Consider the following 71,189-nt stretch of genomic DNA (forward strand, 5'->3'; position numbering starts at 1 on the left):
CTACTCTTGAGTCTTATAAATACGCCATGTCACTGCATGGCCCATAGGAAGTACTCACCCATGTTGACTACTATTATTAATCTTGATGGCCTCTCCCCAGTCCTTGGCCCACTAATGCCCATAGCCACTGGTGACCTTGAGGATTAAAAAAGAGGAGACCAGCCCTTGGCCATCTCCCAGGCAGTCTCCATGAAGTCATCTGCAGACACTGTTAGCCGATGACCTAACTCTCCAAACGAGGCCCACCCCAATGAAATGCCTGCCTGCTCAGCCAGGTTTTAAGAATATAAATACCACCATCGGCAAGATTCAAAGGCCAGGGCCGGGTAATGACTACCCCTTATGGGCCCTTAGTCTAAGGCATGTTCCAGCTTGCTAGGCAGGGCCTGGAGCTTCTCTTAGGTGAGGCTGTAGCAGAGAGCCTCGCCTTGCACGGAGCATTTCACCTCCGCTTAAGGAATAAGAAGCACGCGGGAACTCTGCTGCCGGTTCTCTCAGCCCCCAGGCTCTGCAGAAATGGAACAGTCAATGAATGGACATTGGCCAGAAATGCAAAGTAACCCATAACTGAATATAGCTTATGAGAGAATTGGAACAGTACACCCACCCTAAACCATCACTGGGGCTGCTCCTTGGCTGTGAGCATCCTGGGCTGTGATATGTATTACTGGAGCTTTTTCCACTCACACAGCACTCTTCAAACATCCTGCTGCTTGTATGAGATGCTCACCACCACATGACACTGAGGTCACACCCAAGTGTCCTTGCATAACTGGGATTCTCTCGAAATGACACGGATCAGTCCAAGGCATACTAGAAGTCATGGAATACAGTTTCGTGAGCTGGGTGTAGGCTTTGGAGCCAGTCCCTCTGTAAGAATTGGGAAGCGAGTAGTGGAAATGAAGTACATTGTCTGCATTTGACCCTCCACTACACTGCAAATCCCTGAGGGGCAGGGTGGGTCTTATCTGACTCTCTGCTCAGGAGCCTGCTTCGTTTCCCCATCTGCTACATTGGGATTCTGGGGGTCCCAGCTTCATACAACAGCGGCCTCTGCTGAGCCTCTATCCTGTGCAGGACATCTTTCTAAGTGTGTTACATGCGTGGCCTCATCTAATCTGGGCCACATCCCAATGGGACAGGTACTAATGTTATCCCCAGGTGAAGGGGATTTACAGATGAGGAAACTGATGCAGAGGGGGCCTGAAAAACCTGCCTGAGGTCACAGACCTAGCAAGTTCTGGGGCCAGAACTGAAAACCAGGCCTTTGGACAGTGGAGCCCGGCTTTCTGACCACTGCCCCCACCGATCCCGAGTTCAGTATGATGATGGATGTGAAACACATACCGCAGAGCATCTGCACCAGGCTGTCCATAAACCGTAGTGTAGGATAGTTATTCCTATCCTCCACAGGGCTCCACACACATTGTGGAGCATCCACTGGTCAATATTTAGTGGATGGATTAATGCAACCAGTCATGAAATACTGGTTGAGCCCATGGGATGCCCAGGGTACTATTCTACACCCCGAGAATGGAACAACCAAAAGACTTGCAAGGTCCCTGACTTCCTGATGCTCCCATTCCAGTGGGAGGAGACAGACAGTGGCCTGAGAGTCACCTACGTTACAGTATAATGTCGGATGTGATGCCAAGAAAAATAAAACTGTCCAGTGGGCTTTCCTGGTGGCTCAGACAGTAAAGAATCCACCTGCCAATGCAGGAGACCTGGGTTTGATCCCTGGATCAGGAAGATGCCCTGGAGAAAGGCATGGCAATCCACTCCAGTGTTCTTGCCTAGAGAATCCCATGGACAGAGGAACCTGGCGAGCTGCAGTCCATGGGGTGGCAGAGAGTCGGACATGACTGAGTGACTAACACTTTCACTTTCACAATGGGAAAGAGACAGACAGGAGCTGAAAGGGAAATAATTTATAGTCTGCTTGAAAATGTGGGATTTTTAGAATGAGAGGGACACTGAGAAAAATTCCAAAGGGGATGTATTTGTGACTTTGTCATGCTTTGGTCAAATTAAATGCCAACATGTAGCAGTGAGAGTTGTAACAGGGGTATTGAAATGGCAACAGAGAGGGATGGTCAATGAGGTCAACCTAGGGGTGGCTCCTTAGATCCTACCCCTGCCCGCCTGGACTTTCAAAGCCAACGACACAGGGTGAAAACAGGAACAGCTCCCAGCAGACAGCGTCCATGTGAGCCTCCCTGGCCCACTTAGCCAACTTGGGAAGGGGCCTCTGAATCCTATATTGCCTCCTTTTAGATGAGTGGTCAAAAGCTCAGCATAATCTTGATTAGGATGTCCTTCACCTGTGACCAGCACACAAGAGCCAAGAACTCCAGGATGGAATTTCAACAGGATAAATAATATGTAGATGCTAAACCCTGAGTTGCAGCAGCTGGACGAGTGAGGAGCCAGTGGACACAGGGATTCACAGGCAGAGGACAGTATGGCCGACTTTCCTGGTCACAAATCATGCCAAAGGGCATGGGTGTTTTAGATCTGCAGGTTTCCCTGGTGGCTCAGACAGTAAAGAATCTAGCTGTGATGTGGGAGACCCAGGTTTGATCCCTGGATTGGGAAGATCCCCTGGAGGAGGGCATGGCAACCCACTCCAGTATTCTTGTCTGGAGAATCCCATGGACAGAGGAGCCTGGAGGGCTACAGTCCATGGGGTTGCCAAGAGTCAGACACAACTGAGAGACTAACACTTTTCATTTTAGATTTGCAGGACACTGGACAAAGCAGAAAGAGGACTCAGGTCTGTGTGCAATTGTCCCCCGACAACGAGTCTTGGGGCTCAAGAGCTGTGCCCCGTGGAGGCCCTGGTCTGCAGCCTCTCAGCTGCTCTCCCCTCCGAAGCCTCCAGGAGCTCAGTGGTGACCTCACTAGCATCGCGTCCTGTGCTCCGGCAGGAGTCCGCCTTGCAGGGTCCATGCTGAAGCTGGCCAAGAAATCCGAGAAGAGAGCCAAAGACAGAATTGAAAGCCAACAGAAACAGCAATTTCTGACCCAGGGCTCCCCAGGGTCTGTGGAATTTCAGGAAGCAGGTGATGTTACGGTTGTCAAGGAAGACCAGCAGGGTCCCCTACTCCAGATCAGTACCTGCTGTCCCCGTCATGGGTTGATCAGACCCCCAAAGGGGTAGGGCCGCCACACGACATCATGTCCCTGCAATGAGGCAGTTGCAAGCTGACAGGGAGAGTGGCCTCAGAAGGCGAGAAGTGACAGAAATGTGGGAGGAAAGCCCAAAGTTACCAAAAACCATCAAAACTTGCCCACCCCACTCCCCACCAGTGAAGCTGGATTTGAAGTGCAAATAACAGGCCCCTCTCTGTCCGCCCAGCCCTGCAGACAAAGTGTCAGCTATGATGACACAGCGTGTTTGTCCTCTGCCTCTGGCTGCTGAGTACGTGACTTGCTTGGCCATCCCCAAAAGAAATCCATCTTAACAAGAACATTCTAATTTTATTAGGAAGGCATGTGAGCCAGCGTTTTTGGCTCATCCCTGCCTCTCTGGGGAGCACGTCGGGACCAGCCATAACGCAGGGAGGAGCAGAAACACGACCAAAGGCCCCGAGCTGAGATCTCCAGGGGCAGAGGGGCACTTGATTCTGCAGGGTTTGCTGATCGCACAAGTCCTTCCACCTGAGAGGAGAATCAGTAGGGCTCCTGTCCCAAGAAAACCAGCCCAGTGCTGTGGACAAGCTCAGAGTTAGGGACAGGCCAGGATTCAAGTCCCAGCCCCACCTCTTTCTTGCTGGGAGCCCTGGGGCAAGTTTTTTAACCTCTCTGAGCCTCAGGTTCCTGTTGTGTGAATAACACAATAATAGCACCAATCTCAAAGGACCTTTAGGAGGACTCACCAAGAGCCTTTAGTTGGAAACCCTTCCTCATTCCTCCCCACCGTGATTGCCTCTCAATCCCTGTTAACTTTAACTTTTACTGTAGTTACAATACTGAAGGGGCTTCCCAAGTGGCCCTAGTGGTAAAGAACCTGCCTGCCAATGTGGGAGACAGGTGAGATGCGCATTTGATCCCTGGGTTGGGAAGATCCCCTGGAGGAGGGCAAGGCAACTCACTCCAGTATTCTTGCCTGGAGAATTCCATGGACAGAGGAGCCTGGTGTGCTACAGTTCATAGCATCACAAAGAGTCTGACACAACTGAAGCAACTTAGCATGCAAAATGCTGAAGGGCTTCCGTGTTCTCTTGACTGTAAAGCTTGCCCTTTGTCCAACTCTCTCAGCCTCCAGGGATCATGCTAAGTGTTTTACAGATATCATTACCTAACTTAATTTTCCCAGCAAACCTATGACATTAGGACCACTGCAACACTTCTGACAGCAGGTCACAGGTCAACCAATTCAAATCAGATGGAATAAGAAGGAAACTGGACTTTCTCCCAGCACTTGATGTCTGCTGGCAGGCTGGTCCAGGCAGGATTGGCATCCCTGTGAACTCTTCAAGGACCCAGGTTATCTTCATCTTCTTGCTCCCCCATTGAGAGCAGACCTACTTCTTCCCTCATGGTCACGAAAGGCTACTGCAGCTCCAGCAGATATGACAACATCCTGGTGAGAGGTATTTGCCTTATCTATGTCTATTAGGGATGGAAGATGTTCCCCTAAACCTAAGGCACAAAGGCTCTTGGGTGTCATCTCACAGGACTGGGGCACAGCCTTCCATTTAGTGCCACAGTTCACTAGCAAGGAGTTAGCCTGAGTGTTCACCTTCCAGAGTGAGTAGTGGGCTTTGCTAGAAAAGAGGGGAGCTAGGGGAGGGAGACAGTTGATGGTGTCTTCCCAGATGCTCACCCACCCTTTATGAGAAATGAGTTGAGGTGCACAAAGATGAAGCTGAGTGTCTGCAGGCAGGTGCTGATTCTAGACCCAGAGCCTGGCTACTAGTTGTCCTGAACTTTCCCACCTACAGTGTTAAAGAAATTCATCCCTAACTAAAGTCATCTTCTCTTATGCTTTCCTTTCAAAGTTCTGTTTTTCATACATAGGTTTTTAACCCACCTTGAATTGAATTTTGAGTATGATACATAGTAGGAATTTAAAAAAATTAACCTGGAAAAACAGTTGCTAAAGCACTATTTGTTTTTTAAGTAGTCCAACTTTCCTTGTATCTTCAAGGTCACCTGAGTCACAGAACAAGTTTCCACTGTTTCACTCACCTATGTATCCATCATTTCAAATCAGTCTCTCTCAAAAACTTGAGCTTAATAACAAATCTTGGTGTCTTAAATTGCCCCATGATCTTCTTTCACTTTGCCTAAATTATTCTTGCCTCTGTTTCTCCATACAAGCTTTAGAATCAATTTGCTAACCTCCACTGAGAATGCATATTCCAAAAATAATTACTGGAATTTAATTGGGCCTAAGTTGTTTTGGGCACACAGTTGTTTTTATAATACTGAATCTCACATCCACTAAAATGGTATATGTCTCCATTTACTCTGGCCTTCTTTCATGATCTTAAATAATGTTTTATGATTTTTCCTGTAAAGATCTCATCAATATTCTCTTAATTATATTTCAAAAACCTGTATTAGACTGAAAAGGATCTTAGAGATGATCAGATCCAATGTCCCACTTACAGATAAGAGACTGAATAGGCAGGTGGGTCTCCAGAGAAGATTCTAAGTGGGTGCTTCCAGAATTGGGAGCTGTAAGAACGAGAAGGAGTAAGAGGTAGAGTGGGCAGGGGTGTGAGGAAGACTTATAGGGAAGATTGTCCCCAAGAATGGACAACACCAACCAGTGGAAGGAGGCGGCATTCTGTATGAAGACGCAACAGCATGGGGGAGATTGCAGGTGATGGCTGGAGCAAAGCAAATGAGATTCCCAAGTTCTAGGGGGCAAAGCTGATGCTATAGTTAACATACTCCAGCATCTTGCAGGGCCAGAACATATCCTTTAGCCAATAAAGCCAGACTTTCAATCAAATTGCTGAAAAGGGACACAGAAAAGATATGACCAGAGTTCTGAGCATGTGCTTATACTGACCAACATCTATATCACAACAGAAAGATAATCATCATCATCATAATAATGGTGGTAATAATGATGGTTTTTACTGAGCACTTACTATGTGATAGGCCCCTTTCTAAGCTCTTTACTTGTGAGTGTTTGCATTAATTAGTTAATTAATTAAGGAAATGTATTAATTCATTTAATCCTCCTAACAACCTATGGTGGCTTCCCAGGTGGTGCCAGTGTTAAAGAACCCACCTGACAAAGTAGAAGATGCAACAGATGTGGGTTTGATCCCTGGGTGGGGAAGACCCCCTGGAGGAGGAAATGGCCACCCACTGCAGCATTCTTGCCTGGGAAACCCCATGGACAGAGGAGCCTGGAGGGCTACAGTCTATGGGGTCGTAAAGAGCTGGACACGACTGAATGACGAACCACAGCACGTAGCACAGCTAATAACTGGCAGGACTCAAGTGTGAACCCAAGAATTCTGGCCACAGATAAAGTGCTCTCAGCCACTATGAAAGCCAGGCTGAACTGTGCCTGTGGCTGGCAGGCTGGACTACTCTCAGGGAGGTCCTTGCTCCTGGTTCTGACTGTGGAGGCTTGAACCAATCTTCTGAAAGAGACGCCAAACAAACTTCCCATCGAATGTGGTAGAAACAGAAACCATTGGTCATTGGATGCCCTGTGACTGGGGACAATCGCCTGAGAGGTTCCCCAACCCCGAATTTGGTGATTGCTCTTTTCTGCCTGCCTTACTGCTGTTTTCTTTCCAGAATTTACCTTGTCTAGACAACATGCTAATGAGTTACCTGAGAAGGTCTGAATGGCTGGTAGTGCTTCTTAATGAAACCCACTTGTTCAATAAAACGGCTGGCGAATAAACCCAGGTGGCAGGCCGGGCAGGGATGCTGAGCGGCCCTGAGATAGTTGAGTTCAAGGGCTGTCCAGCCACCAGCATCACCTTCACATGCAAGATGAATAAACAGCTCCAAACATGTGGGTATCGTTTTCAACACAGGTAGAAGAAAGAGGGCCTCGAGATAGACTAATGCCTTATCTGCTGCTCCCTCTACAGTGGAGGGTCAAATGACAACTCCCACTAAAGCTATAAAATAAGGCAATAACCCTAACCCAAGATTCTGATGGCTCAGCGGATAGAGAATCCGCCTGCAATGCAGGAGACACAGGAGATGTAGGTTCAATCCCTGGATTAGGCAGATCCTCTGGAGGAGGAAATGACAACCCACTCCAGTATTCTTGCCTGAAAAATCCCATGGACAGAGGAGCTGGGCGGACTACAGTCCATGGGGTTGCAAAGAGTTGGACACGACTGAGCACACACATCACCATCAACCCTAACTCACTGCCTGTTTGTATTGCTGCTGATCCACCTGAATAAAACTTAATCTGAGTGGCTTTTGTATACCAGGCAGTGCTCTAAGTGCTACAGGTACAGCAGTGAACAAAATCAGACAAAGCCTGACCTCATGGAGCTTAGACTCTAGTGGAAGAGGCAAAAAAAAAAACTAAATATAATGTAATGTCAGGCAGGGAACAGGGCAGGGACAGGCATTAAAGCAGAGTGGAGTCCGCAGATGCAGGGTGATTAAGAAAATGGGTGACACTGAGCTGTTCACCAAATGTTTTTGGTTCTCCTTCCAGATACTTATGACTAGCTTTGACCACAAAACGTGAATGAAAGTGACGGGTGTGACTACCTGGAGGACCTGTAGAGCCACCACGTGTTTCTCCACCCTCCCGTCCTGCAGCCACTGTAACCGTGAAGACACAAGCAGAGATGGAGGGACTTCCCTGGTGGTCCAGTGGTTAAGGCTCCAGGCTTCCACTGCAGGAAGTGGAGATTCTATCCATCATTGGGGAACTAAGATCCCACCCACTGCACTGCTGCAAAAAACAAGTAGAGATGGAACCTTGGGTGATCATCAGAGCCCCCAGGTGATGACACCAGATATGCAGCGGGTGTGAGAGGTGAGCACTGGCTGTGCCTGGACATGAGGAATAGGGGCTTGTTACTGCAGCAAACTGAGCCTGATGGAAAAGTCCTGTGTCATAAGGGGACATGCAAGCAGAAGCCTAGGGGAGGTGAGGGAGTAAGCTGCTGGGCAAGTACTCCAGGTGGTGGGAACAGCAGGTGCAAAGGCCCTGAGACAGGGGTGTGCTGGTAGATTTCAGGAACAAGGAGGAGGCTGGTGTGGTTGGAGCTCCCCAGGAGTAAAGTGTGGCACCGGGAGGTGGGGGGTGGGGAAGGAGGGGTACCCGATGATGTCCCTGTCGGCCACTGTAAGACCAAGCACAACAATTACTGGTGTCTGGGGAGGGGAGGCGCTCCATCCAAGCTGAGCAGCACACCTGTCCTCCCAGATCTGTTTCCAACGCTGCCTCTAAAAAGCAACAAGGAGCAGATGCAGCCATTGGCACCCACCCTGACCCTCCACACAGACAGTGAGCTGGAGTGTCCTGCTGGACCCTCCTCCAGCCAAGGGGCTTCCATCCTCCCTGGCTAGGGGCCTTCCAGCTGGCCTCACATTTGGCTGTGGGTCCCTGTTTGTTTGGGACTTGGACAGACTCTCCAGGCTGCCCCTCTCGGTGCCTGTTTATGACGATGAGTCTCTGTGGCATGAATCTCCCAGGACTGCTCTGCTGGTCCAAGCATCTGTTCAGTTGAGTTTCTTTCTCTATTTATTTCTTCAGTAAACAACAGGGCAGAGGCAGGGCTCTGTGGTATTTCCACAACCCCTGATGCTGGTGCCAAGACCTAATAGGATGCAGAGATAACAAGGGGAGAAGCGAGGGCCCTGTGATCTGAGCAGGACCCAGCGTGAAGCTCTGGAAGCCCCACGCAGAAGCTGTATCCTTGCCACAGGCACCCATGGTGGCCAGAGGTGTGGACGGGGCTGGCTGCCCTAGTGGACGTCTGCTGGCTGTGCTACCCAGCATCCAGACCTTCTTTGGCTGCTCTAGCACCCCAGTGACCACGTAGAGGGTCCCCAAGGACCATCTCTCCCTTTCTCCGTTCAAGGGTTTTCCAGGTAGGCTTAAAGACCTCTGCTTCCCACCCTCCCCTGGGCTCCATGTCCTGGAACAGGTATACAGTGGTGGCCAGGCCACTGAAAGTCTTCTCCCTATCCTACCCCCAGCCTTTGTGACTGGCTCTGCTGCGGTGTTGCGACTCAACCTGGGCTAGTGCCAGTTATCCCAGGACTCTTAGGGGAACCATGCAGGAGAGATGGGATGGCTCTGTTTGGATTGATAACAGGGCAGGATGTGAGTTCACAGCTGCTGATAACCATTTCCACCACCAGAATGGGGAAAGCCTGCCTGAGAATGAAGACAATGAAGAAAGCAAAGCAGAGAGTTGCAAAGGCACAGATTTCTGAAGGTAACTTGAGCTCCTGGATCCGGCTAAGCCTGAAGTCCCTGGACTCGGGGGTTAAGTAGTTTGTGTTGTTTTCCAGTCACTTCCCATCAATAGCGTCCCAACCAATTCACACACACGCATCGGTAGATGACACCAGGAAGTGGGGGTGGTGGTCGTGGTGGGAGGAACACTGGTCGGGATGGAAAATTAGAGGAGGCAAGCTTGGGAACGGACAGCGAGGAGGGCTGGGCACGAGATACTTGTGCTGGTTCTGTGTGTCCCTCAGCACAGATGCCAAAGTGCTCACCACTGCCTACGCAGTCCCACAGCATCTGGCCCAAAGTGACCTCTCAGGCCCTGTCTCCTCTCTGCACCACCATTCTCCCATCCTCCTTTCCAGCCATAGGCCTCTGTATCAATTTTGTCTGCTATGTAACAAATTACCCACCAAGTCAACAGCTTAGAACAACACCTGATTATTAGCTCACAGTTCTGGAAGCTGGAAGTCCAGCAGGGTGAGCTATACCTTTCACTCAAGTGGAAGTCAAGGTGTTAGCCAGCTGTGCTTTTGTCTGGAGCTGAGGATTCTCCTCCAAGCTCTTGCCTGAACTGGCAGAACTCCATTCCTGTGGTTGTAGGACTGTAGTCCCCATTTCCCTCATGGTGTTCAGCCAGGGGCAGCTCTTAGGTCCTAGAGGCCACCTTGTCATGTGTCTTCCTCCACTTGCAGCCAGCAGTAGCACATGGAATCTTTCCTGTGCTTCAACCACCTCTTAATTCCCCTGCCAGGTGCCAGAGAGAGCTCTCTGCTCTTAAAGAGCTCAACAGATTAGACCTAACCTACCTGGCGCATCTCCACACCTCAAGGTCAACAGACTTGGGACCTTAATTACAAACACAAAGTCCATTTACAGCACTAGCTGGATTCCTGTTTGGTTAAATGACCAGAGATGGGGGTCTGGCTTTAGAATTCCACCTACAACAGCTTCTTTGTTCCTCAAACATCCCAACCAAGCCCTGCCTCAAAGGTTCGTGCTTGCTGCTCCCTCCTCCGAGAAAGCTCTCGCTGCAGGTGGGCATGTGGCCCACCCTTCACTTCATTCAGGTCTTCATATAAAGGTCACCTCCTTCAGAAGCCTTCCCCGACCTCCCATCGGAACCATCACCCCCGTCGCTCTGCAGCCTCCTGATCCTGCTTCGTTTCTCTCCCTGGAGCTGAAGTACTCTTGCAGATTTATCTGATCTGTCTCCCCCACTGGACTCTTAAGCCCTGGGGACAGGGACTTGACTTTGTTTGCCGCGTCTGGCAAGGAGTAGATGCTCAATAAATACTAGTTGAATGAAAGGAAGAACGTGTAAGTTTCCTAATGGTCTTAGTTTCCTAATAGTCACCCCGAGGTCATGCTCATGTGCATCTGCCAGCCCTGGCTCCATGGGAAGCAGAGTGAAGCCATGGCTGAGAGCCCAGGCAGCAGAGCCAGACCGCCTGCCTTCATATCTTAAGGGCAGGCCCTTGACCTCAAAGCCTGTTTCTTCATCTGCAACACAGGAGAATTTCTGTATCTACCTCACGGGGTGTTTGTAGGTGCTCAATGAAACAGTCCAGGTAATGTGCCTGGTATCCACATCAAAACCATAAGGTGGCAAAAAGTAAAGAATGCTGAAACATGACCAAAGGTTGGCAAGGATGTGAGTGAGGCTTCCACTGACAGTGCACATCAACGCAATCACTTTAGAGATTCATTTGGCGGAATCAAGTGGAGGTGAGGATGAACCTGTCCTTTTCCTTCCTGGGAAGCAAGCACAGGACTCCTGGTTATGACACTGTTTACAATCACATCTACCAACATATAATGCTTATACTGGTAAGATCTCACCAGCACATGCACAGATGCTACTAACAAGAATATAGCTACCATTGATGGCCAGATGCTAGTGTAAGAATGTTACATAAATAACCTCATTTCATCTTTATGTCCATTTATTTTATAGGTGAGAAAATGGAGGTTCTGAGAAATGTAAATTTCACTTGCTCAAAACCACACATAGCTTGGAAGTAGCAAAGTTCTGACCTGCTCCCTGGATGGTGGGAATTGTTGGGAGGGTGGCGGTAGGCGGGAGGAAGAGGAAGGAAAATGACAGAGAAGACAAAACAATAGCACCAACACACCAAAACGAGTGCTCTTTTTTTTTTTGCCAAATGCTAAACAGAGCTATCTCATGACCCAGTTATTTCACTCCCAGGTATACACCCAAAAGAAATGAAAACATACATCCGCAAAATGTTCATCTGCAGGAATGTTTGCAGTGGCATTCTTCATAGAAGTGGAAACAATGGAAGTTCATCACCTAATAAATGGATAAATAAAATGTGGTATGTCCATACAGTGAAATACTTTTTGGCTATAGAAAGGGATGAAACACAGATACATGCCATGATGTGAGTGAACCTTGAAAACATTATGCTGAATGAAAGTAATGAGTCACAAAAGGGCACACAATGTATGATTCCACTTACATGAATTGTGAAGAACAGGCAAATCTATAAAGACGGTAGCAGATTAGTGGTTATTTGGGATGGGGAAAGAGAAAAATGAGAAATCACTGCTAGTAGATGCAGGGTTTCTTTTGAGAGGGACAAAAATGCTCTAAAGTTAGATTGTGATGACGGTTGCACACTCTGCAAATATGCTACAGAAACTATTGAACTGCACCCTTTAAATGGGCAAATTTTATATGTGAATTATAGCTCAATAAAGCTGTTTTTCGGAGAAGGCAATGGCACCCCACTCCAGTACTCTTACCTGGAAAATCCCATGGACAGAGGAGCCTGGTAGGCTGCAGTCCATGGGGTCGCTGAGAGTTGGACACAACTCAGTGACTTCACTTTCACTTTTCACTTGCATGCATTGGAGAAGGAAATGGCAACCCACTCCAGTGTTCTTGCCTGGAGAATCCCAGGGACAGCGGAGCCTGGCAGGCTGTCGTCTATGGGGTCGCACAGAGTCGGACACGACTAAAGCAACTTAGCAGCAGCAAAGCTGTTTTGAAAATGTGATCTAAGGAGCTTTGGTTTCCTGAACATTCATGAGGGAATGTCATGAAAAAAGTAAGTTTGGCAAATGTAAACCAAACAAGTTCAGTAAGGTTTTAATGAAGGACTTCTCAGAGCCTTCAATTTGTAGATATGCACAAGGACACTCCTAAGAGGAACATGTCTTAATAAGAGATGATACTTACTGAGTTTTCACAATGGGCCAGACATACACTGACTGATTTACACATATTAACTAATTTACTTCTTATGCTAGCCCTAAAAGGTAGATACCATTAATACCCTCATTTCACAAAAGAAGACACTGAAGCCCAGAGAGGTTGAGAATCTTGCTGGAGATCACACAGACACGAAGGGACAGTGCCAAGACTTGGACCCAACTTCCTCATTATTCAGGTTTTGTCTGGCCATCTTCTTTGCTGTTTTCCACCCAGTCCTTGTAACACACCATTATTGAATTTATGACGTGTTCTTGGGTTTTTTTCCTTATAATCTGTCCTCCTCACTAAAACATCAGCAGGGTGTGTGGACATCTGGTGCTCTAGTTCGTTGAATCTCTGGTGCCAAGAAGAACCTGGGTGCAAGGCAGCAGCTTGTCTCTGAGTGCTGGATGAATCACGAACCCGTCCACAGGCATTGGGAAGCCCTCCTGGCGCGTGCCCAGGCTCGGTCGACACTGGCAGTGGAAGGGGAAAACACGTGAGGAGTTTTATCACCTTGGCTGCGGGCATGGAGCATGCCTTCTGGTCTTCTGTAAAAGATCTCTTTTTCCCAAAACCAGTTGCCAAGAAGTCATTAAGATGGAAAACAAACAATAAAAGAAGGAAAAGAAACAGCAGAAGAGGAAGATGAGAATTACTTAAAAATTTTTAAAGTCTTTTAAAATCAAAGCAAGTCTCTGCTAGGTGTCAGCTGATTTTTTAAATAAAGTGGGACTAGACCTTGGAGCAAGAGTCTAAAGTAGTCATGGTGGGGTGTCTCTAGGTCCCAGCTTCAGTAGTGCCGACGACAGGGGTGAGTGGAGGAGAGCGATGAGCAGTCTGCTTGGGATGTGAGGAAGAAAGAAACACATGGCAGAAAGAATGAGTCAGACTGGGGCTGTGGGCCACCCTGCGTGCTGGCAAGCAGAGAGGGAGCCAGCCTGAGGAACTCTCCCGCAGACCCACATGAAGTGGGATGGACCTGCAGCTTCTAAAGCTCTCCTGAACGATGACCCTATATGTGAGACAGCAAACAAGACACAAATATATAGAACAGTCTTTTGAATTCTGTGGGAGAAGGCGAGGGTGGTATGATTTGAGAGAATAGCATTGAAACATGTATATTATCAGATGTGAAACAGATCTCCAGGCCAGGTTCGATGCATGAAGAGACAGGGTTGTCAGGGCTGGTGAACTGGGATGACCCTGAGGGATGGGATGGGGAGGGGTGTGAGAGGGTGATTTAGGATGGGGAACACATGTTCACCCATGGCTGATTCATGTCAATGTATGGCAAAACCCACTATAATATTGTAAAGTAATTAGCCTCCAATTAAAACAAATTAATTAAATTAAAAATAAAAGAAAAAGAGAAAGTATTCCTTTTACTCACTTAATCCTATTAATAAAGATTTTAAGAGTAAAAAAATAAAATTAAAATATGTTTATAAAATCAGCAAAAATAAATAAATAAATAAAGCTCTCCTGGGTCTCCTCCTCCAGAGTGGTCTTCTGCTAAGGGATTTTGAACTCTACAGGGATTCTGCTGTGCACAACTAAACTTTGTAGGCTTGGCTTCTTCTTCTGTTAATGAGAGGCTCAGGCTTGCTTGAAGCATCTTGAGGTGGAGGTCCCAGCCACAGAGACCATGGAAGGTTAGACTGGAGGCCCTAAACATTTCCAACCACCTACTGAATATTTTTATTCCACCCCCCAAAAAACAAAAACCAGGAACAGTCAAGTCCCTAAATGGCACTTTTACTTTTTAGTTGGTAGGAACTACCAGGGACAGAAAAACATGTTAAATGGTACCACAGGGATGTAACCCACAAACTCTTAACTGCACAAAACTCTCTGGAACAAATGACTTGGTGTCTCCCACAAGTAAACTGCAAGGAAGGAAAAGAGAAAATCCTCTAGAATGAAAGAGTCTTAAGAGAAATATCACTCATTTCACATGCCAGAAAGATTATGCTCAAAGTCCTTCAAGTTAGGATTCAGTAGTACATGAATGGAGAACTTGCAGATGTACAGGCTGGATTTAGAAAAGGCAGAGGAACAGAGATCAAATTGCCAACATACACTGGATCCTGGAAAAAGCAAGGGAATTAAAAAAAGAATCTACTTCTGTTTCATTGACTACACTAAAGACTTTGACTGTATGGATCACGAAAATCTGTGGAATATTCTTAAAAAGATGAGAATACCAGACCACATTATCTGCCTCCTGAGAAATCTGTATGCAGGTCTAGAAGCAAGAACCAGACATGGAACAACGGACTGGTTCCAAGTTGGGAAAGGAATATGTCAAGGCTGTATATTGTCACCCTGCTTATTTAGCTTCTACACAGAGTACATCATGGGAAATGCCAGGTTGGATGAATCACAAGCTGGAATCAAGATTGCTGGGAGAAATGTCAATGACCTCAGACATGCAGATAATACCATTCTAATGGCAGAAAGTGAAGAGGAGCTAAAGAGTCTTTTGATGAAGGTGAAAGAAGAGAGTGAAAAAACTTACTTAATACTCAACATTCAAAAACCAAAGATCATGGCATCTGGTCCTATCACCTCATGGCAAATATACTGGGAAAATATGGAAACAAGGTCAAATTTCATTCTCTTGGTCTCCAAAATCAATGTGGATGGTGACTGCATCCATGAAATTAAAAGATGCTTGCTCCTTGGAAGATTGCTATGACAAACCTAGACAGTGTATTAAAAAGCAGAGACATCACTTTGCCAACAAAGGTCCATACAGTCAAAGCTATGGTTTTTCCACTAGTCATGAATGGATGTGAGTGTTGGACGATGAAGAAGGCTGGGTGCCAAAGAATTGATGCTTTTGAACTGTGGTGTTGGAGAAGACTCTTGAGAGTCCCTTGGACTGCAAGGAGATCAAACCAGTCATACCTAAAGAAAATCAACTCTGAATATTCATTGGATGGACTGGTGCTGAACTGAAGTTAAAATACTTTGGCCACCTGATATGAAAAGCAAACTCACTGGTAAAGATCCTGATGTTGGGAAAGATTGAGAGCAAGAGCAGTAGCGGGCAATAGAGGATGAGATGGTTGGATGGCATCACTGACTCAATGGATATGAGTTTGAGGAAACTCTGCAAGATAGTGAAGAACAGGGAAGCCTGGTGTGCTGCAGTCCATGGGGTCTCGAAGAGTTGGACACGACTTAGCAACAATAGCAATGAGAGAAATATCAATCCACATCCATGCACAGATGCACCTTGTTTGCATTTTGAGAAGAACAAACTGAAAACAATTCATGAAATTGCTGGGAAATTTCAACAGTGATAGCATATTTGGTGATATGAAAGGATGATTGTGAAGTCAAGTTTTGATATGATAATGGATCATGGTTATTTTTTAAAGGATCCTTATTTTTTAGAGATATTTGTTCAAATACTGTGGATGAAGTAATACGATGCCCAGGATTTGCTTCTAAATAATCCGGAATGGGGGTTGGGAAAGGGAGGATGTACTGGATTGGCCAAAATGTTTGTTTGGGCTTTTCTGTTACATTTTATGGGAAAATCCAAACAAACTCCTGGTTGACCAATCATGGCAGCTGATGTTGGGTCTATGGGAGTGGATTACATAGCCCCTCCCTAAAAACAAGCATGACTTCATCAATCAAATGACCTATAGGATTACAAATATTTTTGGGCTCTTATTAAAATTCAATTTAACTTTGTTTCATTGCTCTGCCTTACAACCTACATCCAGGTTCACAATCACTGGCTGTGAAAAATGTGTGAATTTATTTATCAGCCCTAAGTTACCTTGGCTTAGAGGCAATATCATATAGTGGCTGAGAGCCAAGAAACTATTCCTGTCCGTGTTTTGTCATCTGCATCTCTAGAAAACCCAGCAAATTCACTTATATTTCTCAGAGCCTCAACTTTCTCTCCTAAAATGGGAAGGAGTAAATAAGATTTTGCATGTTTGATGTTATGACCAGTGGCAGCAACACCAGAATAATTCACAGCAGAGGCTTATTCATATTAAAAAGTTATGCTGGGTTTCCCTCATAACTCAGTTGGTAAAGAATCTGTCTGCTATGCAGGAGACCCCAGTTCGATTCTCGGGTCGGGAAGATCCCCTGGAGAAGGGATAGGCTACCCATTCCAGGATTCTTGGGTTTCCCTTGTGGCTCAGCTGGTAAAGAATCCGCCTGCAATGTGGGAGACCTGGGTTTGATTCCTGGGTTGGGAAGATTCCCTGGAGAAGGGAAAGGCTACCCACTCCAGTATTCTGGTCTGGAGAATTCCATGGACTGTATAGTCCATGGGGTTGCAAAGAGTCCGACACGACTAAGCTACTTTCACTTTCACTTTCCCTGGTGGCTCAGTGGTAAAGAATTCAATAGCCAATGCAGGAGACATGGGTTCGATCCCTGATCTGGGAAGATCCCTCATGCCTCAGACCAACTAAACCCGTGGGCCACAACTCCTGAGCCTGTGCTCTAGAGCCCAGGAGTCGCAACTGCTCCAGCCCTTGAGCCCATGCTCCACAAGAGAAGCCACCACAATGAGAAGCCCACACCCCACAACTCCAGAGGGGCCCCCACTTGCCACAGTTAGAAAAAAAGGCCCACACAACAGCAAAGACCCAGCACAGCCAAAAATAGAGAAAGAAAATAATTTTTAAAAATTATGCTTCTTTGGGCATCTGTAGAAAGATGCCTGGATGAAAAACTAAAGAGAGATTACAGAGATAAATCCCTCAGGGTGTCATTCCTTCATTCAACAAGCACAGCTGAGTGTCTTCCCTGTGTCAGGCACAGAGGAACCAGGACCACTGGCTGAGCTCACCATCTGCTCCCTGGGGAAGAGAAAGGAAGACATGTCAAGACAAGGAAAAAGCAGGGGTCAAGACTTAGGGGCAGTGTGGAAAGAGGTCCAGACCAGATCTGAAGGACACAGGAGAATGAGCCAGGCTGGATTTAGGGAGGGAGGGCAGAAAGCACTGAGAGAAAAGAAGACAAAGCATTCCAGGCTGTTAAGGGAAGAGCAAGTGCAAAGGCCCTCGAGGCAAGAAGGACTAATTCCAGGGTCAGAAGGATCACAGAGTCCCGAGCAGGACAAAGGGCAATGGAGTTGCAGTTTGTTCATTTTAACTTCATATCTTCTGAATTATGTAAATATTTTATGGAAGCATGTATCATTCTTACATTTTTAAAAAATTTAAAAATATACACACAAAAGTAAAACACCTTATACAGCCCCAAGAAGTAAAGATATTATTATAGCATTTTTCTCTACTCTTTCCTCTCAAGAATTCAACAAGATGTTAAAATTCATTCACATTTGCTTTAAGGAAAAAAACACTTTGTTTAAACGTACCAACCACAGGATCCTCTCCTGTCTGGTTTGCTGAAAGGGCCTCCCCATCCTTCCCCACCTCTTGGTGGGTTAGACACGGAAATGATCATTGCACCTAATTTAAATGATGCTCTTTCTAACCATCGTGAAGCCGCTGGTCCTCAAACACATTTCTGAGTGACAGGCTGAGCTTGGAGGAAAGACCCGCAAGTAAGGTTTGGGGAAAAGCTTTTCACTTTTCCAACTGTGTGCAGTTGGAATGCAGTTTGGGGAGTTCCCTGACCCCGGCCCTCGTCCCTGTGCTGAGCGCAGTGGACCAGCTGGAAGAAATAACTTGGTATTAGGACTGCCCTGCAAAGTGGCACCTGCAAGTTTCCTCTGCAATCTGTCACTAGGGGTAGAATCTGTTTTTTTGGTTTCCTCTCAGCCCAGGGCTGGGCCAGTTCACTTTGATGGAAAGGAGGTACATGCGGGTTACCTGAGTGGATGTGGATAACTGAGGGGAGAGATGTGCTGCCTGGGAGGAGGGCTCAGGCCGCCCCTTCCAGTCCATGCAGGGAGAATCCCAGAGAGGCCCGTCTGCACCTTGCAGTTTCTGCCTGTAGGAAGGCCAGCTTTATTATGGGTTTGTTCCCTTCACTGTTTTGATCCCCTGCCCCGGCCCTCACCCAGCTCGGGACCTTTCATATCATGTCAGGTCTAGAGAGGCCACCAGTTTCTGGCTGAGTGTTAGCGCTGTGTGATACAGAAAGATCTGCCCTCCTGAGGGACAGAGACCAGGGGTCAGATGGTTCCAGTCCTGGGTGAGAGGCACCCCACTCAGCCTCTCCATTCAAAGACCTTTTATTTGTTTGTTTCTCATGGAGAACCCACCTGCTGCAAAGCCTTCATCTGAAAGGTGAGAAACCTGAGGCCAGAGGGGCAATTCCACCCATCAAAGAAACCCCTGCAAAGTTATGACCCATTTCCAGCCAGACCCTCAGTGGTGCCTCATAACCTAATGGTAAGAGCTCGACTTTGGAGTTGAGATTTACCTTTCATCGTGCTGATCACAATACAGTCTTGCACAACCCGCTCAGGCTCTCCAAGCCTTAGTTTCTTCATCTGTGAAATAAGGAGAATAATTTTTACTGTGTAGGGTTGTTGATTCAAATGCACAACTTGCCCTCAATTATTTCGGTGTTCACCTATTTCTCCTCAATTTCCCCCTTCCCCTTAGACTGTGAGTCCCCTAAGGGCAAGGACTCTGCCTGCCTTGCTCACAGACGTGTTCTCAGTAACTACAATTGCCTAGGGCAGACTACAATTGCCTAGTGCAGGGTAGGCAGTGAGGAAGTATTAGTGTTGATAATAATAAAGGCCCTCAACACAGGGCTTGGCACAGACAGTCATCACTACCAACACAGGGAGTTCATTATTTATGGTGGGAAGCAGGTTTTGTTTCATCAAATGACCAGGAACTGATGGAACAAAATAGTTCTCTGGAGAGAGCCTGCTGTCAGGTGGCTCTTCTGGGGCCAAGACCCCAGGACACGATCCTGCCCCCTACTCCCTAGGAAGGTCTCAGCGCCACCTTGCTCCAAGGCCTCTCCTTGTTTCGTCTCCCTCAAGGAAATTGTCCCCCAGGGGCAGCACTCCTTCCCTGAGGTTTCAGAATTTCTGTCTTTTCCTCTAGAAGAGAGTAGGAGTTAAGGTTCAGTTCAAATCTGCAAGAGGAAGATTGCTACGTTAAAAATACTGGATGAACAATTAAATAAGAATTTTGGGTGAACAATGAAATCATTTTTTAGTAAAAGAGTGTCCCACAGATTGCATGGGACCAAGTTATCCTTAAAAAAAGTATTCACTGTTTATCTGCAATTCAATTTTAACTGAGGGTCCTGTGTTATAATTTGCAAAATCTGGCAGGCCAACAAAGTGATGGAGCTGGGATATTAACCCAGGCTTGCCTGGGCTTGCGGACTGCTTTTCCTCTCTTGCAAAATCCCCACTGGTGTGATTATGAGAGTTTAAAGGGAGAGGCTGAATGAAATAGGTTTTTAAGCCCTAGGCTACTACATAAATGCTAGCAAAGGCAGAAATTTCGTTTGCCTTGATCCTCATCTGAACCCAGTGCCTAGAACTGTGTCTGATAGACAGCTGGATAGCCATAACTACTTGTTTTAGTGAAAAATCATTGATACGACTTTCCCTAAATAGCCAAAAAAAGGAGATATAAAACCATTTCAAGGTCTCAAATCTTGGTCCCACATCCCAAATATATCCTGCTGGTCCCTGACATTGGTCCCTGAGGCTTGTCAGAAGGTACCCAGGAAGGGGCCCAGGTGAGATTGCACCTGATAGAGCCCTGCGCACAGATGTTTCATTCAGTGCAAGGGCTATGCACATCCGTTAGTCCAGCCCCACCTCGGGGTGAGGTGTGCGCATGCGCAGTCCGGCCCCCCCAGCTCTGGAGAGGAGCTCTGTCCTTCCAGGCCCCACCCCTGGAAGTGCATTGTGGGTACAGAGAAGGGTGATCTCAGGCCAGGTGGAGCTCCTGTTGTTGGACGCTTTTGTTTCAGTGGGGTCCTTATGGCCTTTACGCCCAGGGGCCCTGAGGCCTCGTTTTTCGAGGTTTTGGACCAGCACAGGGCTTCCCTTCTGGCCGCCCTGAGGAGAGGCGGCGAGGAGCCCGCGGGCGGGGGGATGCGCTTGGCTTCCAGGTATACGGGCTCTTTCTGGGGCACAGACTCCTGGGAGTTAGGGAGCAAGAAGGTTCTGCCCAGCCAGGCTTGAGGTGCTCTGTGGAGAAATGCTGGGCCTCCTTCCCGTCTCCCCAATCTGGGGAGCAAGATTGCCTCAGAATGTTGAGGCCACAGAGGCCTGTTCGGTCCACCAGCCCTGAACCCCAAGAAAGGCCCTTGTTTAGTGCCCCCTGTTTCTTCTGTTAACTTATTCTCAATTCAAAAAGCCAGGTGCCAGCCGCACCTACACCCCACCCCCAGAGTACCCCCTCCCCACTGCTGTGTCTTCTAGAATGTTCCAGGAGCATCCCCACAGCTGGGGTCACAGGTTTCCTGAGATCTGGACAGTTTGAGGAGTTTAAGCCACAGTTTGGCTTGGTGTTTATTTTTTTAAAGTTGTGGAAATTTAGAACTTTTCAAGCATTTTTTTTTTTTTAACAAAAGGGGAAATCAATGTTGTAAGTTCTTAATAAGTGTGTTTTATCAAAATGAATGAGGCAGTCAACACATTTTAAGTGGTTTATAGTAAGACAATGGGATTTATGGACCTGAAAGGGAAGAAAATACACATTTCTTTAAATCAGTTAAAGCAGTTAGAGTTTAGCTTAGAGTGTGGTGCTGATAAAATCAATTACAGAGATTCTCCAGCTGCCCAACCTGGAGTTAACTGCAAGAAATATGTTTACATTATTCACCCCTTTCACTTAAAACGCTCTGTTGTTCTGCTTACTTGATCTGCTTTTCTAGTTTATCATCAAGGTTTTTCACTTAAACAAATTACTGTCATTTAAGCCCAAACCAACTACCAAAAAAACCTTCAAACAAATTTCACAAAATGTTCTAGTTTAAGGGAGTACTAGAAGAGGGTAAAAGAAGGGGGTGGCAGTCCCTGTTTAAGTTTCAGATGTAAATCTGATTGTTTTAAAGTTGGTCATAATATTACTGCAGCTTTTTTCCAAACTAGAAAAATGAATAAATAAAAATGAATCAGTTTTTGCTCCCCAAATTAGAAATATTAAATGCTTTAAAAGTTATTTTCTGATACATGCATTTTCAATGAAAGCTGTGAAGTTTCTATGGAAATTAAACACTACATTTTGTGCATTTTCTAGATTTAATATGATTTTCCTTCCTAGGCAATATTTTTATGGTGTTTATAACAGAATTACATTTTTTGAAGCTGATGGCTTGTGAAATTAAGAGTCAGCTGATGGAAAATTGGGCTAAGTCTTAATAATTTTCTGTGGTGTAGTAGTTGCCAAGCCCTTTTATGGTAATGATTAAACTTTTTTCTTTTTGTATCACTAAAATTCAAAAGGGCTGATTTATGGCATGACATCAATTAGGGTAACATACTACAGTAAGAACTGTTTTTTTGAAATATTTTCACATTGCATTTGGGGAAATAAATTCAAAGCCAGTATTACATCAATTAAAAGATTTATCAGTAGTATTTCAAGGCAATGAGTTTGTATTTAAGTAGGTTGATCTGAAGATCAATGTATTTATATCAATACATTTATATTAATGTATTTATAAATTGGTCATTAAAAGGGAGATATTACTTAAGTTGGTAATTGTTTGAGAAGCAAAATTACAAGCAAATGAAATTTCTTTGAAATTCACCACTATAAATACAATTGTTTTAATGTATTACTCATGTTAAAGTAATAAAGTATTACTCATGTATTACTTCATGTTAAAATTTAGTGGGAGAGAATATTATTGACATGTATCATCTAGTCTTAAAAAACAACCAGTGAAACAAAAAATTAATATTCTGGGGAAATGTTACCTATTGTAAAGGTCTAATTTAAAATTAAGATTGAATCATTGTGTGTTTATTGTTTCAGTTCTGAGGTTCTTTCATCTATAGAAAAAATTATCCAAGACATAGTCACAAGCTTGGCAAGAAATGAAGCGCCTGCATTCACAATAGACAACAGATCAAGCTGGGAAAATATAAAGTGGGCGTTTTGCATTTTTAAATTTTTAAGTGCATTATCTAAGTCATTATTAGAATTTATTTGAGTTGGAGTTCTAGTTGGATTTAATTCTATTTGTTGCCTTTACCCTGCCAAAAAGGATTTAAGGAAGTTTATAAAATACATACCATACAGGCAGGTTATATAAACTAGAAGTAGGTGTGAAAGATAAGGCAAAGGGAAAACAATGCTAGGAACAAAAAAATGGAGCACCAAAAGTAGTTAGAATTCAAAATGCCTATGATAAAGCCTTACAGTCCTGCTAAAAATAGGCTCCAGCCTTGGATCTAAGCTTTCTAGCACTCAAAGAGGCAAATATCACCATCAGAATTCTTATCTGTACTGCAGAAGCAAACCACTTGCTCAGGGGAGCTATAACCAGCCCTGATATTGAGACCAAAATAAATGTATCCTGAGCACAGGACACATTGCAATGGCTCATTCTCTTAGCAGATCTCCTGTGAAGTCATGTCCCCAAGAGGGTAAAATCAGCAAACAGCTTTATCAGAGTCTTGGAATCTAGTTATATAGTTTGATTCTTTCAGGTCCTCAACCTGTAGACACTTTTCACTAAACAATGAAAAACACTGCAAAATTAGTCCTCAGTAAGAGTTATAGGAAAAGAATTAAAGAAATCTTAAGGCTCTTTATTCATTCATTATTCTTTTATGATCAATATAATTAGTGAAACTGTAAACTTTTGAATTATATTTTGCAAGGTGGATTTCACCAAACCTTGAAGCAGCCGTCACCTGGCCTGTTTGCCTGGTGCCTTCTGCCATCTTTAGGGCAGGCTTGGCAGTTCAATTTAACAACCTAGCATAAACTTATTTCATCACTGTAACTTTGGGGGTAAATTAAGTGAAATATTTCAAAACATATTATTAAATTGAATAAAAGTGTTAAATCAATAAGCAAAATGCTAATAAAATTGTGAAATAATTTATAATAGTTCACATACCCTAAATGTCTTTCCAGGAAAGAAATACACACACATGCGCACACACTATAATCAAAGGTGTTTAATTCATGTATTTTAAACACTCTATTAGTGCCTCTGTATGTTGCAAAGATAATTACCTAATTACCACTTGGAATTCTCTAAGCTTATAAACGAGGTTATCCTAAAATTTCAGTCCTTACATTGGGAAGAAATGTGGATTTAAATGATATTCAGAAGAGGAAATTAATCGTATGTTGTTTGGTGTTCAGAAGTTAACTCTTTTTTATTCTATTCCCTTGCTTTAAACAAAATGACAGGTTTGAAGATTCTGTGGGTCTTCACATGGTATCTCATTGTACCACAAGAAAAATCAAAAGTGATTCACCAAAATCAGTTAAAAATTTTGGTAAATTCATCTTTCTTAGCTTTTAGTGGTAAAATAAATAATTTTGATTACTTTCTGGGTTATAGTTTTTCTGAGCTAAATAATTTTACTTGTTCATTAACAGGCCATCCTGTACTTGAAATAAATTTGTAGAATTTTGCCTTGTCAATAACTGTGGAAGTAAAGTATTATTCCAAAATGAATATTCAAGTATATGATTCAGTGGAAAAATATTCTTTCAATTTTGCTGTACATAGAACAGTTAATTTTATCTAACTTGTAGACAATTATCATTCTGTACTTAACACTTCTCTTTTGGAAAGATAATTTTTATAATGTTGTGGAAAGTAACTGGAGAGAGTTAATCCTGTAAACATTCCGATCACAGAATGTTTTGATTTTTGTAAGTGATGGGTAACTCACTTATTGCATCTTATTTTCCAGCACTAATTCTTAAAATACTTTCCATGATTTATAAATTAGTACAGAGCAACACTTATGCAACCAAAAGGTAAGTACATTGTTCTAATAAATTACTCTTTGAAATGCGTTGTGAAGTTAAGTGGGACTGACTTTCATTATATGTGTGGGATTGACTTTCATTATATGTTTTGAAAAGTTACATAAAACTAGTCTGTGGGTAATAAATTATTTGTTTACATCAACTCAAAGCTTTCTTCAGTTAATATTCCAATATTTATCATATTCAGAGAAAATATAATTAATTAAAATATAGATTTTTAAAATTTTCACAGAGACATTTATTACACTGACAGCCAACTCTTTGGTAACCAGACTGTTGTGGACAATATTATTAATGATATTTCCTGTATGTTAAAAGTGCCGAGGAGGAGTCTGCATATAGTAAGTAGCATTTAATACAAGATATTTTAAAACAAAATGTATGAAAATTATAGTAGAAGAATAAATGTAACCTGTGCCTTCTTTTCATATTTTTCATATTATATTTTTCTCACTATGAATTTAAATAATCTAGTCTCAGTGTATCCCCTTGGCTAATGGAAGCAAAACTGATGAATTGTCGAATAGTTTTCATTCCTAAATGCTTACATGTTTTCTCCTTCATTTCTTGAATTCCAGTCTGATCCAAAATGCCTATATAATTTAGCAGGTGAACATGAGAAGGGACTTAGAAGCATAAAATGCGCTGGAGAAAAAGGTTTCATATATGACTATTACTTTTTTCAGCTGTCTACATCAAAAGGTTTAATTGCTGGCGATTTAAAGTACCTTGAGGAAGATGGCACCAAGGTGAACTGCACACGTGCAACAGTAAGCATCCTAATGTGTTCATGTGCTTCCACTCCATATCAAACTCCTTTGTGTTTGAAATGCACTTTATTGACTGGCTTTGTTATGTAGTTCAGAGCTTAAGACTTTAAAATAAATGAAAGGATGAAGAGGTATATGCTTTATGGGGTTGTACATTACCCAGTTTCCAAATATGCCAACTGTCAGATGTCATATTGAAATAAACAAACATACACATTCCTTTTTTAAATGCACGGTTTGTTGTTTTCAGGTAGAGTGTGACTTGACCATTTTAGCATGGCTATTTTATGTAATCTTCATACAATTTTCTGGTTCTGAAATTTGTAAGTTTGAGACTAAAGTGTTTGCTAGGCTTTAGTAAATAGAAAGTCACAGAACTAGCACAGAAGTTTGGAAATGGTTAACTCACCATTTTAGAAAGAGGAGAATGACACCTATGAGATTCTACATAAGGAAGTCTTTCCTTCATCAGTTTCTGCTTTTTAAGTCACATATCTATAAAGTTTCCAAGAAATTTTCACCTGCTGGGAAGTAGTTTGGGTCATATGTCTGTTTTCTCATTGAAAAGTAAATCTGTGTCCTACTGTTTCCTTACTGAGGCATAGACTTCTGATGATAGTGTATTTTTTTTAAATGAAAATAAAAAAATATAGGGCTTCCCCAGTGGCATAGTGGTAAAGAATCCATCTGCAATACAGGAGACTCAGAGACACGGTTCAATCCCTGGTTTGGGAAGATCCCCTGGAGGAGGAAATGGCAACCCACTCCAATATTCTTGCCTGGGAAATCCCATGGACACAGGAGCCTGGCGGGCTACAGTCCACAGGAGTTGCAACTGAGCAACTAAACAACAACAAAAAGTGTTCTTGATAAATTTTTAAATGTTATTGTGTTTGTTTGCTTAGTCGCTTAGTCATGTCTGACTCTTTGCGACCCCATGGACTGTAGCCCACCAGACTCTTCTGTCCATGGGGATTTTCCAGACAACAATGCTGAAGTGGGTTGCCATGCCTTCCTTCAGGAAATCTTCCCAACCCAGGGATCGAACCGAGGTGTCCCACATTGCAGGCAGATTCTTTACCATCTGAGCCACCAGAGAAGCCCAAATGTTGTTATACTTGCTATTTATTTAAAATAAAAACCGTCTTCTCTTGTTAACTTAGGCTGTTGCTGTGCCATCTAATATTCAAGGAATTCAGAGTATCCTTTGAGTGAGAAAGCTATTTAAACTTATAGAATGTTCATTCATTTTTACTTTAATAAATCAAGCCTTCATAATATGTAACCAGTAAGCCATACCCTGTATTGGTCAAGATGAACACATCATGCTCCCTTTTCTAGGATATTTTTAGGAGCTCACTATCTAGTAAGAAAGACAGATATGTAAATACTGTGTGTGAATAGGTGGCGCTAGTGGTAAAGAATCTGACTGCCGGTGCAGGAGAGGCAAGAGAAGCAGGTTTGATCCCTGGCTTGCGAAGATGCCCTGGAAGAGACTAGGTATCTGAAATGTGAAGGTAAAAACAAAAATTCTATATCTATAGGTACTTTTGAATTGATCTATATGGCATCGTGACTTATAATTAGTGGTTCAGTTGAAACACACATGCCTTAAATTTATCAGCCTTAACTTCACAGATTTAATTACAGATGCAAAATTTCTACTAATTGTAGAAAAAGATGCAACATTTCAGCGCCTCCTGGATGACAACTTTTGCAACAAAATGTCTCCATGCATCATGGTTACGGTATATTATCTACTTTTACCTCAATTACCAGACTCATGTACTACTTTGTTGATCAGTAAGAGGGGTTTATGGCTTCCCTGGTGGCTCAGTGGTAAAGAGTCCACCTGCCAATGCTGGAGACATAGGTTCTATCCCTGGGTCAGGAAGAAGGAGTAGGAAATGGCAAACTGTACCAGTATTCTTGCCTGAGAAATCCCAAGGACAGAGGAGCCTGGCAGGCTACAGTCCAAGGAATTGCAAAGAGTCAGACACAACTGAAGCACATAAACACACAAGAGTGGTTCATAACTTCATCTATGAGTTTGAACAGCATTCTCTTGTCACTATGAAGCATCCTTTGGGATTATAGAACGAGAATTTCCAAAGTGTTTATTTAACCATCCTCAAATCTGACTGAAATCAAGGTGATGGTCCCGATTCTTAAATACCAGAGATTTTCTAATAGAAATGTAAGTTTACACAGGCTCTCAGTATTACCCTCAACACCATTCCCACACGGGCTACTTGTCTTGACTATAACATGGTAACATGGGAGCTTTGACAGGGTTGAATGAACAAGAGCCACTCCTTGTTCTTCCTCACACAGTTTGTATGCTGTTGAAAGAAGAGCAAAGAACACAGAAGCATATGTTGAGGTAATACACAGGGAGCTACAGGCAATAATTAGCAAAGGGTAATGTGGGGGGTGTTCATAAAACTGGGGAGACCAATGACGTCTGTTGGCCTGGGGAAGAAGGAGGTGGCAGTACAGGAAGCCAGGGGTGTGGGTAAGTGAGATGATGGAAGAGCAACAGACACATCAGGTTCCCCCTTCTGTACCAGACTTCCTCCACTGTTACATATCTGCATAAAGACCTAGTTCTCTGAAGGGAAAAAAAAAAAGCTCATCTACTTAGAGTTCTCCTGCCTTATTAATAGTAAGTATGATGCTTGTGAGGTATGTTTGTGCAAGCAGTAAGGAGAGCTGCCCTGCCGAGGGAGCAGGATGTTGGGCAGCTGTTGGCATCTTGGAAGGCCTGGCCACCCCCAGGAGGCATCCTGATTTAGTGCAAAAATATCAAGTGTTAACAAAAGTGAGAAGGATTGGTGAGAAAGGAAATGACAAGGATTCATGTGGTAGTATCATCAGTTAGATGGATAGGGAGATAACTGGATTCAGGAAGCCTGTCTGGAGGCTCTCAGGTAGTTACCTTGGTGGCCGGTTGCCAGGGAAATGGTTAAAGAGAAAGGACTCAAGCAAAGGACATTTCCAAGGCAAGTTAAAAGGATGTGATGACCTCGGGATGAGAGGAATGAGTCAGAATGACTCTGGTGTGTGGAGCTTTACCACGATGTCCCCGTGGATGCTATAGAACAAGTGGCAGGGAGGCTTGGTACTTCATAGAAAAAAGATGTTGAATGTAGTCTTAGAAATAAAACTTTGAGATGATAACAGGAGATCCTAGTGGCATGTGTCCAGTTTGAAGAGAGGGGAGAACAGTTGTGACAGAAAATGCACACTGAGACCTCGTCAGGAATAAAGGCCATACCTGAACCCCTGAAGCGCTCTCCCAGTGGCGTTGTCCTGGGGTTCACTTTTGGTGGAGTCCTCCTGCTCTTTCACACCTTCCTGGTGAGAGTGCGTGCTTGCTGGACCGATCAGAAGACAAGCCGTTACAGACAAAGAAACCAATAGTGGCCCAGGCCTCCGTTTCAGCCCTTGGAGTGTGAATCATAGCTGGTACTAGTGCACTGGAGACACACATAAAGCTCAGCTCTTGGTCACATTTCTCTTTTTACCTTGTCTTTCCTCTTGAATGCTGCCTAGAAGAATGCTGTCTTCGTCTACCTACACGTTGGTGCTGTCATGGCAGCCGTTGATAATTGCTGTTGTTACTATGGTGAAACACCCACTAGAAGCTGGTCTGTAGTAGCTGTCCCTGTAGAGGGGAGCTTAGAGTCGAGGGCTGGGCTAGGAAGGAATCGTTGGCACTGTCTGACTCCTCTACCACATATATGGGTTATCTCTCCCAAAGGAAACGGTTAAAATACACTACCATTCACTATGTATTTGTGACGCTCCAGGAACTCTGCTAGGCACTTTACGTAATAAGGGTTCACACTTACTGCTGTTTTCTACGTTGTCTTTTCGGTCACTCAGTTGTGTCTAACTCTTTCGGACCCCATGAACTGCAGCACATCAGCTCCCTCTCCTTCACCATCTCTTGGAGCTTATTCAAACTCAGGTCCGTTGAGTCAGTGAAGCCATCCAACCATCTTATCCTCTGTTGCCCTCTTCTCTTCATGCCCTCATATCAACTTGTAAAGTCTCTCCAGCCTTACGAGATAGGTATTATTATCATCCCCATTTTAACAATAGAACACTGGGACCCAGGAAGGTATTTTACCACAGTCCCGAGGCTGGTCAAAACTAGGACTTGGAGAGGGACTCCCCTGGTGGTCCAGTGGTTGAGAATCTGCAATGTAGGGGATGTGGGTTCAATCCCAGGTTGTGGAACTAAGATCCCACACTCCACAGGGCAACAAAGCCCAAGTGCCACAACAAAAGATCCTGTGTGCTGCAACTAAGAGCAGACACAGCCAAAAAAGCAAATTAAATAAATACATATTAAAACAAACAAACAAACAAACAAAAAACCCTGAGCCACCAGGGAAGCCATGATACTGGGATTAAGACAGTTCAACTCCACATTTAACTCTGGGTGGTGGGCATACTTAGCCCAGTTTTATGAATAAAGCCACAGCCTAAAGAGACTAGGAAACCCACTAGTGATTGGTGGAGAGGGAATTCAGACTCAGGGCTATCCCATCAAAAGCTGGTTCTCATCTCTACTTGCTTCCTCCCTGTTCCACATTTCATTTGGTTTCCTGTTCTCTTAACATTATTGTAATGCTCTGCAAATTATTTTTCTACATAATTGTTGTTTTAATCACATCATAATACTGTTCTGCTGTTTGGTTTTATTAAATCCTGAGTTTAAACCAGATGCTTTTAAATGCTTCATAATTATTAAATAACTTAGTTCCTATAATAATATCAGAAGGTGTTATTACAAAGCCCCAAACCTCAGAGCGTTTTCATGACTGTTAAGATCCACGCTGCTAAGCAGTGGCAGAGCCAGAGGCCTCTGCAGGCAGAGGCTCTGAAGCTGATGCATGTCGCCACTGTGCTCTGCTGCCTGTTGTTAGACCTTTTGGATATTTACTGTGGTTTCTGTCCTTTTAAGTAACACTGCAGTGGACATCTTTATGTATGTCACATTTTCTATTATTTTTATGTCTGCTAAAATATTTTCTTTTTTTTTTCCTTTTTTTTTTTTGGTTCCCTGACCGGGAAACGAATAAAATATTTTCTAGGCCTGGGATAATTAAGTCAAAGTTATGAAGATATTTATGTTAATAATAAAATAAGGATACAGTGTCATCAGTTTCATTCTACTGAAATTAAAACGCATGATTTCAATCCTTGCTTTTAGGGAAAGGGGGTACCTGATCTGAACACAAGACTTCTAGTCAAGAAGCTGTGGGATACATTTCACATTCCTGTTTTCACTCTGGTAGATGCTGATCCACATGGTAATTTATTGTTAGACTATTTGAAATAGTCATAATCAAATCATATTTATAGCTGTGTTTTTCTGCTCCTAGAACACTTTCATAAAATACTTTAAAAGAATATGATTATTAGATTTAAATGAATGACTAACCATTTGGGATATTTATTATTTTTTACTGTATTAAACTGAACCATAAATTTTCCACTGGTATTGTTCACAAAAATAAAAATTGCAGATGTTAGATATAATTATCTAACTATAATATGCAAGGAGACAAATTTCAAAGTTAACTTTCTTTTAACAGGCATAGAGATAATGTGTATCTATAAGTACGGATCTATGGTAAGTATAGAAAAATATTTTTCCTTTTCCACTATTGAGATAGTTTATATTATTCACTGGAGTGATTTCTGCATTTACTTATCAGCCCCTAGTAAGCTGAGGGCCCCCAAAAGGTACCAGGGAAGCTACTGTCCTAGTCTAGGGCCACTCTGTTTCAGAGTCTGTGATTCCAGCTTCCAGCACAACCAGTGTGACTGCAGATGACAGAGTGGGATTACCTTTGGGCAAGAGGCCTTAATTATCCTCCACTCTCCTGGCCTGCTGAAGTAACGGCAAGCCTTCAGCATAACAACACTGATTACCAATTATACCCTGAAAAGTATATATAGTCTTGAATTCTGACTTTTCCAATTCCAACCATCAGGAGAAATGAAAAGACCACCAAACTTTACCACTAGGGACGGCAACTGCTACACATCAGTGGTTCTCAAAATGTGGTCCTGGGAAGTTGTTAGAAATGCAAATCTCAGTCCCCATTCAGACCTCCTGAGTCTGGAATTCTACGGGTGGGCCCTCTAAGTGATCCTGACTCGTGGTAAAGTTTGGGAACCACTGGTATACACTTTGTGTATCCCTGGAAGAGTCGGACACGACTGAGCAACTTCACTTTCACTTTTCACTTTTATGCATTGGAGAAGGAAATGGCAACCCACCCCAGTGTTCTTGCCTGGAGAACCCCAGGGGCGGTGGAGCCTGGTGGGCTGCCATCTATGGGGTCGCACAGAGTCGGACACGACTGAAGCAACTTAGCAGTAGCAGCAGCAGATGTATATGTTTATAGCAGAAGAAAAAGATGGTGGAGCAAGGGATTAAGGTGTGGAATCACAAACGACAATAAATTTGGGTCAGAGAGGGTCATTTGTACTTTCACGTTATAGAAAATCAACACAGTATAGAGCAGTTTTAAAACCTCCACTGAAAGTCCAGTTTAGCTAAGCTCTTGGTGATTTTCTTACTTCTGTGGCCTCTGGGAGTGTGAAGTCTTCAGTAAGAGTCCTTAGTAAGTTGAAAAAAAAAATGCTACAGAAACAAATATGCTAGCTCTCTGCAAAAGGTTTAGCTAATATACTTCTGCTCTTTATTTTAGGCTATGTCTTTTGAAGCCCATAATCTCACAGTTCCAGCTATTAGATGGCTTGGTCTCCTCCCTTCTGATATCAAAAGGTTAGACAGTTAGCAGAATGAGGGTATTTAAAATGATGACTCACTGTAACATGTAGCACTCAGCCTGAAGAGTCACTACCAGGAGAAGTGCTTACTGTTTTTTACTTATGTTGTTCACGATAACTCAGGATTATATCATCATAAATTTAATTTATCGATGTTTCTGTTTCAACTACTAAAATACTTAAATATATTTGGCAAATCGAACCTTTAGCTAGTTAGAAGACATTTTTTTGTTTTACCCTTATGGTTAAAGTCTTTAATAATTTCTTTATACTTAGAAAGTATTAAGACATTGAATCTAAATAGTAATCATTGACAACACCGTTTACCATCTGAATTGATTTTATCATAGGTTCTTAATTTCATTTAAAAATCTCATTTTAAGATTACTTACAGTTGGGGGATCCACATTTTGTCAGTTTTAAGATATATGTGTTCATTATAGAAAAAAATATCATTAAGTAACAATATAAAAGTCACCTATGGACAAACAGTTCTGCCCTTGTAGATTATTTGCTGTGCATTGCCATAATTTCTTCCAAAAGAATTTGGAAGAGCTTGATTTTGTAATCTTTTCTCCCACAACATAATGTAATTGCACTTCCTTATCAATAAATACATCCCTATGATCTTATTTGAATGTCTTCTTCCACTTGGTTTCAATTCTGAGTGTGTCTGTTTGGTCAGTCCCTTGTAATTGGACATTTGGATGGGTTCCAAATCTTTGTTTTGAAAGATAGTCCTCTGACCGACCCTCTTGTGACTGAATCTTTGCCTGTATCCTTAATTAGTCCCATAGGCTGAATTCCCGGAATTGCTGGGTCAAAGGGTATGCACATTTTTAAGGCTTCGGCTGCCCTCTGGATAGGTTAATTATTTTGTCTTCCCTGGAGAGTAAAAGCCCACCTGCCCCTCAGCATAAGACATTATCACTTTATTCATCTCTGCTAATGTGATATTTTAAGATATTTTATTGTTTTAATTGGCTAGTGAGAGGGGAGAGTGAAATTAAACATATTTGGATTTCTTCAAGCAGTGAGCAAACCTTGGTTAAAGGCGCTTATTTTCTAAAAATGGAATGATCGCTGCTTCTTACAAAATGAGGGCACAAGAGAAAACAGGTTTTGACTTTTGAATGTTTATGCTGTAGTGAATCAAAGTTTTGTTCAGTTTAGCGTACACATCATGGTCAAAGTCCGTTGGGGGTTATCTCTTTGTATGAAGATCATTTCTAATACAAGTTTAGGACAGAGAATCTGATTAAGGCGGAAAACGAAACTCTAGGTGTATCTCATAAATTCCACCAGTGCCCTCAAAATAAATGTACTCTAAATAAATGTACAATCAAAGAAAAAACAGCATGATAGCTACACAAACATGGCTTCAAGAGAAATCCTCTAGGTCTCTCTTTCAATCAAATTGTCACCCTATCCAGGAGCTGCCAGTGGCAAATAGTCATTATTGAAAGACTGTTTGAAACTAGAGCTCTGCTGGGAAATCCAGGATTTGTGACTTCTAAAAGCAATTCACAGCATAAATCCTGGACCTCTCATGTTCTATTTTTAAAACACATACCAAGATAAAATTACAATCCACTTTTTAAAAATTTGAAACAAGATAGATGTGTATACGTATGTCTATGTGCACGCATGAGTGCATAAGTGAAAATTGATAGACTAACTTCCTTGGCCCAGAAAATTCTCATCGAATTACAAAGAATTAAGGATTCAATGGGACCTGAAATCCCACAGTGGATCTCCCTGCTGGCCACACACACACTGGCACTCACCGCTCTAAGACTGAGGCACTCTGGGGGCAGCCTTGGTGTTGAGACACATGATGTTAGTGCTCCCGGCATTTGTTTTATAACCAATGTCTATCTTCCTGTCATCATCCTGTGAGTGTGGCATGAAAGAAAACAACCTGAAACAGACTTCCGCTATGATCTTGAACACTTAGTAGTCAAAGACATACCAGATTCCCTCAAACTCCATATTTAAAAGTGAACCTGTACTGATTTTTTCATCTGTTATTTCTGAGTCTTTTGAAATAGCATGATAAATAAAAATGAAATGTATGGGACCTTAAAGTTACAGGAGCACTTTGTTTTTACTGATTTTTTTTCACCTCTTTTTTTCCCCCAGATTAAATATACCCAAAGGTACTTTAATTCCACTGACAAAACGGGACCAGATGAAACTTGACAGCATCCTAAAGAGACCTTATATTACTTGCCAACCATTTTGGAGAAAAGAAGTATGTTTCTTTTTAAAACGCAAATATCATGTTTTATTGCCTTTTACTTTTAGCAGTGGCTATTTGCATCATATTTTGAAGCTATCCTTGAATTTTTATATAACTAGCAACTGCTATGTGCATTATTTGGCAGTAAGTTGTTGCTGAAACATTGAATTGTGAATGCTAATATGTAAGATTAGCTGGGTGGAGCTGACCTAATTTATTCTCATCACAGTTAAATACACATTATCTACGGTTCTATCGTAGTTCATGAGGAAAAAAGAGAAGGAAATTATAAAGATGCCAGACTATTCCTAACTACTGAAGGAATCCATACTAATATTTTTAGCTGTAGCAACTCTAGAATATTCTGGCTGACTTAAAGTTTATTGCTCATGGTTTTGGAGACTAAAACAAATCTAGAATTACCAGTTTGAGTTGACAGAACTGTAGCAAAGACTCTGGTATGACTGTAGTTTATTTTTATTGACAGATGGAAATAATGGCAGACTCTAAAATGAAGGCAGAAATTCAAGCTTTGACCTTCTTATCATCAGACTATCTTTCCAGAGTGTATTTACCTAACAAACTAAAATTTGGTGGGTGGATATAAAAATATGTCAGAATATATCTTGTGATCACAAAAGGCTTTTCATTAGTTTTGTTTCCAGCAGTATATACTGTTGTGCAAAGGACAAATGTTCTTCATTTTATTTTATTTTATTTTATTTTTTTTTTGTTCTTCATTTTATAGAGGTAAAATATAATAATTTTTCATAATTGAATTTTTTGTCAAAAAATGCTATACTCTAATTTTCTTGAGAAGGCTTTATCATTCTCTTAGAGATTAATTTCTATCCTATGTTCTAAATTAAATCATAGAAGAATATATGTTATTTTGACTTTTAAATTTTGTTTGAAAAAATGTCTAACACGTCATCAAAAAATGTCTAACACGCCATCAAAGTCTGCAGAAATGCTTTATTTACTTTCTACAGTACAAGTAATGTTAAGGCATGAAGTATCCTATTAGTAACAAAAGTGAAGAAGTGAAGTGAAAGTCATTCAGTTGTGTCTGACTGCAACTCCATGGACTGTGCAGAATACTGGAGTGGGTAGGCATTCCCTTCTTCAGGGGATCTTCCCAACCCAGGGATCGACCAGGTCTCTCGCATGGCAGGTTTCCTTACCGGTCTGAGCCACCAGGGAAGCCCCAATAACAAAAGTAATAATAACCTAAATTTGAAAGGTTGCAAATTAATGAAAGTATCAAGCAGTTTCTTCTTACATTTTTCTTTGCCTTCATAGTGTAGGGGTCATGCCTCAGTCATTCACTGTGAAAGTAGTGGTGATGTTCATTATGAATAAATACTGGGTTGATGTAGTCCTCAGTGCTTTGATTTGATTTTGAGCATACTTCTTATTAATAATATACTTATTTGACATTTCCCCAGGGTTTTATCAGTTCTCACCCAAATTCAAGTCACTTGAATTCTTCTCTAGCCTAGGTTTATAGAAAAAAGAACTTGTTCAGCTTTAAGATTTATAGAAGCCTCAAATTTTAATAAGGCCTATCTATAACAGTAAGACACTTACTCCTTGGAAGAAAAGTTATGACCAACCTAGATAGCATATTCAAAAGCAGAGATATTACTTTGCCAACAAAGGTCCATCTAGTCAAGGCTATGGTTTTTCCAGTGATCATGTATGGATATGAGAGTTGGACTGTGAAGAAAGCTGAGTGCTGAAGAATTGATGCTTTTGAGCTGTGGTGTTGGAGAAGACTCTTGAGAGTCCCTTGGACTGCAAGGAGATCCAACCAGTCCATTCTGAAGGAGATCAGCCCGGGGATTTCTTTGGAAGGAATGATGCTAAAGCTGAAACTCCAGTACTTCAGCCATCTCATGCGAAGAGTTGACTCATTGGAAAAGACTCTGATGCTGGGAGGGATGGGGGCAGGAGGAGAAGGGGATGACAGAGGATGAGATGGATGGATGGCATCACTGACTCAATGGACGCAAGTCTGAGTGAACTCCGGGAGTTGGTGATAGACAGGAAGGCCTGGCATGCTGCGATTCATGGGGTCGCAAAGAGTCGGACACGACTGAGCGACTGAACTGAACTGAACTGATCTATAACAGAAAAGGTGTGATCTTTTCCTCTCATAAACCTATCTTAATTTTCCAGAGATGAGGTTTTTGATTTTATTCTGTATTTTCAAGAAACTTTTAACTGCACTGAAAACTTTCTTGTAATTGTAGGCAAGAATATGTATTTACAGAAGTAAAGAAACGTTGGGTTAATTTTTATCATGATAAATGTGAACAGAATGTACCTTTGAGAACTTACATGTGCCAATTACTGCTTATCTATTATCTTACTTAATTCTCCCAAGAGCCTTGTCAGGGCAGTAGTTAGACTCACAGTTTACAGGTGAGAACAGGGAGGCTGTTGCTTGTCTAAAGCCCCAGCCAGATGTAGCACAAGGGGACAGTGACACCATCTACTTCCAGGGCAGGACCAGGTACCGAATATTCGGGGCCCAGTGAAGAAGGTAAGTGTAGGGTCCTTTGTTTCAGAGTTATTAAGAATTTCAAGATGACAGCAGCAGAGACTTAAACCAAGCACGTGGCCCTTCTTAGCACAAGCCCCTGTGTGACTGCACCGGTGGCACAGCCATTAAGCCAGCCCTACTCAAGATTGAGTAAATAAGGTCAAATACAATAATGAAAGAAAATGCTTGTATAGCACTTATTATGTTGCCAGGTATTTTTCTAGGTGCTTTACCAGCATTAACTAATTTCATGTTCACAGGAAACCCTATGAGTAAGTACCTTTCCTATCTCCATTTTCAGATGAGGCATCAAGCATGCAGGGAGGTTAAGTAACTTTCCCGAGGTCACATAACTACAAAGCGGTGGAGCTGGGACCTACTCCCAGGGAGTCTGACTCCATAGTTCACGCCTTAATCATGGTACTGGTGCTTGTTAAGTGTGTCCTGTGTGGCCAGGCATGCACACTGCCCAGTAAGGGTCTCTGATGTCAAGCCTGTTACATTATGTTCTCTAGTCACATCAGAACCAGATATTTCCTCTTGAGTATATTTTGGTAAATCGTTAGTTTGACTTGCTTGTGAGACTATTGCAAATTCTAAAAACCATGTTATAAATTGCAAGTTTTTCTTTGAATGTATACAACACTTCCTCCCTTAACATCTAATAATCATTGAATTTTGACAAGTTTTGTAAAAGAGAAAAATACTAACTTAGAAATATGTGGTTAAGCCACAGAAGGTCTGGATTAGGGTATACTGTCAAAATGAGGAGAAATTTAAAAAATCTACCATAGTCATTAAAATCTGAAAATAGATTTGAAAAAGGTTTGCATTCACTTTGGATAATTAAATTCCTTTCAAGTTTATGTTAGAAATTTATGTAAACTAATTTTCATTTATTTTGGGAAACGAAAATGGGAGGAGAGAGGAGAGCAAAGTACACTGCAGTTGGGCTTAGCTCCCTATCTTTATTAGATACAGATGAAAAGTTAACGTTAGTAGCTGTTTGGGACCCAGCTAGAATACTAAGTCTTAAGATTTCTTTCTAAAAAGGATTACTGTAAAATAGGCAGCTGTTTAAAATGGCAACTGACAACAGACATCCTCTCTACCATCTGTATTTATTTTTAATATTTTCATAATTTTAATCAAGAAAGAACATTTGGGTTGGAATCTGTTTATAATTAAAGTGAATAAAAACTGGTGCAACAGAAAGATGTTCAGAGAATCTTGGTTTTTCCTTAAGGGCTCATAATCACCCTTGTAAAATAAAAGCTCTCATAATATCCCCAGGTTTCTGGGAAATTTAACTGTCATCATTGATGATGCTAATTGGTTTCAGAAGTCATGATTTCATGGGAAAATAAACCCATTTTGCACTTTCTACAAAACAGGCAAAAAAACACTCCGGGATTTCCATCTATGACTTCCCTTAGTGTCTCATTTGAACTGTTTGATGTTAATACCTCTTCAGTGATGCTGAAAAGAAGGGATGCTGTCAAAGCTAAGCCACAAGTACATAGATGTTAAAAAATATTTTCAGCGGGATGTTTTTGTAGTAAACTATTGAGAAACATTACTTCTGTTTGGACTTCTGTTCATCAAGAAAACAATCTTGTAAAAAGAAGTCAAGGTCTCCCTCTGCTGGCAGAAGCTCTATAGTTCTCTCAAATTCTTCCACTATTTTAGGTGGATATTTCTTTGTAATATTTTCAAGCCCTTGTTTCCAGGAATGGAGTTAAAGAGTCTGAGACACAAGAGGTTGTGAAAACTGTGAGGCTTTCTTTGTGAGATCAAGTACTTCTACACAGGAACCCATTTTGTATCATCAGCTTTCAGTTCAGTTCAGTCGCTCAGTCATGTCTGACTCTTTGCGACCCTGTGAATTGCAGCACGCCAGGCCTCCCTGTCCATCACCAACTCCCGGAGCCTACTCAAACTCATGTGCATCGAGTCGGTGATGCCATCCAGCCATCTCATCCTTTGTCATCCCCTTCTCCTGCCCCCTATCCCTCCCAGCATCAGGGTCTTTTCCAGTAAGTCAACTCTTCACATGAGGTGGCCAAAGTATTGGAGTTTCAGCTTCAAAATCAGTGCTTCCAATGAACACACAGGACTGATCTCCTTTAGGATAGACTGGTTGGATCTCTTTACAGTCCAAGGGACTCTCAAGAGTCTTCTCCAACACCACAGTTCAAAAGCATCAATTCTTTGGCACTCAGCTTTCTTCACAGTCCAACTCTCACATCCATACATGACCACTGGAAAAACCATACCCTTGACTAGAGGGGCCTTTGCTCGCAAAGTAATGTCTCTGCTTTTGAATATGCTATCTAGGTTGGTCATAACTTTCCTTCCAAGGGGTAAGCGTCTTTTAATTTCATGGCTGCAATCACCATCTGCAGTGATTTTGGAGCTCAAAAAAATAAAGTCAGCCCCTGTTTTCACTGTTTCCCCATCTATTTCCCATGAAGTGATGGGACCAGATGCCATGATCTTAGTTTTCTGAATGTTGAGCTTTAAGCCAACTTTTTCACTCTCTTTCACTTTCATTAAGAGGCTTTTTAGTTCCTCTTCACTTTCTGCCATAAGGGTGGTGTCATCTGCATATCTGAGGTTATTGATATTTCTCCCGGCAATCTTGATTCCAGCTTGTGCTTCTTTCTGCCCCGCATTTCTCATGATGTACTCTGCATATAAGTTAGATAAGCAGGGTGACAATATACAGCCTTGATATACTCCTTTTCCTATTTGGAACCAGTCTGTTGTTCATGTACCATTCTAACTGTTGCTTCCTGACCTGCATATAGGTTTCTCAAGAGGCAGGTCAGGTGGTCTGGTATTCCCATCCCTTTCAGAATTTTCCACAGTTTATTGCAACACACACAAAGGCTTTGGCATAGTCAATAAAGCAGAAATAGATGTTTTTCTGGAACTCTCTGGCTTTCTAGATGCCCCAAATTCCTTGTAAAGCTACACTTAATGTGTGCTTCATTGCAACCAGGCTATTTATAAAAACCTGACAACATATTAGGACTTTTAAAATAGAAGAATTAAATATCACTTCAAATGAAAAGAAATTGATAACTGAAATTACAAATATATTCAGTCCCTACTCACCTAAACATGGAATATAAACTGTATGTGTGAGTGATAAGTTGCTTCAATCATGTCCAACTCTTTGCAACCCCGTGGACTGTAGCCTGTCAGGTTCCTTTGACCATGGGATTCTCCAGGGAAGAATACTGAAGTGGGTTGTCATGCCCTCTTCCAAGGGGTCTTCCCAACCCAGGGACCGAACCTGCAACTCTACCTCACATTGGCAGGCAGGTTCTTTACAATTAGCACCACCTGGGAAGCTCTATGCTGCTGCTGCTGCTAAATCGCTTCAGTCGTGTCTGACTCTGTGCGACCTCAGAGACAGCAGCCCACCAGGCTCCCCCATCCCTGGGGTTCTCCAGGCAAGAATACTGGAGTCGGTTGCCATTTCCTTCTCCAATGCATGAAAGTGAAAAGTGAAAGGGAAGTCGCTCAGCCATGTCCAACTCTTAGCGACCCCATGGACTGCAGCCTACCAGGCTCCTCTGTCCATGGGATTTTCCAGACAAGAGTACTGGAGAGGGGTGCCATTGCCTTCTATAGTCATTCATAAATATCTCCTTGTGTTAAAACTGCAGAAGGATTTACTAATGTGAATAATAGCCATGACCAAAACTGAATTTTAATTACTTTTTATTTTTCATAATTTCACCTTTATTTTATGGCTCAATAATCATACTGCCTGATATAGATGGTTTTGATCCCTCTTCCTGTTTCTGAGGGGAAAAGTTAGGTGACACCACAGCCTGTCTTCCATCTGTAAAGTCATATTTTGAGGGACAGGATGGTTGCATCCCAGTTCCACTTCTACTCACTGCCTTTGTAACTGGGAGGAGTTACAATCTGGCCTTTGTTTCATTGACTATAAAGTGGGGATAACAGTATTAATAGCTATTCTGTAGTATAACTGTTAGGGCAAGTGTGGGTTTGAATAACACTCTTGGAATGTTATTGCTATATTTGGTACACAGGCTGCTACTATTGTTCCACTGATAGGGTATGCAAAAGCAGCTTGTCAATTACATATTCCTAAACCACAGAAATATTTTTTTAAAGTATGCTGAATAACCACTATTATACAAGAATCTGAATATAATAGAGGCTTCTGGAAGATTCCTTGGACATGAAAAATATAATTCAACACATATTAAACCCCAAAATATGTAAGACTTTGCTCGGTGCTATATATGTGGGCGTAAAACACAAAGTTTAAAATTCAGGAAGCTAGACAAGGCAAATACACCCATGACTGTATGAGACAGAATATGATAAGCACTGAGAGGACTTTGAAAGATGAAAGGAGAGATGGTATGAGATGATTCATGTGGGAAAGAATGAGGAAAGGTGTCACTGAGGAGGGGGTACTTGTCAGAGATGCTTCTAAGGTTTTGCTGGTTGGGAGAGTTAGGTACAGGACCTACTTCAACTGGCTCTGTCGCTTAACAGCTGTTTGATGTCTGATGAGTCACATTACCTCTCTCAGCCTCCTTTTCTTTTTCTATAAAATGGAGACAGCTACCCTATAGGGCTGCTCTGGAAATTACAGGAGATGGAGCAGCCAGATAATAAACAGCAGCCAGATAGTAAACGAGCTATTAGCGTTATTTAGACTAGAGTTCTTGAACTCTGACTGCATTTTAGAATAACTGCGAGCTTTTAAAAAATATTAATTCCCTCTGTTCCACCCCAAACCAGCTAAATCAGAATCTTCAAGAGTGAGGCCCAGGCATCAGTTATTTTTTAAAAAGTTTCCCCAAGTGATTTCTAAACATAGATTCTTGGTGCTCAACTGTGGTCCGTTTGGCGACTTCAGCTGGGAGTTTGCTATAACTGTAGGTTCTTAGACCCACACTGGACCTTCTGAATCTTCATGCTATAACTAGGTCCCCCGGATCTTCAGACGTCAAGGTTTTTAGTACGCAGCCCACACTGAGTCGAAAAGGAGAAGGTTCAGTGTATGTACCACAACCCCCCTTTTTTTCCTTTAGATATTCATAAAGGGAGAGGGGAAGCCAGCTGATATATTCAGAATTGGCATATGTGCGCCACAACAGTACCTTAATATTACTATGGAACCTTACACTTAGCAAAAGACCTTCACTCGTGTTACTTCACTTGAGCTTAGCTAAGAATAGTCCTGAAGTTAGGAATCATTGTCCTCATTTTACAGCTATAAACTGAGGTCATAGAGCCCAGATGGCTCAAGATACCCTAGTCGCAAACAGGGAGGCCACGGTAAGAACCCAGGCAGCAAACCACCAGCTATTCGAAGGATGGCCTTGAACTTGAATTGGCGGCAATCAGAATTTTGTTACAGTAAATTCACAAGAGAAGATTTTAACTACCTTTCTCCTGCCGGGACCGCGGAATTATCAGAGCGGTCGCTCGGCAACTGCGTCGGACACCAACTTTCGACCAATCCGCAAACTGCTGGCACGAGAACATCTAGGATCGATAGTGCTTCTGCGCATGTGCCATTGCCTTGAGGGCGGAGAAGCCTTTTCTTTCCTTCCCTGACTTCCGGACGCCAGAGGAAGTGGCTCAGGGACGCATGCGTAGTGTCTCCGCGGTAATTAGGGTAATTTTCTCGGCGGGCGTGAGGGCACCCCAGTCCCTCGGGGTTAGTGTTTCTGTCACCTCGCCTTTGTCTCCTCCGCGCCCGAGCGGGGTCGCAGGCTCTCGAGCTCCTCCCGCTTCCCATCGCCGGCTTCCCTCCGCTGCGCGACTCTCAGGTAGGCCCCGTGCGGATTCCCCTTGTTCCCCGCCGCCATGGCGCTGCTGAGGCCGGGTCCCCGGGGAAGTGCGTCCCGCCGCGAGATGCTGGAGCGCGAGCCGGACCGTTGGCGAGCTTCCTGAGTGGCCCCTGGCAGGGACGTCGGAGTTGCAAGGGTGCCTTAAGATTACCGCCGGTCTGACCCCCTCGTTTTTCTTGTGGGGAAACTGAGGCACCGAGAAAGGGCAGAGTCGATGGCAGCCCCTGTCGCCTCTGCCCTTCCTGGTTACACGTCTGGTTTCTCCTCAGATGCAAGCGGCCGCCTCCCTGACCATTCTTGGTAGTCTTTCCCAGGGTAACGTGCTTGAGCTCCTTTGTTAACACTTATCGCTGTCTGCAGTTAACTCTGTTTCTGTTTTCCTCCAAGTGTTTTATTATATCCTTGTGCACACACTCCGCCTAGGCAAGCATCTGTGACACGCCAGGCGCTCTGCTGCGGGCCAGGTGTGTTTTAGGGGAGCATCCAGACAGTTCTGGACCGTTTGGAGCCGGCACTCTCCTGGGGAGGGGGCTGGTTGCAGACAAGTCCCGGATGGGAACCGGTGCTGTGAAGAAAAGGGGCTGGTGATGGAGGATCAGGTGTTATACCTTCGGAAGGCAGGGAAGCCTCTGAGGAGAGGCGGTGACTTTAAAAAAAAGATGCTCCAAGAGTTTCACTGAACGTCACTTACACACTGTAACCCATTTAAAGTGCAATTTTGATGAGTTTGGAAAGTTTAATACAGTCGTGTAAGCATCATCACGGTGCAATTTAGACATTTACATCACCCCCAAAAGTTCACAAGAGGAGCTGCCTTTTTAAGTGGGACGTGAAAATTGGCACTGAGAAAGCTGGGGATTTGGGAAGGTATCTGAGTTCCCTGGGCTTCAAGAAAAATAATGAAACGTAGACATACTAGGTCTATGAGCGCATTAATAATCTCAAAAACCGATTCCCTCCATCGGGGGAGGCCGGGTCACCCCAAGTTGCAGGAACAGCTGGTAGGAGTGCTTCAAACTGGGAGGCGCTTGTTGTGTTCACAGGCAGAAAGGAAACCCTCAGAGCTGGGGTGCTCAAGGAGGGAGTGAGAGACTAGGTAGGCTAGAGATGAGCACCTGCCTTCTGAACTTGTTGTGGGTTCCCAGTGTCCTGCACATATGGTCCACACAGGCTGATTAATGCTCCATGGTTGAGGAGAAGGAAGGAACAAAGGTTTCGGGCGCTGTGCGTGCAGCTTCACTTCAAGTGCATCTTAGTGTCTATTTTTGTAGATGAGAAAGTATTAGTTGCTCAGTCGTGTCCAATTCTTTGCAACCCCGTGGACTGTAGCCTCCAGGCTCTTTTGTCCATGAGATATTCCAGGCAAGAATACTTGAATGAGTTGCCATGCCCTCCTCCAGGGTATCTTCCTGACCTGTGGATTGAACCCAGTCTCCTGAATTGCAGAAAGATTCTTTACTGTCTGAGCCAGTGGGGCTAAATAATTTGCCCGAAATCATATATTTAGTTCCTGGACTTGATTGCAGAACCTTTGTCATTCCTTTGCTCACACAGTTAGCTGATGTTCCAAATACATCTCAATCATTTGAGTCAGAGGTGGTCAGCAAGTGCCACTTCCTTGCACAGAGTCACTTTTTGAGATATTAATGTACTCATAGACCTAGTATGTCTACACTTGATTATTTTTCTTGAAGCTCAGGAAACTCAGATATCTTCCAAAATTCCTCATAGTTTTCCCATTCTGTGTTGTCATCATAAGAGATGCTACTCTTGTTATCTCATGTCACTCAGCTGCAAGGCTCCTTTGGGTAGGCAGCTGGATGTAAGAATTTACTAACCAGTTACAGAATTGAAAATATGACATCAATGTAAGTGACTCATCAGAGAGTTATATATACTTTCTCCTTGTAAGGAAAAAAGGAAACTTGTTTATGACCCACTGTCCACTAAATACTACATTTTCTACATAGATAATCTGATTTGAAACTCAGAGCAACCCTGGAGAAGGTGTTAATATTCTGTGTATTTGCAGAATAGGGAAAATGAGGCTTGGTCAGATTAGGATCCCAGTTACGGGGAGTGGCAGAGGCATGGTTCTAACCTAGGTGGGCCCCTAAGTGGGGAATTCTTGCAGGCAAATGTCCAGCACAGTGCCAAACCAGATAAAGGTAGATTACTCTTTAAAACTGTGATTGCTGCCAAGATTGGTTGCTTTTCTTAGTAACTTCATGCAGAAATAGTGACCTAAACCAGAGTGCAGAAATTTGTACAAGAAAAGTGAACTGTCACTAAGTGGGAACCTGGAATAACAGAGCCTCCTGCTGGTTTCCTGTTGTATTCCTGCTGCTCAGCACTGTGTCTCAAACTATGTAAAAATGAATTTATTTTCTAGCTGGTGACTAAAAAATACTCTGCTGTAATGTATCAATATTGGTTAATTGTGATGAATGTAAGAGGGGAACTGGATGTGGGATATATGGGAACTCTCCTGTCTTTGTAATTTTCCATTAAAAACTGTTCTAAAAATAGAAAGCTTACTGTTAAAAGGCATTCTGCTTACTGCATATTTAAATCTCCTCAGAAGTGAGAAGCCATCAAGTCATTTATTTATTTACTCTCTTTATCCCTTCTATAACTTAACTGTATCTTTTTATTGCCTCTTAGGGATGTTTATTACTTAAGAGAGGACCTGTCCTTTACTTTTTCCATTATTTTTTAGGGCCAAAATGAGTTTGTTTGGAACAACCTCGGGTTTTGGATCTGGTGGGACCAGCATGTTTGGCAGCACAACCACAGATAATCACAACCCTATGAAGGTACCACATACAGCTTCACAGGGTTTTTAGAAACAGCACAGGCCAGAGAGTCCCACATCCATGATAGCAAGAGAATCCCAGTTGGTGTGGGAGCCTCCTTTGAGGTGAAAACGCTGAAATTTTGTTCAGCCTGCTTTCTCAAATACTGGAGCAGAAAAACTGTGTCCCCTGGATTAGTGTCCTATTTCCTCTAACATTCCTAGTCACCGGCATCATACGAGGCGCTTGCTAAGATTGCAGGTGCCCCAAGTCCAGTCCACAACTGTGGAATGAGAGTTTCTCTGGGAGAGGGAGGCAGGTGATGATGATGGTTGAGCACTGTGAGGCAGGAATGACCTGGTGGGCCATTGTTGGGAAACATGGCTGCAGGCCTGGCTTGTGGATGCTGCCTGCGGTCCAACAGTGCCAGTACTTTCACTGGCTGGGTTACATTCTGCCTTTTTATCCAAGTAAGTGAGATCTGATTAACATAGTTCTTGGGAACAGGGACACTTGACCTTGATGTGTTGGTGAGAAAGAAAGCAGTTTTGAATTAAATCGTGATGATGTATATATTTTAACATGGATTTTTTCCACCTCAGGATATTGAAGTAACATCCTCTCCTGATGATAGCATTGGTTGTCTATCATTTAGCCCCCCAACCTTGCCGGGAAACTTTCTTATTGCAGGATCGTGGGCTAATGATGTAAGTGCTCCTTAAACGCATGTTCTCTCTGTCATATATCTCTCTGTATGGGCAGGGCTGGGATTTTTGTTTCTGCTACAAGTGAATAAAGCAAACTTACGGCTTATTCATGACCTTTTTTTAAAGAAATGAGTTTAAGAGTCTGAACCGTTCTGAATGGCAGGGATCACTTCTTGTGCCATTTTCTAAGAAAGCAAAATCATATGCATCATTCAAAAATTTATACTCTAGTTCAGTATCTTGAATATATTCCCTGATCATGTGTCGTATTCATTGAAAATAAATGTTGTCCCTGATACTCTGTGTGAATTTCCCTCCTAGGCATCCTGAAAATGTTCTTTAGGCCTATGTTAAAGTTTTTCACCTTTAGCTATATTAACAGTCCTGCATCAACACTATACTTACCAAACAAAAATTGTAGTATTCAAAAAGAAAGATAAAAATTCTGGTAGAAAAAAAGGCAAAGGATGTTTAGAAGCACTTCACAAAAGTGCGTGTGGCTTGTTGGAGCAAACTTGAACCATATAACCATACTCATAATCAGATAAATGCATAGTGGCTTTGCTGCTGACTTAAGTGGGGGACTTAGGCCAGTTATCTTACTTCTCTAAGCTTCATATCCTGAAATAAGATGACATTAAGTACACAGAGGTTTAGCTGTTGTAGAGATGAATTCAGATAACGCATACAAAGTACATCATGGGAAATCCTCAAGTCCCAGAAAGGGAGTATCTGAGACATAGGGTACAGCTACCACTAGTTCAGATTTCAGCTTCTCCTTGCTGGTGCCAAGTATTATTCATTTTATTATGCCAGTTTGATAGGGGAAAGTGTCTGTCATGTGAATTTGTGTTTATCTGATTATGGCTGGGAGCATAGGGGTTATCATTAATTGTTGTGTCTGCATTATTTTATTACTGTAGGTTCGATGCTGGGAAGTTCAAGATAGCGGACAGACTATTCCAAAAGCCCAGCAGATGCACACAGGGCCTGTGCTAGATGTCTGCTGGAGTGATGTAAGTTGTATTATGTTTTTATATGACCTGAAATACAAATAGCATGTATGCATGCACATTTTAGAAATGCTGTTTCTGAATTTAAGTACGGATTGGTATTCATACTGTAGTCAGTTAACTTTTGTTATGTTAGCTTTAGCTAGTCTCTCTGAAAGCTTCTTGCTTAAAAAATCTATTAATTTATTGACCTGTTTCCTTGAGCAAAGTGTTAGCTGCTCAGTCGTGTCTGACTCTTTGTGCACCCTGCATCCCCCATAGATTGTAGCCCATCAGGCTCCTCTGTCCATGGAATTCTCCAAGCAAGAATACTGGAGCAGGTTGCCATTTTCTTGAGCAAGGGGTTAGACAATTAAAGCTTTTCTTACGTCTCTTGATGTGCCAGGAGCTTATGTTGTTTTAAAATTAGAAATTTACAGTCCTAGGAAGTAAGTCCTATGGGGAAAATCAGTCCTTTACCATTATTAGACTTTTGAAATATTTCCTTTCTTTGAAATTCTTTTTCCTCCCAAATACTGAACATTAGCATTATAAATTAATGTGCTTGAGTTTATTCAACTCTGAGCTCTTTTTCTTTTTTTTTTGAGGGGAGAAGGTAGGTGATTGGGGAGTTTAATGAAGGTATACCATTTACAAAGAAGCCAACAGGGATGGTGAAGTCACGCTCAGCAGGAGCCTTGGCTGTGAAGGGCCCAGCCTCCCTCCCCTTCTTCTCCTGCTGGCAGCTGAAAACAAAAGCGCCTGACTCAGAGTAGGGCAGATGTGCTGAGGAAGCTAAGTCTCAAGGTCCCTCCCCGGGCTCATAGAATTTTTTTTATTAGATATAGTTTGCAGGCAGTAAAATTAAACCTTCTAACTGTGAGTTTTGAGAAATGCATAGAGTTGTGATCAAAATATAGAAGAGATCCGTCAGCTAAAAGATTTCCTCTTGCCCTTTGTAGTCAAATCCTCCTCAGCTGCTTTCCCTGGAGACCGACCGCTGGTGTGTTTTCGGTCCCTGTGTTTCTGCCTTTACTAGAACGCCATCAACAGAATCCTTTTGAGTCTGGCTGCTTTCAGCTCAGTGCACTTGTGGTCCATCCAGCTTGTATCTGGCAGTAGTTAGTCCCCCTTGTTGCTGAGTAGTGGTGCACTGTATGGATGGTCACTGTTTGTTCACCATCCACAAGCTGAAGGACATGTAGGTTGTTTTCCACTTTTGGTTGTAGTGAATAAATGCTGCTATAAACATTTTGTATACTGGATTTTCCGTGAATATAAATTTTCTTTCCTCTTGAGTTTATATCTAATAGTGGGCTTGCCGAGTCATATGAAAAATTTATGTTAATTTTATGAGAAACACCAGACTACTCACACCGTGCATTTATGTGATTGATTTAGCTTGCACATAGCATTTATATAATTTATATAAATTATAAATTTATAATTTGTAAATATTCTGTTTATAAATATTTTGAAGTGCTCCCATTTTAATCATCTCTGAAAGTCTTCTCTAAGGCATTTTTGTCCTCTGTAAAATGTATTGCTGATTTGTCTGATTAGGTTATTATGAGATTAATAATAGTTTTAAATTACACATAGAAAAACAGCCATTTGAGTAGATTTTAAATACTTCTAATTTATTTTACCTGTCTGTCTTTCCCGATGAGAGAACAGGTCATAATTGTAAGTTTCTTATCAAGTATGGTAAGAAATAGAATTACCTGACGCCAGAACTCTTGCTCAAGTGTTTGTGGGTCATCTTTTACGGAAATGTACACAGCCCATTTCCTTTCTCTATCTCCATTAGAGTCGTGCGTCGTCTAGTGGACGAGCCAAAGTATAGCCATTAAGAGTTCCAATTCAGGGAGCTAAGTTCTTAGAGAGGCAGGATGCACTGTGCTGGGTGGACAGAACCCAGAAGGCAACTATGAAGTTTGGAAAGGGTGCACTGAAAGCTTCACAGACGAGGCAAGAATTGAGCTGAATCTTAAAAGCAAACCATTTGCTTATGGCTTTAGAGCACTGTTGTCCATTCCAAGTGTGGATTCAAATTTCAGCTCTGTCTTCACTTTTTGGCTTTTCCAAGTTACTTAATCTCTCGGAGTCTGTTATCCAGTTACTCAAAGACTAGCATGGCACTTATGGGGAGTGGTTAAGAGACTTGCTTGAGGGAACATAGAGAAAGACTGAGCCCAGACCTCGACCTTCTGGCTTCAGAGTCCATGCACTGACAGCCTCCCTTACAGGGGCTTATAGGAAATAGGAGCTGGCCTGGAAGAGGAAGGCATGTATGGAAAGGCACAGAAGAGCCAGAGTTACCCTCGAGGTGTAAAAGCCCAACTTGGTGAGGGTGATTCTCCAGCAGTCCAAGGACGCGGCTCGCTGTGTGTACACAGCAGGTGGAGCTTAGAGGAGCTGATTTGGGAGCATTTAGGGATCTCATTCTTCTGCCCCAGCCTTTTGATAGACTGGCCTCTGTCTCAGTGTGTCCAGTGGAGCCTGGCATCCTGTAGCTGGTAGGGTCAGCATTTCATGAGATTGAGGGGCCAGTGTTTCATTCAGCCTCAGGACAGCCCACATTAACATCTTTGCAGGGATTTGTGGACTACCCTTAGAGCCTCATTAATAGAGAAGGTTTTCTCTCTTCTTTCAGATGGAGAGCTGGTGATAAGTTTTTGCTAGGGAAGGATAATGTTAAATCTTTGAGCTGTGGAACCAGAAATGAAGTATTAGGAGTCTGCAGATTATGGCCCATGGGCCCAATTTGGCCCATTGCTAACTTTTGTAAATAAAGTTTTCTTGAAACACAACCACACTCATTCATTTGACAGTGTGTATGGCTGCGTTCTAGCTACAACACAGAATTAGGAGTTGCAGCAGAGACCACTTGACCTGCAAAGCTGAAATATTTACTATATCACCCTTTAGGAAAAAGAATTGTTGATGATTGGTCTAGATTTTCAACTCGGTACTTACTGTTTTTAAATTGTCTTATACTTCATAATTGACTGACCTACTTTATGAATTCTGTATGTGAATATTTTAAAAGCATAACACAGTGATTGCCAATTTTTTAAGCTGTTCTGAAGTTTATATTGGACCAGTGATCATTGTAAATTAGTGTAGTTTTATTGCATGCACTTCAGAATGCTATTAGATGTTGAACTGAACACAAGTAATAATGATTGAAAATATGTGGTATAGAGCAGAAATTGGGGGAGAAAGATACAGTATATGTGGCAAAATGTTTAAATTGGTGAACCTAGATGATGGGTTTGTGAGTATTCATTGTACTCTTCTTGTACCTGTTGTGAAGGCTTGAAATTGATGAAAATAAGGAAAAAAAATGTAAGTGGCTCCTGGTAGGCAATACACATTGATACAGGATATGAAAGGCTAGTCCTAGAGACCTGTCAGTGACCACGACTGCCTCTGAACAGTGAGCTGGGGTCAGGGAGGGACTTGGTTTTCATTACATAACTCTAAATGCTGTTTAAATTTTTTATTAACCTGTTTTACACATTGTCTCTTAGGAAAAAATCGATCATTGAAAAGAGCTGGAAATGTGTTTTGTATATGACATTGTAGTTTGCAATACACAAGCCCCCAAATAATTGGAAAAATAAAAATTGCAAAATAAAACCTTCCTCAGTATGTTCAATCTAATATCTAAATGTACATATAGAATTTTTATTTTTATTAGAATGTCAGAATTTTTTCTATTTTATTTTAGGATGGGAGTAAAGTATTTACAGCCTCATGTGATAAAACTGCCAAAATGTGGGACCTCAATAGTAACCAGGCGATACAGATTGCACAGGTAATAAATAATAAAATTTATTCTCTTCAGAGATGCTGGGCAAGGCAGGGTTGTAATGATTCTTATTCTTTGTTACAGGAAAGGTGCAGTTCAACCCTACAAAATCAATTAGACTTAAATTTACCAGAAACCTCTTCAGCACAAAATAACACCAATGTTATGAGCACTCTTGTTTTTACTGATGTTTTACAAGTTCTATCAAGGGTCTTCTGCAGTTGTGTGGTTGAGGGTTGCATCATAAGGAGCTAGTGATGTTCAGACCTGTAAAAGGCAGTGTTAAACTGATCCTCAGCATTCCAGCACCCGTGTGTGGCTTGCCTTGTCCCAGGCTGCATTTGGTCACTTGTTCATTCACGAGTATGTATCAGTTGCCAGTGATACCGCAGGCACTGTCCTTGGAGTAGAAACACAGCAGTGCGTGAGAAGCACCTGTCCCTGTTTCAGGAGCTTTTACAGCCTGCTTGAGGATGGCAGGCCGGTTCTTGTGTGAAGATTGCTAAGAAAAGTAGAAACAATGAAGAGGAGAGAGCCTAGAACCAGAGGGTCAGGCCTGGTGGGGAAGAGCCTCTTGACAGTGAGACATTTTCAGGAAGGTGTCACATACCCTGAGACGGCAGTACTGTGTGCTAGAGCACTTCTTCGATCTCTAATGTTTGTCTTCTCAGTGACACAACTGTGGTGGAGTTCTTCCCTGTGAGTTGTTTCTGAGTACCTCCCCCTTCACTCTCATACTAGTTAATTATGGTTCAAATCAAATTAAATTTTGTTGGTATGGAATGTTACACACATTGGTCATGGGGAAGGACTAACCTATCCTTTGGTTTTTGTTGAGTATGACCTCAAAATTTCAGGTTCCTTCTCTTTGAATTTCCAGAACCAAAGCTGTGTGGCATGTTATATTACATTTACCTTGATCTGTTTTGGTTTTGTCTTGAAAGCATGATGCTCCTGTCAAAACAATACATTGGATCAAAGCACCAAACTACAGCTGTGTGATGACTGGGAGCTGGGATAAGACCTTGAAGGTATGCTGTGTAGTCGAGGGACTTCCTGGCCTGACCAAGTGGACATTATTGTTACACTATCTGGATATTAGTTCTGAATGGTTGGTCACTTGTTTTTTTGTTGGTTTTTTTTTGTCTTTCAGTTTTGGGATACACGATCATCAAATCCTATGATGGTGTTACAGCTCCCTGAAAGGTGTTACTGTGCTGACGTGGTAAGGAATTTCTTACTTTATGATATCTTATAATTAGAGGACAACGTTTAGAGGACAACGTAAAACCCCTTCAGACTTTAATTATAGATGTGGGATGTAGTTTGGATTGCCTCAGTTGTCATAAACCTAGATTTTTGTACTGCATATGTTCCAGAATTACAGAAAACTGGATGTCACACTTTTTTAGTCACTTCTTAAGTGAACATATTCAGTCACAGGCCATGCTGGCACTGGTATGATGCGTACTGTACAAAAACTGGCAATAACTTTGTGATGTGGGACTAGATCCTTTGGTGACTGTCTCTGAGTGGGATAGAAGCTGAAGGACTTTCTCTATTGGTGTAGCAAAAAGTCTTAAGAGCGTACTAACTGCCCCATAATTCCACTTTCAGGAGTTTATCATGAGAAAAGTAGAGATGCAAATGTTCTTTGTTCTGTATAATAGAGTGAAACATTGGAAATGACCCAGTGGGCCAACTAGACAGACATAGTCGTTTGATTTGAGGGAATGTTACTTAGGTGGCCATCACTAGTGTTCTCAGGAAAATGTGTGGAGTGGTGCTCACTGAACATGCTTTAGTAAGGATGTGAATTATATAGAAACACATATACACACGTGTATTAAAAACGCTTAAAAAAAAAATGATGAGAAAACATACCATAATGCTGACAACTGTTAGCATTTGAAGGGGGTGGTAGAACAATGATTTTCATTTCTTCTCTTTTCCTCAGTATATGTTCTAAATAAATGTTTCATAATATTTCATAGTTTTAAAAAATGAGTCTTTTAAAAAGGTATGTTCTACTTTCAAATATGATTTCTCTAGATTACCTTGAAACATGTAAATACCATTGGATTGTTAAACTTAAAAAAAATTCACTTATTTTTGCAACTTTGAAAAAATTGATAGAATACTTTGGTATACAAAAGAGCACACCCCACTTTAAGTAGGTCTCTGCTTTCCTCTTTTTCCTAGATATATCCTATGGCTGTGGTGGCAACTGCAGAAAGGGGCCTGATTGTGTACCAGTTAGAGAATCAGCCTTCTGAATTCAGGAGGATAGAGTCTCCGCTGAAGCATCAGGTGAGTCACGAATCAGATCAGGAAGCTTGTATTTAGCATCTATTAGGAAGTAAGTGCCTGCATGTGGAAATTGTTACACTGTCGGATATTAAAAGGAGGTGAATTTAAGGATATAAACACAATGTTAGTGGGTAAGTACCGTCCTTGGCAGACATCCCCTGGGTAGCAGTAATGCTGCTGAATGGGTACACACCACAGTGAATTGGTTCCATCATGAGTCCATAGCTTCTGCCTTCAGCTCGGTCTCCACCTGCCACAGACTCTTAGATCTTCTTCGCCCTCTTCCGATCCATCACTCCTTTGGCCTTTGTCTCTGCAGATCTGATCTGCAGCCTCTGCTCCTAGAACACAGAAGCTGATAATTGGAAGCTTCCTCATCGTACTCCTGCTGAACCTAGAACTCTGGCTGCACCTGCCTCTTCCCTGCCTTCCCCACCTGTCGAGGGGTGGGCCACGCTCTCCAGTCCCAGTTTTGGCTGGGCTCTGTGCCCTGCCACCTCTCAGGAGCCTCAGGCTGTCAGCCACCTACCTCCCTCCTGTATCTCGTCTTCCCCTCTTCTTATCCCCCCAACTTTTGTTCGTTGGCATAAGACAGACTCAAGTCCAATCCTGGGAAACAAACCTCTTCTGACCCCCACATCCTTAGCCGGCTAGGTACCTTTTCCCCTTGTAAGTCAAGTGTCTTAAATGAGCTTTCCTGGTTCCCCTACCTCCTACTCATTTCTCACCCACTCCTTTGAGACTTCCACCCCTGTTACTCCACCAAAACTGTTTCTGGCACGGCCATTGATGGCTTCCTAGTCAGTAACTCCAGTGGATACTCGTCACCCTCATCTTACCACAACCGTGGCACTCACCGACAGTCTTACTATATGTTCTTAAGACTGTGCTTGGGCTCTGTAATGCCAGTCTCTTACCTCCTGCCTCTGCTTGCTGCTTTGTCTTCCTTGCTGTATCTTGAGGTTCCCCAGGCATCTGCCCTGGGCCACTGCCTTCTGAACCTCAGCACGGTCCCGTCTGCTGTTCATGACTGTTGGTTAGGGGTGTGTGGTGGGTTGGAGTCTTGGATCCCTAGCTACCTACCCTCTCTGCTCCTGACAAGGGCACCCGCAGTCTGACGGCTCCTAGGCATGTCCCCCCTTCCCCACCCCCACTGTATCTCAGCCCAATAGTATCCCATACCAGGCCCTCCCCACTGTTCCCAGCCTGCTCCTACCCATATGCTCTGCATCTCACTAGGTGGAGCCTCCACCTTTAGTTGTCTAGGCCAGAAATCAGGAGTTGTCCTTTACTCACTGCCCTTCCTTTCCTCCTCCCCCATCTCATTAACCACCACGCTCACTTGCACCCTGTGTGTGGTTTCAAATCTGACCATTTCTCTCCTTCCAACTCAAAAGCAGCTCTTGTTGAATGACAACAGGAGTGTGGACCTGTGTGTCTCTGCCTCTGGAGACTGGGCTATGGGCTGTTTGTTTGGGATCTTCTGTGGGGTCCAAGAGACCCTCCTTTGGGCCCTCAGGCTCAGTGTTGGATGAAGTGCAGTGTCTAGCTTTTGCATAGCTTATTCATGGTTTAGAAAGTTCTGGCCACATCCACTGTATGGTTGACCCTTGTTCCCACATCCTCCCAAGCCAACACTACTTCCCTTTTCCAGTTGGGAACGCAGAGACCCTGGGACACTGGGTGTCTTCCTAGAGGGCACTCGCTTAGTCAGTGGTATGCTGCAAATCAAAGTGATGTGTCCTCCCAACCCACCGGGGGTCAGTGCCAGAATAGGAGCTGGTGGGGCTGAGGGGTGCATGCCCTGCTGCAGTGACAGCGTGGCCTGCAGCGTGGCAAAGGAGCAGCAGCACCTGGACCGTAGCATGTGGTCTGCGGTTTATTCATAAAATCACGTGGCTAAATAAAAAAATAATGCCTACTGGAGGAATGGAGAAATCTTCTTTATCATGTTTGAGAAATATGTTTCTGATTCTTTCAAAACCCAAAAATGGAGTAAAAGTCGTTTACATTATTTATGGGATGTTATGCTTTACATGATGATGATACACTTTTTCTCCCCAACTATAGCATCGATGTGTGGCTATTTTTAAAGACAAACAGAATAAGCCGACAGGTTTTGCCCTGGGAAGCATCGAGGGGAGAGTTGCTATCCACTACATCAACCCCCCAAATCCGTAAGTGAGGCTTGGCCAGCTTGCAGATGTTCGTGTGAGACACTTTGTTTTGAAGGAAAGCTAAGTTGGGCCTTTGTTTTTCAGTGCCAAGGATAACTTCACCTTTAAATGTCATCGATCTAACGGGACCAACACTTCTGCTCCTCAGGACATCTATGCGGTGCGTTTTTAGAAATGTTAATCCTGAGAATGTGTCTAGAAACTAGACTTGGCGGTGGATAGCTGAGTCATTATGGGATCAGGAAAGATCACTGTCATTGTGTGTGTTCATGTGCAGTGATAAATGGCTTACGTGGGAGGTTTCGGTTTTCTGTTTTTATGAACATGTTGACTCTCTTCATTCTCTCTGTTTCTGAAATGCAAGCTTAGGAGTTTGGGGAGCAACTTCCACCTGTATGAGTGCTGGTAGACAGTTGGTGCGCTTAGCTAAAACTGAGAAATTTGCTATTTGCTGAAAAAGAAAAAGGCATTTTCCTGAGGTTTGCTTCTTGGTGCCACTAGCTTACATACTTATTAACTTTTGCTGACTTGTGTTTTTAATGAGAGACAAGATTCAGTCCTGGGCTATCAGTTGGTTTAGGAAGCGGGGCTGGTTTCTGATATGATCAGCAGGCCATCAGCTCTAATGAAATAAAATATGGTTGTTCATTTTATGTTCTCATTGAACCAAGAAGTCTGCGTTTTCAAAAACCCGGTTTTTCCTCCCTTCTCTGCTCCTCATTTTATATATCCATCTTTCGTAGGTTAATGGAATTGCGTTCCATCCTGTCCATGGCACCCTTGCCACTGTGGGATCTGATGGTAGATTCAGCTTTTGGGACAAAGATGCCAGAACAAAACTAAAGACTTCGGAACAGTTAGATCAGCCGATATCAGCCTGCTGCTTCAATCACAATGGAAACATATTTGCATATGCTTCCAGCTACGACTGGTCAAAGGTGAGAATCCCCAGGCCTGCACTGGCGCCGTCCAGCAGCAGAGCCAAGCTCTGGAGTACGAAGGCCTGAGCTTAGTCGTGAGGCCTGTCCAGACGTGCTGTGTGTCTTGCACGTGGCCTGTCACCATCACCTCACTGCAGCAGGAAGCAGCAGGGCCTCCCTCTCAGCCTTTGCCTGAGAACATGCCCACGTGAGGTGCTTGGTCAGCGTAAACCCAGCAGCCGACACTCTGGGGCGTCTGAGTCATTCAGGGATGTCGGGGTTGTTGGGTGAGAGTGACAAGGGCTCGGCAAGGCACCCAGCCTTCACCAGAGGCATAGGCTTTTTGTTTGTTAGCTGTTTGGGGAGGGAAGTTACAGACTGATGGGGTCCTGGTTGTGTTTGAGTCATCCCAGTGCCGTGGTAAAAGAACTGACCCTCGCACTCAGGTTTCAGCCACAGTCTCACCTCCGCAGGTGTCTGTCTTCACTCGTCCTGCCCCCCTCCGCTCCCATCCCCAACACACTTAACTCCATTCTTCTCTGCCTCTTGTTATTCCATCTTCTCTTCCTGTCCCGTCTCATTCTGCGGCCTATAAGCACACACTTCAGCTGTTCTGAAACAAGCGTTAAGAATCCCAGTGTCCCCTTCCTGATAAACTCGCCCAGAGAGGTAACCACCTGCCCTCTTGTTCCCCCGCCTCTGTCTCCTCCTCAGTTTCCTGGAGCTGTAGTTGGGATCTCGCTGCCTTTGTCCTCATCCAGTCCAGAAGCTGCTTATTGTCTGTGCTGGGCACCGTGGGCCACCCTTTGCTCTTCCACTCACAAAGCCTTCCCCCTGGTCCCTGACATTGCTGTTGTGTCCCTACTCCTGACTGCTCGCCATCTCCGTGGCTTCTGCTCTTCTTCCCAGCTCCTGCATGCAGGCCTTTTCTGTAGTTCTCCTTCAGGTTCCTCAAGGCGCATCTGTGTTCATGAAGCACCTCCAGCATAAGCTAGTGGCTCTTGTGTCTAACCTGCCTCCTGACCTTGTGCCCCAGTTCTCTCTGTGTCCCCACCCCAGTGGGGTGTCTGCACCTGGGTACCCCCTGAGCACCTTAACCTAGGACATAAAAATCGGGTGGATTTTCCGACCCGTCTCCTTTTATCCTCCAGGCTTGCTGCTTCTCCTATGTTCCTCTTTCCTTAAATACCACCTGGTCAGTGGGGCAGAAGTCTTGGAATCACCTTTGATTCTGCCTCTTTCTCTCAGAAGAGCTGGGCAGTCACTGAGCTGCATCCGCTTCACCTGTGTGGTACATCTTGCCCGCTCGGCAGACTGTTGACCTGTTCTGCCTGCTCTGGCCTGTGGGAGGCTCAGCCTCTCTGAGCCTTTGCTTCTGTGAGCTGTGCAGCTGCCCCTCCCCCGCCCCCGCCCCCTTTTAAGCAACTTCACTGGGTTGTAATGGAAATGCAGTAAATTGCACATAACATATGTAAAAAGTATACTTTGATCAGTTTCAGTATCTTTATATACCCAGGAAACCATCACCACAGTCAAGATTAACAAACAGTTATCTCCCAAAACGTTGTATATTATTGTAATCCTTTCTTTCACACACACATTGATTTCCTTTCTGTTGTTATGGATGAATTTGTGTTTTCTAGAATTCTGTGCAGATGGAGTCATACGCTAGGTACGCTTTTTTGCTGTTGAGTATGTCACTAGTTCGTTCCTTTTTACGACTGAGTAGTATCCCGTGGTCTGGCATCACTGTTTATCTATTCACCTGTGGAAGCCATACCCTCGGTTTTACAAAGAGTATGCTGTTTTTGGTTCTGCCTGTCTGGGGTTGGAGCCATCTTCTGGCCTGAGGTCCCAGTGTCCCCGCCGTGGGCCTCTGATGGAACTCCTCTTCTTCACCTGCTCAACCTGCAGCCACATCAGAACTCTTTTACTCACATGATACTCAGGGTTCTGTTTTCAAGCCTTGAAAAAATAGTTGTAAATTCAAAGAGGTGTACAACCAAAGCTCGTTGATTTGAATGCTGCTCAGAATCCCTTAATCTGAACAGTTAATGTCAATGTACAGTGGAATACTTAATTATAATCTTTTAATTTTTTAAAAAGTTGTTTTAGGAGTTTTCCATTGCTCTTAATTGAAGGACAGTTATCTGTGGTATGGAGTAATGATTATGTGATTAATATTAGGTTGCTGCTTTAGCATAACCAACAAGAAAAGCTATACTTTGTATATTATGAGAATGATTGGTCATTGCTTGAGCAGAATTTCTAGAACCATTTCGGCATAACTGTCAAGGAATGAGAATAAAGTGTGCCATTGCAGAGCAGGCGGCAGGGTACACCCAGAGGCCATTCCCACCTGTGTTCCAGGCCTTCCGGTTACCGTGGGTTTCCACTCCTCTGTCTTGTCCACCCACTCTGCTCTCTCCCTGTCCTGTCACTGTCATCGTCACAGCCTTTGTGGCTGCCATTCCTTTTTCCCCTTGTCGTTCATAGCCTGGCCGGAACTGGGTGCTGCCAGCTCCCCCGGTGTCCCATAGCCCCCTCCCTCCCCGGCAGATACACCAGCACCTGCACTTCACCTCCCTTGGCGTCTGGGACGGCGCGTCTGCTCCCTCTGACATCACAGACCAGATGTCTCCTGTGCTAAGAAACCTGCAGCTCATTCTCCACCACCCTTCTCTTCCCAGGCTGTGCTGTCTGGGAGTCGTCTCAGCAGTAAAGCAGTGAGTGGAAGGTTGACAGGAGTCTCAGTGCTGAAGAGAGAAATATGTAAAAGATCATCCTTCCAAGGGGACATTGCAAGTCCCACATCCTTAACCTTTTCTCTGGGGACTGAAGTTTTTGTTTAAGATTTAACTTTTATCTCTCTCCATTTACCTCTTTCACTCCTAAGAGATTATGCTTCACACACAGGGCATAGGACTTGGCATGTTAAAAGTGCCCACAAAATGCTAACCTGATTTTTCATCAGTTTTTAAGATACTGTTTTTTTTCCCCTTTAGGGACATGAATTTTATAATCCCCAAAAGAAAAATTACATTTTCCTGCGTAACGCAGCTGAAGAGCTAAAACCCAGGAATAAGAAGTAGTGGCTGGAGACCTGTGGGTTGTCCGGAGTTTTCTCTCCATTCTGCCTCGTCTCTGTACGAATTTGGGTCCCAGCTTTCAGTAGGTTGTCAGCCCTGAATGTGGATTTCAACCTCTGGAGAAAACGATGCCATTCTTCAGCAGGCAGGAGCCCGGCGGTCACAGTGACTGTCCGTCTCCATTCCACTGCCGGTTACAGGTTTCGTCTGTACCTCTTAAGGAGATTCAAATCATTATAGACGTCCTTAAATTCACATGGGCGCCTGCCAGGTATTTGCAGCGCTTTATCCCGCAGTGTACGTATTAAAGAACATTGGGAAACATTTGGCGAGCCTGTACTGTATTTTGTAATAAACATTCTGAAGATTGTCTCCTAAACTCCCTTTGTCTGCCTCTCCTCTCACCCACCCATGAGCTCTGAAGTGGTGTCCTGCTCGGCGTCCTCGTTGGGTCTTGGTGTGTGATTGCAGATGCCCTTTCGGAAATGAGAGAGCTTGCCCCTCAGGGGAGACAGTCCTGAGCTGGGGTTGTCTCTGCCCGTTGGCCTGTCCAGCAGCAGCCTCTCCAAGCATTGCTGGACAGAGTTTGGGTGTGCTTTTCTCTTGCTTCCCTCATTCCCATCTTTGATATTCTAGTGCTTTTCACCTCTGCTGGGTGTCCTGGTGACTGGAACATGGTTCTTCCTGTTTTGAGGGACAGCCCTTTGTGGGCAGAGCCCAAGTGGGTGATGCCTTGTGGACTCCCAAGTCCACTGCATGGGAAGTGCTCTGAGCTCGTGCCCCCAGTAGCCATAGTTTTGGAGTGTTTTTTTATTTCATGTAATAAAATTCCTGATTGGTAAGTATCAGAAATGAGAGTCAGTCTGTTGTGTTTTTACCCTGCAAACCTAAATGCTGCCGCTTTACTCTTTGGGGCCGGTTGTAAATTAACTTGCTCAGTGTGGAAGTCAGTTATTGTAATATTGTAAGACATGTTTGCCTACTCCTAAAAGACAAAATAAAGTTTTCTACTAAAAGACAACCTGCAGTCAGTGGTTTAAATTCTTCGCTCATCAAATCATACATGAATTCAGACAGTTAACTTTCTGGTTCTTTTGGTCTGAAAAGTTTTGTTATTTGCTTTTGGCTTTTCTAATTTTTTTAATTTTTTGAGAGAGAAAGGCAGGTGCACTAGAAAGTTCTTAGTTTTCAAGTTAAATGTTTGCAGCTAATTTTTTCCTTTCCTTTGTGAATCAGCCCTGAGCCCTGTCATCTGTATGTATGTGCAGATGTGGCTCTGAAGAGAGCCAGGCCCTAGCCAAGCTCGATTGTCTCGGTAGTCCACGTTCGCTGGAGATGAGAAGAAACGTATCACATTTAGTTCAGCCAGAGTTTCACTGTTCTTTTTTTACAAGCTAGTGACTGGCTGTGGTTGAAAGTGACCACAGAATAGTACATCTTAAGTCATGAACCTTTTCGAGTGTTCTTTTCTAACTGTCAGATTTAAAACATTTAAGTCCCTGGTTGGACTTATGGCTGTAGAAACCAGTAGTAAGTAAGGGCCCCAGGATGTGAGTCCTGGAGATGGGTTCAGTCCTCTGTCAGCCTAGAACCTGAAACATAAAAGTGAAACTGTAAATATTTGTTGAAATCATTAAATTTCATAAGATACTTGTTTTCACATTCTGCAAAAGGTATGCGGGTTTCTTAGGAACTCTCCATCTTTGACATCTCTCTAGGCACCAGTACTGCATGTTGCATACAGCAGGTGCCCGGTTCCTCAGTTGAGTCCAGCTGTGACCCCATGGACTATAGCCCACCAGGCTCCTCTGTCCGTGGAATTTCCCAGGCAAGAATGCTGGAGTGGGTGGCTATTTCCTTCTCCAGGGGATCTTCCCAACCCAAAGGTTGAACCTGCATCGGCAGGTGGATTCTTTACCACTGAGCCACCTTTAAGCCGCAGCTGCTCAATAGGTATTCACACGTTTGATGGCATCATCTAGTTTGAGAAGACCCAAGTATAATCTTCATTCCACTTAGTGTCAAGTCATTCTGCCATTAAAAATTTATACCCAGTTTAAGTTGGAGTTGCTTTCACTGAAGGTGGAGTATGTAAACCTCATGGAGAAGACAGGTTTTGTTCATTTTTTTTCCCCAACACTTTTTAATGAAAAATTTCAAACACATGAAGCAGTTGGGAGTTTTATAGTGACCATTTACACCTAGATGCTACAGTCAACACTTTGCTACCATTCCTTATTTTTCTTTTAAATCGATTCAGTTATTGAAAACGTTTGCTCCTCAAAAATAAATTTGTCATTGACTTAAGTTTAGAGAAAAAAATTTCAATACTACATGGAAAACTAGTATCTCTTACCCAAACTAGAAAGTTACCGTAGAAAATACAGTGAGAATTCCACAAAGGTGACTATTCCATGTGTTCTGGGCTACCTAGAGAGATGGAGGGATTTTTTTTTTTTTTTAATTCAAAATTTTAGTTTCCTTTAAAGGAAACGCTCAGTAAGAAATGAACCTTGAATGCATATAGGAACATCTAAGCCAGCATTTTCCAGTTAAATCATGACCCCTCGTAGGTGGTACAATTACAATGAATTGTGTCAAGCCACAGACGACAGAACCTATTCTACATGGCTTAACAGTAATGGTAAATACTGTTTTGCATGGTGTCCTACCATTACATGTTTAATAATGTACCGGATTGGGGTTTCTTTTTCTGTCCCTCTTTTTACATGGTCTAGGGCAGTGGTCCCCAACTTTTTTGGCACCAGGGACCAGTTTTGTGGAAGAGAAATTTTCTACAGACCAGGGGGTGGAGGGCATGGTTTCAGGATGATTCAAACACATTACATTTCTTGTGTACTTTATTTTTATTATTATTACATCAGCTTCACCTCAGATTATCAGGCATTAGAACCCAGGTGTTGGAGACTTTTGATTTGGGTGAATTCTTGAGGTTCAATAACCTCAAGTAGTATTTATTGCATGGGCACCAGTCATAACTGTGTGTTTGCATTCTCCCCAAATGGAAGAGTAATTACATCAATTCCAAGATGACACTTGAAATACCTGTATGACGTAAAGAACGTGCACTCAGAGTTGGACTGCCTGCCTCCACATCCCAGCTGTCAAGTGATGACCAACTCTGCGACCTTAAGCATGTGACTTAAACTGTGAGCTTCAGTGACTTCATCTAAAATGGAAGACCCTAAAAGTAGCTGCCACAAATGGTCAGTGTGAGTATTCAAAGAGCTAATGGGTGTGAAGGGCTTCAGAGGCTGGCGCATAATAAATGTCAGCTGCTATGCTCTAACTTCAGGGAGATGGTGTCGTGGGAAGTTTCCTGTCCCAGGGGGCCTTTGGGGACCAAAACGTCCCTAAGAGGATTCTCCCTCAGGGAGGCTGTGTTTCAATGTGACCAGTAGGTGGCGCCAAGGATGCCAATGCCGGTGTTGGGGACTGTATTCAATTTCACCGACTTCAGCTTACTAGAAGAAATGGTGTGGGTCATCGTTTGTTGTTGTTACTAAGCTTGTAAAATACTTGGGAAGTAGAGTCTAAGGATTGTTGATGTTGCTAAAAGACTAGTCTTTAATACATTTTTATCTTAGAAGATTGATGTCCTGTGTGGGAAATTATGAAAGTCAAAGTGAAAGTGTTAGTTATGTCCGACTCTGCAGCCCCACGGACTGTAGCCTGCCAGGCTCCTCTGTCCATGGGATTTCCCAGGCAAGACTGGAGTGGTTTCCATTCCTTTCTCCAAGGAATCTTCTTGACCCAGGGATCAAACCTGGGTCTCCCTCATTGCAAGCAGATTCCTTGTTGTCTGAGCCACAATGCTGAAGGGGACAGTTTTTCAGAGGTAAGATTCCTGAATTTCTACTTAAGATTTAATGTCCCTGCTGGTTGCCTCCTAGGACACTGAGGCCTTCTTGTGTGGGGTGGAGGGCTCTGAGCACTTGCTCACCCTTTAGCATCCCTGCCCTGGTTTGAGAAAGTAAGATTCAGAAAATCTCCATCCCACATGGGTATTGGTGGCAAACAGCCCATTTTAAGATGCATTTTAGTAACTTTGGGTGTTCCAGGCCTCTGTGTGTCTAGTCAGAATGGAGATGTAAAATTTGGCACAGTAGATTTCAAAAACAGAATATAAATATCTTCTTTTTAATATCACATTGAAATAATATTCTAGATGATAAGATCAATTTCACCCTGTCATACTTTTGTAACTGCAGCTACTAGAAATGTAAATCCACCATAGTGTATTTCCCCAGGACACTGGGGCCCCAGGCCCTCTGACTTTTTGAAGATTTCCCCACTCATCACATCATATGTTAAAATGCACCCACATTCCACCTTACATACATATTTTTGCTGCAAGTTTTTGGGAAAAAAATTTTTTTTTATGTTTTACTTCTGAGATTATTTGGCAGTCTATAACTCACACTTGGCAATGATTTCTTAATGATCACCAAGAATACCAGGAAGTTTCTCAAAACATGTTTTCTGATGAATCTTTGGACACCGAAGAGTTTGACAGTATTATATTTGTGGACACTTACATTAGTTTGGGGTTGTTTCTATATTTTGAAGCCAATTTTCATTCTTTTCTTCCTGCTCCCAACCCCACCCCCAGACACATTTGCAGGTCCTTAAACAAGCTATATAAGCCCCAGTCCTGGGGTCCAGAGTGCCTGGTGGGAAGTCTCTCGGGGCTGTAGTGTTTAGCAAAGGCAGTTTCAACACTAGAGTCCTATTTCCTTGAAAGATGCTGGGTTGACACCCAGAGACCCAGCGTTTCCTAGCTCTGCAGAATTTGCTGCTAAGTGAGGACTCCTGGATTTCACAGATCTTGTTCATCAGAAGGCGGGAGAAGGCGGGAAAATCCTGTGGCTGCAGGTTTGAGAGGGTTTTTTTTTTTTTTTAATCACGACAGGTGTTATGTCACCAAAGAGCAAACAGAAACAGAGTAAATAACTTCGAAGCCTGATGTAAGTCTGTTGTGAATTTTGCATCTCTGTGTTGAGAAATATTCTTTAAGGTGAGGGCCATTTCCAAAGCAAATAAGAAAAACCAGTTACACACTTGCTTAAACAGTAATGCAGCCCCTGAAAAGCAACTGGTGTGCATTCTTTTGTTTTTTTTTCCTCCCAGGTGTGGGGCAAGGGTGGTGATGGGGAGAGGCCATGGATACAGTACTAGGACACTGCCAATCCCCTGTCTCCCATGGACCAAACCAGCACTACCCTTTAGGTCATCAAGGCTCCCTGGCAGTGCTGGGTCACCCCCAAGGCTTCAGCGTCCCTTCCCCATCACTGGTCAGCAGTGGAGTCTCTTCCTTTTGAGTCTTGAATTTAGATGTGGCCAGTAGCCCCCCGTACCGTGTCAACACTGCCCCTGGTGAACTTAGGGGCATTGATTACTCACCAGATTTCACAAGCCTGCCTGGGGATGGGGAGGGGCCTATCCCTGGCCCTTCACTGGCTACTCATTGGCCAGGACTCACTGCCTGCAGTGGAATCAAACCCCAGCCCCCGCTGACCCTGGGCACCTCATCAGGCACCGTGTGTGGGTTCTCAGTTGCTTTAGTCGTGCCTGACTTTGTGACCCCGTGGACTGCAGTCCGCCAGCCTCCTCTGTCCATGGGATTTTCCAGGCAAGGATACCTCAGGCACTGTATTTATCATTATTTCCACTCCCTCATGGATCTTGCTGGCTCTGGGGTTGGCCCTTAAAGAAGTGTGGTGGAGGCTGCCTTTTTTCTGAGAGAGAATGCCTGGAAGAATTCAACCAGGTTGCTTCCCACTGTCCTCAGCTCAGTGCGTGTTTTGTGGTGCCAAGGCCCAGGGACTCCCTCAAGGCTCCTTGGCTTCTGGACTTCACCTAACATGAACTACTGCTCGGCTGCCTCTGTGGGCCTCTGCGGCCTCCATGGTGAGGGCCCTTGAGCCGCAGGGAAGGCCCTGAGCACGATTCTGAAGGCTAACAGCTTAGTCGCCTGCAGATGCAAAGGAGGTAATTGTCATGGGCAGAATTGTCCCCCACTCCCCCAGTTGTATCTCGAAGTCCTAACCCCCAGTACCTCAATCATGACTGGATTGGAGAGAGGGTCTTCAAAGAGGGGATTAAATGAGGTCACTAGAATGGGCCCTAATCCAGTATGACTGGTGTCCTTAAAAGAAGAGATTAGGACTCAGACACTGTAGAGGAAAGACCATGTGACGACAAGGAGAAGACAGCCAGCCATCTGCAAGGAGAGAAGCCTCACAGAACCAACACTGCCCACACCTTGATCTTGGACTCCTGGCCTCCAAAAGTGTGAGGAAATAGATTTCTGCGGTGCTTTGTCCCAGCACCCTGAGCTAAGTGTTGCCAGGTAGCCATGTGTCTTTCAGCCGTATGACCAGGTGTCCCCTCTGGAATAGAGCCTGTGTTCGTGCCACACCTATAGGAGCCTTCACACACATTCCCGGGCCCACAGAGCAGGTGCAGAGCAGGGCTGCACTTGCCTGGGGCAGGGTCTGCCTCTGGCGCTCACTGGGAAGACCCCCGCCGGCAGGTGGGCACCCTCCCTCCAGCTGCAGAGTTAGGCTGGCCCCCATCCCTTTACTGATTCTTGCAGACAGCTCTCAGCTCGGGGATTAGCCATGCACCATCCTGGGAAAGGGGGCTCCCATTGGCAGGACAGGCTTCCCAGCACACCTGCTGGCCTGGAGGATGCAAAAAAACTAAGATTCCTGTAGCCTTTCCAGTGAGACTGGCTGTTTAATCCACATTCTCACCCCAGCGGTGGCTGCTCTTATAAGGCTGACAGAGGCGGTGCCCCAAGGTATGCACTGACACCCCATCATCAGTCCCCAAGGTTCCTACTGCTTTCCATGCCCATTTGCACAGTAAAGGAACTTTGCAGATGTGTCCAAGGTGCTGGGCCTTGAGATAGGGAGCTTATGCTGGATTTTCCAGGGGGCCAGTGGAGTCGCAAGGGTCTCTAACAGTAGAAGAGGTGGAGAGAAGAGAGAGAGCATCAGGGAGATGCAGTGGGAGAAAGACTGAGAGGAAGCTGCCAGCTGGGAATGCTGGCCTCTAGAAGCTGGAAAAGGCAAGGAAACAGATTCCTTCCTGGAGTCGCCAGAAGGACCAGCCCTGCCTACACCTTGACTTAAGCCCTGTGAGACACGTTTGGGCTCTGCCTTCCAGAACTCTAAGAGAGGAAATGTCTGCTGCTTTAAGTCAAAAAGTGTGGGCCCTCTGTGACAGCAGCAACTGGAGCTAAAGCAAAGGGGTCTTTACCTGGGACCCACAGATGCCATGGGCTTCCCAGGTGGCGCTAGTGGTAAAGGACTCACCTGCCAATGCAGGAGATGTAAGAGATGCAGGTTCAAACCCTGGGATGGGAAGATCCCCTAGAGGAGGGCACGGCAACCCACTGCAGTAGTCTTGCCTGGACAGAGGAGCCTGGTGGGATCCCAAAGAGTTAGAACGACCGAAGTGACTTAGCATGCATGCACAGACCCCCCAGATAGAATTTAGGGTCTGTGAACTGCAAGGGGAAAGTCTTCATCTTTAGCAACCAGAGTCGGATTGAGGCACAGATGAGTTACAACCTGGGCCAGGGCCCCCCAGCAGCAGCTGTGACCTAACCATGGATGCCCTGTACCCCAGGGCATCACTGACATCTTGACACAGGGGAGTTGCTCATTAGTCCTTTGAAACTAATGACTCACCAGTGCCCCTGCTGTATATCGTTTCTTGGCGTTAGTCAAGGAGCACACGCATTCCTTGTTTTTAACTATTTTAATAGCTGTGTTTTAGCATGATGGTTTTCCTTTGCCTGTCTAGGCATTTTGTTAAGTGTCTAAGATCATCTGTCTGAGGAGGGTCCTTTGGGCTCAGCAGACCACCCAGGGGCACCGTGGCCCACATAGCTGCAGGCTCCTGGGAAGGGACACAGTCTTCCTGGGAGGCTGGGCTCTTCGGCTCCGCTTTGGGAGACAAGGAAGGTATCTTGAGCGAAGAGATCCGGGACTCTGCCCCTGGGCACTGAGGAGCCACAGAAGGAGCACACGTGGGAGGGCTGCCAGGTGCCCACCTCCTAACCTGGCCTGTGTAGCCTGGAAAGTGAGGTGTGCCTGGTGAAAAAGACAGAATTGTAGTTGTCGGTATGGGACATGAGTTTGAGCAAACTCCAGGAGATAGTGGAGGACAGGGGAGCCTGGCTTGCTGCTGTCCATGAGGTCACAAAGAGTTGGACACGACTGGGCGGCTGAACAACAACATTCAGTATGAGGACGGGCTCGGCACTCTGTGCATGATCCCATTTCGGCCTCGCTGAAGACTTAGGAGGAAGTCCCTGTCATCATGCCCATTCTAGAGCTAAGGAAACTGAGGCCCAGAGAGGTGGTGGCTATGCTCTGTGCAGTGCAGCCTGCCCTCTGCCCGAAAAGAAGGGAGAGGGACTTTCACTACTTGACAGGGATGACCAGAGGAGCCTAGGGGGCAGGTTACTCTCTGAAGTTGAAACAGCAGGGCCCAATCCATGCCCGGCAAAAGTCTCTTGCGCTTCCTCTTTTGATTCCCCGCCTCAGTTTTTTGTTTCAAGGTTCCTTGGGCCCCCAGTTTGGGTGGGGGAGGGGGTGCAGGTGGCTGCAGCCCAGCTCTGAGATGGAGATGGGGCTGCCCAGGCTTGACTCCACAGAAAGATTGTGTGGCTCGCATCTCTGTTAAGATAAACAGGCTTTGGGGATCCCTTCATGCCCCCGATCTCAGTCCTCTGGAATGTGTTAAGTCACACAGTTGTTACTCCACTCGGCACATCTTTACTGAGTGCCTTCCACATGCCAGGCCCTGCATTCATGGAAGCGAACAAAGTAAGTCAGTAGCCTGTCCTCCCAGAGCCACCCTCTGGTGGGGAGATGGTCCACACAGAAGCAAACAGATGAATAAAGTAGGGTTGGGAAGGGATCCAGGCTTTTGAGGGATGCTGGAGGAGAGGCCTGGAGGGAGTCTGAGTCCCAGGCCCTGGGAGCGTCCAGCTCAGCGATAGCAGATCCAAACACCAGGCTGGCTGCCCTTCAGAACAGGCTGGGAACAGAGGGTCTGTGTGGGTCCTGGGGCTGCAGCCAGATGCTGCCTCCAAGATGCAGGTGAGGATGGGAGGTGGGGTCCCAGCCTGACTGCTTGCTGAGTACAAGGGCCCAGACTCAGGAGATGGCCAGGACGGGGACAGGGGAGGTGGGTGCCATCAGTTTCATTCCCACTGTGGGTTGGGCAGGGAAGAATAGGACAGGATACAAACTGGCAATGTTCTAAGAAAAAGGATGCTTAGTTGGACATTCCCCTAGCTGAGCAGCTGACACCCAGGGAGGTACAGGAGTGCTTCCCAGTCCTGGAATGACCCTAGGGAGCCCCAGTACCCTTGTGTGACTCTGAAGATCGGTCATTCCAAACCACAAGTCCCACGGCCACGATTCCACCCACCCAGGGCTCTGGCTTTCTCTCCTCTCCAGCTGTGCAGGTCTCCTGGGGCTGCTGCAGCGTCTGACCTTGAACTGGGAGGCTTAGAACAACAGAAATTTACTCTCATGGCTCTCGAGATCGGAAGTCCAAAGGCAAGGTGTCGGTAGGGCTATGTTCCCTGTTAAGGCACTCAGAGAGAGAACTCTGTTCCCAGTATGCCTTTTTCAGAGCTGGCTTCTGGGGTTGCCAGCAATCACCGTGTTCTCACTTTGCAGGCACATCACTCCAACCTCTCTGCCTCTGATGTCATATGGCCTTCTCCTTGTTTGTCTGAGTTTTCATATAGCCTTCTTATAAGGACAACAGTCATTGGATAAGTCCCCATACAATTCCAATATGACATCGTCCTAAGTGGATGATAGTACAAAAATCCTATTTCCAAATAAGGGCATGTTCATGAGTACCAGGGACTTGAATGTATTCTTAGGGGACACAATCCAACCCACAGCAAATACCCACACCCAGGCATGGCCTCAGACAAGGGCCAACATTTCCAGAGGAAGGGCCTGAGTCCAGGACCACCACCTCAGTCCAGGTGGCTGCAATGAGAAGCCAGCACATCACAACTAGAGAGAAGTCCCTGCTTGCCACAGCTAAAGAAAGCCTTTGCAGCAACGCAGACCAGCAAAGGCATAAATAAATAAATAAATAAATAAATAAAGGCCTTCTCTCTAGGCTGTGAGGGGACAAAAATAGGATCATGGATTGGCCAGCCATTTGCTGCTCTGGGTGGTGTTGGGGAAGTCACTCAGTGCCTCAGTTCCCTCCCTGGGACAAAGGGTGTTTGGAGGTTAAACCATGGTAAAAACTCTGCCTGCAATGCAGGAGACCCTGCATTGGGTAGGGAAGATCCCCTGGAGAAGGGAATGGCAACTCACTCCAGTATCCTCAATATGCCTGGGAAATCCCATGGGCAGAGGAGCCTGGAGGGCTATAGTCCATGGAATTGCAAAGTCAGACATGATTGAGCAACTAACACGTTCACTTTAACACTTTCTAATATATAAATTACCCAGTTCAGGACCTAACCCCAACAGGCATTAAAACAATTGACCTTTATTATTATTAGTGGTGTGGGAGGATTAGCCACATACAAGTGCCCAGCACTCAGAGGTTACTGCATCAGTGATGGCGCCTGGATCTCCTCCTGCTCTGACTTTTCACATTCCGTCACCTGTGCCCTGTGCGCCGATGGCTCTGGCTTTCATCAATCCCCAAGAGTCCTAACTTGCTTCTAGAGAACACCTGTCACTCTTCTTTGCCCTTGTCTCAGCACCTGCCTAGAAAAATTTACCTAAAAGTAAATACAGTATTCATTCATTCACTTTCTCTCTAAAACGTAAGCTTGGACTTGTGTGCGGGTGGAGGGAGTGGGGGACGTTATTAGTTTCCTGTTTGCAGTTTTCCTGGGGTCTAGAACCCTGCCCGGCACCTAACAGATCATTAATAAGTACGTGTTGGGAGAAGGGGGTGACACGTGGGGACATGGGACCACTCGACCGGCGGAGAGATTGGTGACGCAGAAACCTAGGGACCGGAGGATAAACAACTGAATGAACCATGGCTGGGCATCCGAATTTTTTAGAAAAAGATGCCCCATGCCCTCTTCCGGGCAGGGCGGGAGTGCTAGGGGCCCGCATTGATCCTGCCGGACACGGGCAGAAAACGTCGGACGCGAGCGGAAAACGTCGGGCACGGGTCCTGCGCGCTCTGCCTTTCTAACCCCGTTTTCCCTCCCAGGGCGGCCGACCACCCGGGGTCTGAAGCCTCCAGATCCCGCGGCGTCAGCACGTGCTCAGCAGACGCCGGCCGCCCAGGGCGCAGCCTCACTCCCTGCGGCGCCCCTCCCCGCGCGGGCCGCTCGATCGGGAGGGGAGCGGAGTGGGCGGGGCGGGACCGGCCCGGGCGGTGCTGGGACTTGTAGGACTTGTAGGCTTGGCCGCCCGCGCCCTGCCCCCGCCCCCTAGAGGCCCAATCGCGGAAGGGGAAACTGAGGCCGGCTGAAGGCATCCAACGTGTCCAAGATCGCGCGGCTGCAAGATGGCCGCCTTCCCTGGCCCAACAAGTGTAGATGACACTTTAGCAAAGTTTTCCAAGGGCGCGCTG

The 71,189-nt window shown here is 44.1% G+C and overlaps 2 protein-coding genes across 4 annotated transcripts; both read left to right on the top strand.

The window, feature by feature from the left end:
• The first annotated feature begins 20,547 nt into the window (after positions 1–20,547).
• On the top strand, positions 20,548–34,970 carry SPO11 (SPO11 initiator of meiotic double stranded breaks). Of its 2 annotated transcripts, XM_040248643.1 has the most exons (13): positions 20,548–20,678; positions 22,553–22,666; positions 23,945–24,033; positions 24,457–24,523; positions 24,768–24,876; positions 25,222–25,305; positions 26,469–26,505; positions 26,944–27,053; positions 30,530–30,629; positions 30,915–30,952; positions 32,040–32,116; positions 34,264–34,375; positions 34,851–34,970. In XM_040248643.1, exons 1-13 carry the CDS (start codon positions 20,548–20,550, stop codon positions 34,968–34,970), a joined length of 1,188 nt encoding a protein of 395 aa, XP_040104577.1. The 2 variants fall into 2 exon arrangements, with proteins under 2 accessions (XP_040104577.1, XP_040104578.1); XM_040248644.1 differs by lacking the exon at positions 22,553–22,666.
• Positions 34,971–42,531: 7,561 nt separating this feature from the next.
• Positions 42,532–60,591, top strand: RAE1 (ribonucleic acid export 1). 2 transcript variants are annotated; one of them, XM_040248646.1, is made up of 13 exons: positions 42,532–42,742; positions 43,151–43,227; positions 45,483–45,579; positions 46,161–46,265; positions 47,189–47,281; positions 50,994–51,080; positions 52,019–52,105; positions 52,228–52,299; positions 53,277–53,384; positions 55,455–55,561; positions 55,646–55,721; positions 56,305–56,499; positions 59,487–59,942. In XM_040248646.1, exons 3-13 carry the CDS (start codon positions 45,490–45,492, stop codon positions 59,571–59,573), a joined length of 1,107 nt encoding a protein of 368 aa, XP_040104580.1. In that variant the 5' UTR covers positions 42,532–42,742; positions 43,151–43,227; positions 45,483–45,489; the 3' UTR covers positions 59,574–59,942. The 2 variants fall into 2 exon arrangements, with proteins under 2 accessions (XP_040104580.1, XP_040104579.1); XM_040248645.1 differs by lacking the exon at positions 43,151–43,227 and having other exon boundaries at positions 42,537–42,742; positions 59,487–60,591.
• Positions 60,592–71,189: the final 10,598 nt, after the last annotated feature.

This window comes from Oryx dammah, unplaced genomic scaffold (assembly GCF_014754425.2).
Source record: "Oryx dammah isolate SB20612 unplaced genomic scaffold, SCBI_Odam_1.1 HiC_scaffold_10, whole genome shotgun sequence".
Taxonomy (NCBI): domain Eukaryota; kingdom Metazoa; phylum Chordata; class Mammalia; order Artiodactyla; family Bovidae; genus Oryx; species Oryx dammah.

Coding starts and splice junctions, on each gene's coding strand:
- SPO11 (XM_040248643.1), top strand. CDS start 20,548: ATGGCCTTTACGCCCAGGGGCCCTGAGGCCTCGTTTTTCGAGGTTTTG. Junction 20,679..22,552: donor GGGATGCGCTTGGCTTCCAG/GTATACGGGCTC, acceptor TTATTGTTTCAG/TTCTGAGGTTCTTTCATCTA. Junction 30,630..30,914: donor GGTAGATGCTGATCCACATG/GTAATTTATTGT, acceptor TTCTTTTAACAG/GCATAGAGATAATGTGTATC.
- RAE1 (XM_040248646.1), top strand. CDS start 45,490: ATGAGTTTGTTTGGAACAACCTCGGGTTTTGGATCTGGTGGGACCAGC. Junction 52,106..52,227: donor GCTGGGATAAGACCTTGAAG/GTATGCTGTGTA, acceptor TTTGTCTTTCAG/TTTTGGGATACACGATCATC. Junction 53,385..55,454: donor AGTCTCCGCTGAAGCATCAG/GTGAGTCACGAA, acceptor CCCCAACTATAG/CATCGATGTGTGGCTATTTT.